Source organism: Gossypium raimondii, chromosome 13 (assembly GCF_025698545.1).
Source record: "Gossypium raimondii isolate GPD5lz chromosome 13, ASM2569854v1, whole genome shotgun sequence".
NCBI lineage: Eukaryota > Viridiplantae > Streptophyta > Magnoliopsida > Malvales > Malvaceae > Gossypium > Gossypium raimondii.
Window position 1 is genome coordinate 23,575,624 of NC_068577.1, and position 72,089 is coordinate 23,647,712.

Here is a 72,089-nt window from a genome sequence, read left to right on the forward strand (position 1 = left end):
CATGCAATTCATTTCCTCCCACAAGTAAAAGTAACATATAGTGACATTGAAAGCACAATCCAAGCTTCATGATGCAATGTTATAAAAATACTAATATAATTTCCCAACATGCAACTAAACTTACTCATCTACGAATAATTAACCAAGTATAGAGGCCTAAAATATAACTCTCTTCAAGAGTAATCACACCCCCAAACCTGAGTTATTGCTTATCCTCAAGCAAAATATGCATGAATGCATGAATGAATGAATTAATTACCACAACAATATAATTACCTTTATATTGTTAGACCATTAGGAGAACTTTTTGTACTTTAGTTCTCATCAATCTTCTATGTCTAAAAATTTGATCAAGTTTCATAAGCTTATTTAGCAAAGGCAGTGCAGAAAATATTGCCCTAAAAGAAAGAAAAATCCTAAGTACTCATGCACTTTCACTATAGCAAGTATCTCCGAATTTACTTAGTTCATCTTTTAACTAAGTTAGTTTTCCCTTGTTTTTTTTTTCATCTGGCTTTATACATACTCAATTACATACATATTTATTTATTATGCCCATTTTTACTAAGGGATTCAGCTCGTCATATGATTCTTTGACTCGACAATTATAATGGAGCATACACTAAATTGTCGAATACTCAATCATGTCATGATTTGAATACTTACTCATGAATCTAAGACTTTTGACTAAAAATATGGATGAAGCTATTCAACCTGTTATTCTAGTGGTATTTTTTTCTTTTTCTTGTTGAATTTTCTTAAACATTGTCACTTTATTCATTATTGAATATTGCCTTTGTACTAAATTTTGCTTCAAGAATCTCTAAGTTTATTAAAAGAAACTTACTATAGATCAATTGTAATTGGAATTATGACATCCTAAGTTTAAGGTTCAGTTTACAAGCAAACAATCCTAAGCTAAACTCACCTAATTCGCTATCACAATTTTCTAAGAATACCGAAGAATTAAATTCCTCATCGAACATTATAGGAAAAATATACTCATCATAGTCTAACAATTCTTTGGCATTTATGTGTCATGGCTAAATGAATGTCAAAAACAAAATGAACAACTATTCAATGCAACATATATGCACAACACAACCCCAAATCTAAAGGATGTATTGTCCTCAATGCATGGATAAACAAAAATTATGAATAAACAAACATATATATGGACAGAAAATTATAGGACAAAAATGATGAATGCATGCTAAAATGAAATGAAAAACAAATAACATAAGAAAATGAATGTAGAGGTAGAACTGGAAAGTGGATGTAGTGGCAATTCCTCCCCTAAAAACCTCATAACAATCGGCTTCGTAATGGCCCATTTGTTTGTAATCATATCTTCATTTGCTTGAACCGAGACATTCACACGTTGGCAAAGGGTAGTAGTAAAGGAAGGAAACTTAAGGCTACCAGCATTCTTCTGGACACTTTGAATTCTTTGAGGAAACACGAGTAAATATGGAAGAAAATGAAGGTTGAATGTAACTGTAAAGAAGGTGAAACTATTAGGTTAAAAGAAAAAGAAAATAAGGGTTGCAAATGTAAAAAGTTACTAAAGACATGACATGGTGATAAGAGTGTGGTAATTATGGGATGTCATGGTGAGATGAGATTTGGGGGAGAAAATAAAAATTTTATTGGAAGTAAACATTTTGGAAAAATTTCTAATGGCCTAACTACTAAAAGATGAAGCCCAACCCTTAGTATACCTGCAAAATAAAAAAATAAAATTTATTAAGCAAACCAGATCAAATAACCAATGAAAAAATTAACAAAGAAAAACAAATAAAGTAAAAAGGATAATAGAGACCTGGAAGTTATGTATTTCGGAGATCAACGGACTGTTTATCCCGAGTCACAGAAGCATCCCTGTAATGCTTCAAATGTTGTCCATTGACTTTGAATGTAAGCCAAGTCTTTATACGTTTGACCTCTACAGCTCTATGAGGATAAACATGAACTATTTCAAAAGGTCCTGACCAACGAGACTTTAATTTCCCTTAAAACAATTTAAGCCTAGAATTGAACAACAACACCTCTTGTCCAGGTTCTAATTGTTGTGGCATAATCCTCTTATCATACTATTACTCGATCTTCTTTTTCTACAGTTGAGCGTTATTGTATGCCTAAGCTCAGAATTCTTCCATTTCATTTAGCTCAAGTAATCGTTTATTACCAGCAGCGAACCAATCCATGATCAGCTTCATGATGGCCCAAAATGCTTTATGTTCTAGCTCCACAGGTAAATGGCAAGGCTTCCTATAGAAAATCATGAAACTTGATATCTCCAGTGCTGTTTTAAATGCAGTAGGATATGCCTATACAGCTTTAGAAAGTCTGGATGACCTATCTTTACGAGTTGGATTTACCACTTTCTCCAAAATCTGTTTAATTTCTCTATTATAAAATTCTGCTTGTCCATTTGTCTGGGGGTGATATGCCATGGCAATCTTATGCCACACCTCATAGCTATTCAATACGTTGGCGACTAAATTGCAGTCGAAATGGGAGCCTTCATCATTAATAAGTACATGAGGTGTACCAAATCTTGTAAAGATATTTTATGCAAGAACCACACCACCGACTTGGCATTATTAGTAAGGAGAGAAACAACTTCTACCCACTTAGAGACATAATCTATGGCCATAACTACATACATATTACCCTAACCACTTAAAGACATAATCTATAGCCATAACTACATACATATTACCCTAAAAAGGTGGAAATGGACCAATAAAGTCGACCCCCCACACATCAAACAACTCAACTTCTAAAATGTTTTGCAGTGGCATTTCATGCCTCCTCGATAGGTTTCCTATTCGTTGATAGCAATCACATATCTGATAGAATTTATGAGCATCTCTGAACAAACTTAGCCAATAGAAACCAGATTGGAGAACCTTTATAGCAGTTTTTATTCCACCGAAATACCCTCCGTAAGATGTTGAATGAAAATGTTGCAAAATGCTCTGAATTTTATCATCCAGAACACATCTCCTAATAATTTGATCTGCACAGTGTTTGTATAAGAAAGGCTCATCCCAATAATATTTCTGGGCATCATGAAGAAGTTTTCTTTTTCTTTGACTGGTAAGCTTAGGTGGTAGCAACCCACTCACTAAGAAATTTACTATATCGGCATACCAAGGTAATACCGTGACAACTAGTAGTTGCTCATCTAGGAATTCTTCCTTAATGAGTTGAATATTGCCATCTTCATTTCCTACTTCTAACCTTAATAAGTGATCAACCACTTGATTCTCGGTCCCTTTCCTATCTTGAATTTCAAGATCAAATTCTTGCAACAGTAATATCCACCTGATTAACCTAGGCTTGACATCTTTCTTGGTCACCAAATACTTAATCGCAAAATGGTCTGTATACACTGTGACCTTGGTACCAACTAGATAGGATCTGAATTTGTCAAATGCAAATATCATAACTAATACTTCATTTTCAGTAGTAGTGTACTTAAGATGTGCATCTATCACGGTCCTGCTCACATAATATATAGCATGGAATACATTGTAATTCTTTTGCCCCAATACTGCTCCTACAGCAAAATCGCTGTCGTCGCACATAAGTTTAAAAGCCAGTGTCCAGTTTGGTACTATGACAATTGTTACTGTCACCAATTTCTTTTTTAATTCTTCAAATGCTTTCGAACAGGGCTCATCAAAATTGAAGGCTCTATTGTGTTCTAACAAGGTACAAATGGGTTTGGATATCTTCTAAAAATCCTTAATAAATCTTCAATAAAATCCTGCATAACATAGGAAACTTTTAACACCATTGACAATAGTAAGTGGTGAAATCTTGTCGATCACCTCAATCTTTGCTTTTTCCATGGAAATCCCTTTCTGTGATATTTTGTCCCAAAACAATGCCTTCACAAACCATGAAGTGGAATTTTTTCCAGTTCAAGACAAGATTAGTTTCTTCATAGCGACAAAGAACAAACTCTAAATTCTTCAAACAGTTCTCAAAATTAATGCCAAAAATAGAGAAATCATCCATGAATACTTCAAGAAACTCTTACACCATGTTTGAGAATATCGCCATCATGCAACACTAAAATATTGTTGAGGCATTACACAACCCGAATAACATTCGTCTAAATGTGAAAGTTCCATATGGACACGTGAAAGTGGTCTTCTCTTGGTCATTGAGAGCTACGGCAATCTAATTATACCTCGAGTAACCATCCAAGAAAAAGTAAAAAGCTTTCCTAGCTAATCTATCCAACATTTGATCGATGAAAGGTAAGGGGAAATGGTTATTCTGAGTTGCTTTGTTAAGCTTGAGATAGTCCATGCATACCCTCCATCCAATGACAGTACGAGTTGGAATGAGTTCGTTGTTTTCATTACTAATCACGGTGACACCCTCTTTCTTGGGTACACATTGAATAGGGCTCACCCACGACCTATCAGAAATAAGGTATATTCTACTAGCTTTGAGCCATTTGATAATCTCCTTCTAGACAACTTTCTTCAAGATGGGGTTCAACCTTCTCTGCTGCTCAATAGAATTGCTATGATAATCCTCCAATAAAATCTTATGCATGCAGATAGCAGGGTTGATTCCCTTGATATCGGGGATTGTCCACCCCAGCGCCTTCTTAGATCTCCTTAGAGCATCTTCTAACTTAGTCTCCTGATCAGGTGTTAACTCTGTAGAGATAACTACTGGCAGAGTGTTGTTGTTTCCCTAGTAGGCGTACTTTAAATGTAACGGCAAAGGTTTTAACTCCAACATGGGAGGTTCCTCTATAGAAGTTCTCGGAGGCTTAAAAGAATGAGCTGATAAATCTAATGATTTGAAACTCTTCCTCGGTCTATCTTCAAGCCTCTTGGTCTCCATAAGTTCACCAAGTTCTTCAGTCGTTTCTACTTCACTCAACTCAAATGGATCTGCATCATCATCATCAGAATTACTGTGACAAAACTTTACAAACTTTACTTCTACTGCCATTTTGATAAAACCAATGGCATGACATTCTTAGTTTTCATCTACAAGTAATTTGCTTGTCATTAACCCTCATTGCTAACTCACCTTTTTTCACATTGATTAGTGTTCTACCTGTAGTTAGAAAAGGTCTTCGAAGAATAATCGGTACTTCTTTATCAGCTTTACATTCTAAAATAATAAAATTTGCTGGAAAAATAAATTTATCTACTCTTACTAGCACATCTTCAATTTTACCTTTCGAATGTGCATAAGAACGATTAGCTAATTACAATGTGACTGTGGTGGGTCTTGCCTTCCCAATTCCTAGCTTCCTGAAGACATACATAGGCATTAAATTTATACTTCCTGCTAAATCACATAATCCCATACCAATGTAATGATTTCCAATTGAACAAGGAATAGTAAGACTCCCTGGGTCCTTCAACTTTGGAGGCAATTTGTTCATCAGTATAGTTGTGCACCCTTCAGTGAGAGCAACAGTCTCAAATTCCTCCAATCTTCGCTTTTTTGAAAACATATCTTTCATGAATTTTACATAGTTGGGCATTTTCTCCAATGCTTCCACCAACAGTATGTTGATATAGAGTGTTGGCAATCTATCCAACCTTTTGTCATGAAAAAACTTCACTCCTTCACTTATTTTCCTCCTTTCTACACCTGCTATAAACAACATGCAATTCCTTTCCTCCCACAAGTAAAAGTAACATATAGTGACATTGAAAGCACAATCCAAGGTTCATGATGTAAAGTTATAAAAATACTAATATAATTTCCTAAAATGCAACTAAATTTACTCAAGTACAAACAATTAACCAAGTCTAGAGGCCTGAAATATACATCTTTTCAAGAGTTATCAATAGGAAGACATAGATCTAGCATATTAGAGTCAAATCTAATAGGGGAATTCATAACACAAGTTAATGTGATAATAGGGATTTTAATTAGAAAGAAATTTCAATTAATCAACATAGATTCAGTTGTTCCTACTCTCAAAAGAGATATTAGCATAATTTAAGGATTTCTACGGATCAAGTTACTAAGTAAAGAAATTGCGTAATTTAGATTGATAGTCACAGATGAAATCTAGGTGTATTATTTCCTCAGTATTGTTTTGCTTCTTGGTTGTTAATCGGTTATTTTCCTGTATTGTTCTTTGCCATGTTCATTAGTTAATTAATTTAGTTAATTTTAGTTTTTAATCAGTCACTCGAATTATTCGGTTAAAAATATAAAGATGATAATTACTAGTACTTTTAGCCTTCGTGGGAATGATCTCTTTGCTGCACTTGTCTTAGTCAAAATTGTAGTTAGTTTTGTGGACATCACGGTTGTTCCCATTCTTTTTGAGGGATAAGGTGAAACAGTGGTTAATTCACTCCCATGGGTTTCCATCTCGACTTGGGCTCAGATGACTGAAAATTTTTTGCTGAAGTATTTTCCACTAGCCAAAATAGCTAAGTTGAGGAATGACATCTCTTCCTTTACTCAATTTGGGCTTGAGATATAGTATGATGTATAGGAGAGATTTAAGGATCTTCTGAGAAGGTGTCCTAATCATGGGTTACCTTTGTTGTTACAAGTTCAAACCTTTTACAACGGTTTGAATCCCTCGACTAGACACATAATTGATGCAGCGACTGGTGGAACACTGAATAATAAGACACCTGAGGCAGCCTAAGAATTTATTAAAGAGATGGCACTAAATAACTATGTCACATCCCAAAATCAGGTTAGTAGAAATTGGGTTAATGAACCGAGAGTGGTCATGTTCAAATTTTTTTTAGATTATCTTTTACTCATTTGATAATAAATAAGTATCAAGTATAGTGGTTGAGTAGTGGTGGAGCTGTCATTGATGACCTGTGTTTGAATCTCTTCCCTCACATTATCTTCTATGTGGTGCAACTGTACCACAAACCTTAGTAAAGGTCACACCATGTTTTTAAAAAAAAATGTTGTAGGAATTATAACGAGCTAGTGAATAGTCAAGTAGTTAAGTGCTTAGTTAATTTCCTAAAGGTCTTATGCTTAATTCCCCATATTCTCATATTTTAATTTAATTTTTGGCTCATAAAACTATGGTCAAAGCTTCCATTACCGTCCACTCCTAATTACCATGCAAAAAAAAGATTCTTTCCTCCTTTAACTAGTCAACCTACCATCTTTTTCCCTATTTTTCACTCCATGTGTTCCCCTCTTTACTTTTCTTCTCCCTATTTTCCTCACTTCCTTTTGAACTAATGTATGCCACCCCTAGCACATGAAACCATCCATATCCATTTTTTTCTTTTCTTTTCTTTCAACTTTTTCATTCCCTTTTCTACTCTCTACTTCTTTCTCTTTCCAAAAAGTAGAGTGGTGACTAGGTAGTTGTCTAACCCTTGAAGGCTATGCACAAATTTTTGTTTTTCATTTTTGTAAAAATCCGCTCTTTCTCCTCCTTTGAATCACCTTGTGCCACCCCTTATTTGGTTTTTCACCTCCATCTTTTACTTCATTTTCATTCAATTTTTTAGACCGCCACCTTACACTATCATTAATTAAGTGCACCACCACCAGACCACCGTTACACCACCGTCAAACCACCACCGTGACCACCACTCTCCTTCTTTTTCCTTCTTCTTTATTTTTCTCTCCTCCCTTCCTCTTGTACCGAAATTATCCTTCTCTTTTCCTCCTCTTTCGTCGAGTTCTCGTTGGGCTACCGTTACCATCGCCGTGTCATCGTACCTCCACTAGTTTTGGTGATTTTTTCTCTTTTCTTCACCATTTTTTGATATCTATCATTCGTTTTAGTAACCAAAATTCCTATATCATCTATTTCAATTAGTTTTTACTTTATTTTCAAATGTTGTATTTAGTGACTCACTTTCCAAGTGATCCTTTTTCTAGTTTCACATCCCTTTCCGATACAAGATCACAGGGATCCTTCGACCTTCTCGTTTCAATCAATAAAAAGTAAATATAGTGGTCGAATGAAAAACCATTCTTTCCTCTATTATTTTCCTTTAGGCTGAACGAGTAATAATGTATTTTTTTCTTCAAATATTAACATATCGTATTCTACTTTATGTTAATGGGTTGATCGATACTAACTAGAAAAGTCACTAACGTTGGAAATGAGATCACATATCGATTGATTTTTATAAGGGTAAGTGTTGATGGGAGTTTTCTTACATTGAGTTATTTCATAAAGCGATAAAAACAACCTCCCTAATGAGAAATCATGTTTGTTGATAAGTAAGTGATCTATCGATTAAATCCAAGTGTAGGCATTCTTGAGAGGGGTGATTCGCTTTGGATCTACTATCAATTATGGGTCTAATCTAAAATGAAAATTGATATACGCTAATTCCAGTATTTAAATAAATATTATTATTTATATTTTTTATTAAAATACATAAAGTATTCCAAAAAGAGATTAACCAATAGATGTGTATTATACTAAGTAAGTAACCCAAATCAACTAGCTTATGAAAAGTTTGTTGTGTGGTTATGATTTTCATTGTTTAAAAAGTATGTTATTCTCATTCTCATGTTATGTGATATTATGACATAATCAATTTTACATAACAAATAAATTGTGATATTTCGACATCTTAAAAAAATAAGTGAAACGCATGTTAAACATGCCCTATATGATATTATATTGAGAAGTTTGATTTGCATGTTTCAACATGCCCACTGTAACAAGTGAGAATGAAAAATATGTATATATATGTTAATATGGCCATATCACTTGCATAGGGTGGGACACTATAAGGAGGAAGAATTGATGGCTTTGTCTACAACCTACATGGCACCTTGTTTGTAAATTTGGAGTGTTTGGATGAACAAGTTCTGGGGAACTCGATTTTGGATTGTAGCGGTGATGGGTACTATGTTTTAAAAAGATTTGCATAATTTTTTTACAAAAACTGCATTGTCATGATCATGTGCAAAAATATTGGATATTGTTATTTTGAATAATGAGTATATGCTTATTTTTATTGTTATTGTTATGTGTCTGAGGCCGTGTGGCCATTGGACTTAATTTTTCAATGACTCACGGGCTAAGGAAGCATCACATGGGCATGTGACACGACCTTTGTGGCCCAACACGGGCCTTAACACAATAATGTCCCTTTAAAACCCTAATCTCCCTTTTTGTTTTGTCTCATTCCTCCCTAATCCCCCACACAAACCCCAGCCATTGTTTTCCCCTTTCCTAACAAGTCCAACCACTGCACCTTTGCACTAGTCGAACATCACCGTTCCCATCTATCTCCTCCCCCTTCTCCCTCCCTTCATAGCCCCTAGCCCTTCACACTTCCCTTTTCCTTTTCCTTATTTTTCTTTCTCCAAATATCCCACCTCTATTCCATCCTCGTCCTCCACCGTCCTCATCGGCATCGACCCCCCAGTCATCCACCGTCCGTGCACCGCCACCATCCATCTTACGCATTGTTTGGCCCTTCCCTTTTCTTTTAAATTTTCTTTTAAATTTTATTTTATTATTTTTATTTATTTATTTTGATTTTCCTAGTTATTAATTTTTGTTTATTTTTCTTCTTTCTTATTATTATTTTTATCATTATTCTTATTTTTATTACTACCTTTTTTGTTCTTATTAGTATTACTATTAGGGATTTATTTTGATATTTTTGTTTTAATATTTTTATTACTATTTCTATCTATTTGAATTAGTTATTTTATTCTATTGTTTTTTGTTTATCCTTGTTTTTCATATGAGATATAAATTCTATTTTTCTTGTTATTTTCTTTATTTTTATTATTAGCATTTATTTTATTTTAGTTCTTCTATTACTTTCCTATACTGGTATTTCTTATTCTTTTCGTACTACATTTAGATCTTAGTTTAGGATTTGGTGATTAGTTGTGTTTTTTTATTAGACTACGTTATTGTGTTGCTTATGATTGTTGTGTTTTGTCAATCTCATTTCATGCTGACTTTGGCTGTTCTATTTTACTTCAGGTACATCATGACAAACACACGAGGCAAATCTAAGGTCGTCATATTTGGGCCCTATCTTCGACACATGCCATCCATTTCTACGATTTTCACATGGTCCTCAGACCTATATCAGCATCTCAGACAGTGGTCATTGGGATTGGGTCATTGTATTGATTGGGCGGCCCCAGAGCAGATTCATTTAGCTAATAGGGTGCGTGCACTAATTGCCACAAATCCATAGGACCATTTCTTCTCTATCATCGAGCCACCTACTTAGAGCTTACCCTCGATTTCTTTTCAACCTTTATCTTACAACACATGATGTCGAGCCACGATGAGCTATGCACCATTTCTTTCAGACTCAGTGGTACGACACATCATCTAAGCTTCCCTGACTTTAGAGCTGCCCTTGGACTAGATTGAGGAGTCCATGAGAGCCGAGGGGTTCCTCACCTTATACCAACACATCCATTATTCACCGTCTCTATACTGGACAGAGCTTACTGCTAGTACGACACCTTATGACCTGAGTCAGTCGAAGGCAACTTCACTACCTCTAGCTTTGTGCTAAATCATGCCATCTTGGCCCACATGGTGACTGGTCAGAGGGAGAGCACTCTGGTCGTTAGTACATTTGACGCTTATTTTTCGTGGAGCATGGCGATGGGACTCATAATCGACGCTTATTTTTTGTGGAGTATGGTGACGGGTCGTATCCTTCACATTGGTTGGACAGATGGCCCCACAAGGACTATCAATTATGAGTCATATGAGGATGATCGAGCGACAGCATGGAGTGCGTCCTCCTCGATACTAACTCTCTCATTTTGACCCCCACGACGAGCATGAGGACTTCCTTGATGATATCTCTTTTCACCACGATGATCCACCTCGTTCTACACCTTCAAGTCACCCTACCACTGCTACTACCCTTGCGGACCTCTCCGAGCAGTTCACCCATTTTGAGCAGCACTGTTATGAGTGATTCGACAGTATTGATGTTACTTTCAGTAGATATGTCAGCATCTCCACATTTCTTCTACTGAGCTTGCGCCTCACAATCCCAATGCCTCTCACGATGAAGGTCACTAATCTGATTTTTTTTGGTTGTTTTATTTTTTATTTCTATGACTTCTTTTGTTTATTTTCTTTTGAACTATGTTTTTATTTTTATTTTAATAGTTGTTTTAAGTTGAGTTTGTAACCCCTTAATCTTCTTCTGTATTTGTGTTTATTTTCTTATTAGTTTGCTCAACACCTTGCACTGTATTTAGATTTACTCAAATGGTTTAAAAAGTATGTTTGAAAACCAAGAAAGTTTTTCTGGGCCATTCTGGTGGCCGATATAGCTTTCCAAGTTCGGTCATGACGATTGCGTCGAGTTTGGGGTGTTACAAAATATCAGTGGCAAGTTATAAGAACGAAGTCTACTAAGGCAACTTGTGTTTCTAATATAGAAGTGGTTGCTTTGTTATTGAGTCAGGTAGAAGTGTTGAGTAAAAAGATTAATGGTTTGAGTTGTAGTAAGCAAGTGATAATGCAATGCGATGCGATTAGGGTAGGGATGATCAATTCGGAATCCTAACCTTTCAAGTCTAACAGAGAGCATGAGCAAGTTTATTTTATGGGTAATAATTCTAGACCTCAAAATAACCCCTATAGAAACAACTATAATCTAGGATGGAGGAATCATCCAAATTTTTCTTAGGGTGGTCAAGGAAATAAAATGTCACAACCCCCTTTGGGTTTTCAACAACCTTATCAGTAAGGAAAGAAGTCAAATCTACAAGAGATGTTGACTAAATTTATTTCAGTGTCAGAAACTAAATTCCAAAACGCTAAAACGACTTTGAGGAATCAGCAAGCTTCAATTCAGGGCCCTAAAAATTAGAGTAGCCAGCTTGCTAAATTGGTTTCGAAGAGGCAAAAAGCAGTTTACCTAATAACATTGAAACCAACCCAAAATAGTAAGTCCACGCAATTAATGTATGAATTTGAAAGGTGTTAATCAAGCCTGAAAAGAAGCTGAATCTTTATGCAGTTGAGAAAAATAATGGGGTTGAGAAATGCACAAAATAGCATAAGCCAGTGGTCAGAGAATGCAAGCCACCAATTCCATATCCAGCAAAGTTGAAGAAAGACCGCATAAATGAACAATATGGTAAATTTCTTGAACTTTTAAAAAAAATTGCATATTAACTTACCTTTTGTTCAAGCCGTTTTGCAGATGTCCAAATATACAAAATTTTTAAAGGATTTATTATCAAATAAAAAGAAATTAGACATACTGTCCATTGTGGAACTGAATGAGGAGTGGTCAACCATTCTCTAGAACAAACTACCCACCAAGCTTAAAGATCCAGAGAGTTTTACTATCCCTTATTTTATTGGTAGCTTATATGTTGAAAAATCTTTGGCTATTCTGGGTGTTAGTATAAATCTATTGCCTTATAAAATGTCCAAAAAACTTTTTCTCGAATAACCAAAATCCACTAGGATGAGTGTTCAATTAGCTGACAGACCAATTTAATATCATAGGGGTATTATTGAAGATGTACTTGTTAAAGTAGATAAATTCATATTCTCTATTGAGGTACCCATGATCTTAGGTCAACTAGTTTTAGCCACTGCTAGAACTATTATTTATGTGGGTAATGGTGAACTTGTGTTGAGGGTAGATGATGAAGAGGTTACTCTTCAAGCTTGTGATGCTGTCAGAGTTTCTAGTGAGCGAGATGTATTTTTCATTCTGTTGATGTTAGTAATCATACGGCTCAACATTCTTTGCAGGAAATCAATCATGAAGATGTGTTAGAACTATATCCTTTTCAAGGTGATGGAAATCAAGGGACAAATGAAAAGAGAATGGTGCAACTCGATGAATTAGATGAATGGCAAACAAAGGTTGATGAGTGATAACTCTTGAAAAGAGTTATATTTTATGCCTTTGGACCTAATTGTCTGTACTTAAGTACATCTAGTTGCATTTTAGGACATTTCATTAGTATTTTTAGCATTGCATTAGAACTTGGGATGCGTTTAAATATCAGCTGCTTTTAATTGCTCGTGTAAAGGTTGTGTTTTGATATTGGCAGGTGCAGGATGAGGAACAAGAAATAAAGGAGAGAAGTTTTGCCAGGGCAAAAGGGTGGTCAGATTGCCAGCCAATATGTCATGGCAATGCCAGAAAGGTGTCCAGTCAGCATTCAACACATATCAATTTCAGCCCAACTTTACTTGTACCAGATAGATTTACCTAGAAAATAGGAGAAGATAAATCTTGGGGCTATTGGAATTATCCTGAGAAAAAGAAAAATAGAGCAATTTAAAAAGAGGTAAAGGAGGAAACCCTAGGGCACGGAACTTTGGGTAGAGATCCTTAGGCAAATTAGAAGGTAGCGATTGAATAGAGATAGGGAGAAGAAAGGCACATACAACCCCTCTCAACCACCTCCGGACACTATGCAGCTAGAGTGTGGATTGGAGAAGCGAACGCTGTCTTCCAGACGTTCTTCCATTATTTCTAATATGTTCCTTCATGAATTACAATGATGAAAATGATGTTTGAGTTGAAATTTATTTGCCAAACTATGAGTTAAATCTCATAGGGTCGGGGCTACTTTGATGAAACTTTAACTGTCTTTAATGGTTGTAGTATAAATCTGAGTTATTTTCCTGTTTCATTCAATTATTTTATTCTTTATAATGTCTGTGAGCAATCCCTAGACATAGTCGACTGTACAACATACCCTTAAATTAATCTAAATTTTGAAAAGGTTGGATTAGTTTGACCGTGGTTGAATAATATGAGCAAGTACTCAATAGATACTTGTAGTATACTCTAGACATAGAGCAGCGATCATACAGAAGGTACAGTGCAGGGTGCCATATTAAATGACTATAGACACAGGCAAGGTAACTTGAGGATTTTGCTCTTGAAAGAGGCAGGCCACTTAAGAACTCTTTTGAGTAGTAGGTTAAATATGATTTTGCTAAGGCATTGCTGACAGGAAAAGTAGATTCTTAGTAATCCTAACCTTCCCACTCAACATCGGATAATCCATTATCTTTCTCGTAGTAGTTTTTCCATAGCATTCTTAGTCGTTTATTTATTCTTTGCATATTATTCACATAATTATTATCATAATTACCATTGCATTTCCAAGTATTCATTAATTCCACATATTGCATACATCATTATTCCTTTAAATTGTCACTGCATATTTACCATAGCTTTAGCATAGCATTAATCGCATTTTATTATAACAACTTGGCCACTTAGTGCCTCAATCTGATCCTCGTGGGAATGATATTCACTCATCACTTTATTACTTGATCCGACGTGTACACTTGCACAATTTGCATATCATATTCACACACGATAATAAGAACCCGACAACGTCTAAAGAAGTAACAAAACAATGTCATGGTGTGCATGTAAAGAGGACGAACCAATTCAAAGTTAAAGACAAAAATGTTCCCTGAAGAGCTGAAATCGAGATGGTCAAGTCCGTTTGTGGTATGAAATATATTCCCATACGGAACCAATAAGGTAACTCATCCTGATTACTACAAATTCAAGGTAAAATGTCATCATCTCAAGCTTTATTTTGGTAGTGATATTGATAACGAGAAAGAGGAGCTCCGGCTCCAAAATCTGACTTAATCGTAAGTTTGAAAAGAAAAGTCAAGCTTAGCCTATAAATAAGTGCTTCTCGGGAGGCAACCCGAGTGTTTTTATTATTATTTTATTTTTATTTAATTTTGTTGCATGCTTAGCTTCTTATTTACCTAAATTTTATTTTTATTAATTCAAAAAAACAATAAAAAAAGTGTCACACGGTTTGGGGTAAACCACAAGGCCTAGTGACAAGGATGTGTAGCCTACATAGTATGGGCACATAGGGGATAAAAAAATTAAGAGCTACACGGTCATAGAAAGGTACACGGCCTAGAAGCACGGCTGTGTGACCCACACACCCCTTGACATGACTGTGGGCAAAGTGAATAATAAACTCACATGGCCTGAATGAATCACCACGGCCTGGCCCAAACACACGGGCGTGTCATGGGCCGTGTGACTACTAGAGCTAATTTTTTTATTTTTTATGGCACACACAGTCTATGTGAAGACATACAGCCTAATGACATGTTCGTGTGTCCCACACGCCCCTGTACACAGTCGTAGGAGAAACGAACGAAAATATCACACGATTTGGATATATCACACGACCTGGTGACATAGCCGTGTGTACCACATGGCCTAAACACACGAGCGTGTCACAGTCCAAGTGAATATAGGGCGTGTCACACGACCTTAAAGCACTTACATGGTTGCAGACACGGCTGTGTGGTGGATGATTATGAGGGTATTATATTTATAATATATATATGATAATTATAATATGTTAGTTAATGAATAAAATAAATGAAATAATAATATTAAATAGAAAATGTAGTAATAAAACATTAGAAACAAATAAATTAGTGGAGGGAGAACCAAAAGAAAAGAAAGAAAAAGAAAATTGAAGAACCCATCTTTTACATGCCAAAATTGGTTGGTATTATTTGATCCTCTTTTGCATAAATTTCTTGGTTTTAGAACCTTTAAATCATAAGCTAAATTGCCTATGTTGAAATTTTTAAAGTAGTTAATGTTGTGGAAAATGTCATCTTTGTGAAAGCTAAGTTTTTGAAGTTGTTTTGATAGATGTTGGGGTTAAATTGTTTAATCATGTGAAGTTTAGGGATTGTTTTGGAGGTTGTTCTTTGTGCTAGAAGTTTAGGTTGAATTACTAAGTTTTAGTGAGTAATTAAAATATTTTATACTATGGCTTTTGTTAGTATTAACTTTTAAGGAGTTAAATGCTATAAATTAAACAAGCATGGTGTTAATTTATAAATTTCAAGAATTTAGGTATTGGTAATAAACCATATGTATATTTGTTAGCTATGGAAATTAAATGAAGATGTGATTTAAATATTGATGTTAATGATTTAATTGTGTAATTGCCAATTGTTGAGGGCTAAATGTATAAATATGATTTTATGGTAGAATGTTAAATTGAATTATTGTGATTTTGAGTAAGTAATTGAATTAGACTTAGTATTTAAATCAAGAAATGAGTAAAACAATCATTAACCGAGGGAAAGAGAAAGTTATCGATTAATCAATCTCAATCATCGGAAACTATTTCATAGTCTCGAACTTAAATTTTCTATTAAATATTATTTATATACTTGATATACAATCTTATGAATATATATTTGAATGATGTTGTTAATTGATGAATGAGGAAATTATGGAAATAAATAATTGCAAATATCATTGATTTATCCAACTTGAGCTAGGCTCACTATTTATTTCGTTGGTTTATCCGACTAGCGTTGGGCACAACTTCTGTCAGTTTATCTGACTACTGCTGGGCATACATTTGTCGGTTTATCCGACTAGCATTAGGCACAAATATCGTTGATTTATCAAACTTGGGCTAGGCTCACTATTTTTTTATTCGGTTTAAACGACTAACGTTAGGCGCAACTTCCGCCAGTTTATCTAACTAGTATTGGGTACACATTCGTCGATTTATCTGACTAGCGCTAGGCGCAAACTCTTTCGTGGTTTATCCACTAGGCACCGTGTAACACCCTTAACCCATATCTGTTGCTGGAATAAGGCTACGGAGCATTACCGAAAACTTTTAACTTAAAACATTCGATTACAATCATTTATAAAACACATCATATTCCATTCAAATACATGCATAACATCCCTTTTTCGAGCCCTTGAGGCCTTAGAAACACATTAGAAACGATTCAGGACTAAATTAAAAAAATTTAGAACTTTATGGAAAAAAGATAGAAAAATTCATAATACAAGAGTAACACGACCGTGTGGCCATTCGAAGTAGGGACACACAGCCGTGTTCCAGCCTGTGTCCGTGCCCGTGCAATTCTTTAACTTGGTACACACGGCCAAGCCACACGCCTATGTGCCAGGCCATGTAACTCTCGAAATGCGACCTTTAAAAACCTACAGGGGACACACGGTCGTATCGCATTTCATGTCATTCCTTTCACCCAAAACATGATCACATATACAAGTCATTTGCACTTACATTCAAGCATTTAAAATGTACCTAAAACATGCATAATGATGCTAGATCATTATGGTATTTGTTCATACAACCAATATGCCAAAAAGGCACCTCAATCGCAACAACCAAACATGTTTAATCTTTTGCATAGTTTAGCCATTAACCATCCATATTCTTTTAATATTTCCTTATCAAACTTACCATAATGATTACATACCAAAATTCACACACAATATACCAATTTGGCCATTCAAAACATATATCAACACTAAATCATTTCACCATTAGCCAACAAGCACCAAAATGCCAAAATATCATCAATCATAAAAACACATATATACATGCCAACATGACAATTAGTTCATCAATCAAAATACCATATTTACGGGCCAAACATAATGGCTATTTCATCACGTACCAAAACACCTATACATCTGCATATTTAACCATTTTCAATTAACTAGTTTCCATATCAAAAACATATCAAAATGACCTTACCATTTGGACCACTTCTCACATGCATCAAAACCATTTAAAGGTTACCAATCTAGCCGCTTCCAAATGTTTCCAACAACCAACATATATACATACCAAATTAATGTCCAAATGTTCATTATTCAACCAAACATATTTGAGTAAATTCTATATCAAAACATGTCATAAATGATCATTTTTCAACCATGCCAACTCTTACCACTTTGGTCACAAACCATACATCAATTTAATCTTATAAACACTAACCATTATGCATCAAAGTGCCAAAAGCACACCAACCATCAAGGCATCAAAATAACATAACTTTCACAAATTCAAAATAACATTTCATGCCAATATCATTAACTAAACCCAAGCATCAAAATCTACCGATAAAATCGATGGATAGTGTGATGGATCTCTGACTAGCTTCCAACCTGATCGAGCTTCCGATAATCTATAAAGTAAGAGAAATATAATCACATAAGCAATGAATGCTTAGTAACACTACACCAAAACAGGCTTTTAGCGGCGCTTTTTTAGGCCTTTAGCAGCGCCAAAAAGCGCCGCTAAAATTAGTTGCGGCGCTTTTAGAAGCGCAGCAAAAAACGCCGCTAATGAAAGCGTCGCTAACTTTAACGGCGTTTTCAGAAATAAATGCCTCTAAAGATCATGACCTTTAGCGGCGTTTGTGGGAAAAGCGCCGCTAAAGACCATGACCTTTAGCGGCACATTCCTACAAACGCCGCTAAAGACCATGACCTTTAGCGGCGTTTTTCCCACAAACGCCGCTAACTATAGGTCATAACTTTTAGTGGCGCTTATATTATAAACGCCGCTATAAAAATGACATTTAGCGACGCTTTTTCACAAACGCCACTAAAAACATAACTTTTTAAAAAATTTTATTTAAAAAAAAATTATTTCTATGATAAATATTATATAATGTTTTATTTTTGATATTTAAAATTTAAACTACATACTTTTAAGGATAAAAAAATTTAATTAAATTAAATTTTCTATTAAAATTTTAACTTTAAAGGTTAATATAAAATTAATGAATTTAAATTTAGAATTAAAATATTATGTTCAAACTCATGATCTATATTAACTCGGCCAAATATAAAAGAAGCTACAAAACACGTAATAATTAACAATCATGGTTAAAGAAGCTAGTATACAAGGTAGCTACAAAACCCTGTTTCAATAACACCTAATTCAAGTTCCGACTAAGATAAACGACCATGGAATGCAACATTAAATAACACTCTACTTGAAGAAATGCTAAGCCTTGGCTTTTCCAGCTTGAAGAGATTGAATCCTCCACTACACCTTCAATATCTAAATGATGCAAAACGAAATGATCAGATAAACCAACAAACTTGGCAAACAACAGAGATGTTAAAAATAAAACATATATATAGCCATTAAGGCTCAAAAAATAAATATAACAAAAAATTATGTGTAGCTTTAGTAGCAGGTTGAACCATACTAACAAACAATCTCAATCATAGCTCTTCCATGTGTCAGAAATAGGCATTCTTTCTAATGATTGTCTAAACTATTCAATTTTTTAACAAGGAACAATAGTATTAATTTGCAAAAGCGAGCGAAACATCTTGCACTCATGCATTTAACGTTATATAGAAATGTCTTATATAGCATAAAAGAGAACTAAGGCACAGAAAAAAGAAGAACACCATAATAATTAAATTGATCATTGATATATTCAATTTTTCCAAGCTTTTCCATGAATCTGAAGGTTCATAACTCTATACGCATCATGTCTAAACATGATTCCAACATTGGTGCCAGACTCAAGTATTTCAAGAAAAATAAAAAATCGTAGCAACATTTTCCAACAGAAGGGATAATTATACCTTGGTCAAGCAGTATATCGTCGCTCGTCTTGTCGACCAACATAGCAAGTGGAGCACGTGTGTTGCCTTCCTCATCAAAGACAACCTTTGTCCCCACAGTCCTATGAACATTGATCTTGACTTTTTTCTTCAAGATCCGTGTTCTTGACACGAAAATAAGAAAACCACTCAAAAGCGATTTCAAGTAATGGACTACAAATAAAACAAATCATTAAGGTAAAACTACCCGAGGCATACATAATTGACTAATGTAAAACGATCTACCTATTCCCGGAAAAAGAAAAACTAGAATCATGCAAGTTACCACATAACCGTAAGCTTATTAGCCAAAGCAACTATATAAAAGAATTTACCATTTAACCTACTAGTACATAAATGAAATTATTTTTCATTATTGCAACTAATATAATCATAAATAATTTAAGAAAACAACTAAAAAACAACTCTTATCTACCTAAAGCATAAGAATTCAAAATCTTTTAGATTATTTGATAAATAAAATATTTTATCTTTCTTGCCAATAAAATAAAATAAAAAATAAGAATCAAATTAGTTCAACCCCAAGTCTTTAGTCAAATTTAATTAAACCTCAAGTTCTTTGTCAAAAGAAAAGAATACATATAAAAAACCAAGAAAACACATACCTAGTTTGATTGGCAAAACTTCGTTTTCTTTGGTAGGCGGCCATTGGGAAGATTAACAATTAATTAAGAAGATGAAAAGAGATAGACCTTGAAGAGTTTTTGCAAGCAAATTGATTAAACTTCTTCTATGTTCGAATTTTTTGATATTCGATTCTTGTTTTTATTTTATTTTATTTTATTTTCATATGAAATATTATTATTTGAAGTACAAAATGTTTTCAGCAGCGATGAGAGAAACCCTTATCTACCTAAAGCATAAGAATTCAAACAAAGGAACTGAGCTTCACTGATTATGTATAATTAACATATAAAATAGTACAAATTAAAACTAAAAAAATATTAACATATAAAATAAAAAAAATTTTAAATAAAAAAGTTTTTCTTTAATCATGTGAGCCAGTCGCCCAATAAAACACAATTTACTTTTTCATACCTACTTACTGCTTACAGCTACTACTTTCTTTCTTTTTTTCCTTTCAAATCTTACAGACAGCTACTAATTGAAGGTTGAATAATGCAACTAACAAACATAAATAATAATTCAATCGATTAACCAAATCCATGCTGTGGTGCAAGTCCAGTGGCCACATACTTGCATGAATTGTTTACATTTTTCATTAAGTACTTAATTTCTAGATATTTTTCACTTGGATGAAAATTTCACTTCAATTTTTGTAAGAATCATTTACCAAGTTCACACATATATTGCTTGAATGAACCAATAATGAAAGACACACAGTTAACAAAGTTCACGATTACCATTAAGCATTAAATTACATGTAATTTATAATAAAATGTTTGAATTTGAGAGTATATCATGTTGGTTTTCTCTATTTTTGCTTCTCCCAAAGAGCAGAGATCAAATATTACCTTATTTCATTATGATGGTTCTGCTTCATACTTACCTTTTCGAAAGGAGCTGATGCATTTATGGAAGGACTTGGAAGTCTTTGTGTCTTGTTGTATAATTCGACCATGTGAAATTTCACCTGAGTAAGATAAAATAAAGGAATTGTCTCATCTATAAATCAAACTTGAAATGATATTCACATTTGTCAGTAGATAACATAATTTCTTTCCCCTTCTTCAGACCACATGCCATAAGTCAGAAACATAACCATCGTAGTTACCTTTGGTAACAGGTTCCTTTGTCAATCCAGTAGACTGCATTTCTAATATACAGACTTCAGGCTCCGTTTATCAATAAGTCGGAAGGATTATCAAAGAAAGGCTAAAAGACAAATAAGGCATGCAAAGATTTAATCACTTATAGCAAACTGGTTAGTTAAATCCTGATGCTGAAGAAGCTCCCACTAAACTCCGATACTGCAAAAGGATAAACACTCATCATTTTAGAAGATGAGTAGTGAACAAAATGTTTGAGACTATTTTGCATAAAGCGCTCCATTTCCATGAAATAAAATAAGGAACTAGAATACAACACTAACCATGGTAAAAAATCAGAACAAGGCAGGCATATAGCTACAGAGTAGCCATCACACATGGCAGATATGCTTCAAGGAGCAAGCTTTAAATCAAACATATTAATTATAAACACTAAAAGATGTAATTTTTTTCTTTTCCTTGGAACCAAAAACAAAAATTAAACATCATTTTTACTTACAAGAAGCAAACTGTAAAAATCCAAAATTCAAATTTATGAACTGCAAAGTAGCCCTAGAGAGTAACAACATACATAGAGGAACTTCTTAAGATCTCTTCCTGAAGCAATATCCCGCAAGACGGTAAAAGCCAGGTTAGTATCAAACCTAAGTGCTTCGGCAAACTCTATAACTGGATCCTTAGGTATATGAAACTTTTAATAAATTGACAATCCCAAAATTTATTCGCTTCAATAAAGAAAAAAAGAAAGTAATCTTTATTAGAGATAATCGCATCCATTTAGTCAAAGATTCAGAGATTCAGAGCTAAAAGTGTCAAAAAAAAAACAGATTATGCACAAAACAAGGAATATTTCAGAGTTGAATAAGAGTGGGAAAAATAATGCAAGTTTCATGCCCTCCTATTGACAACCGTTCCACTCAGTACCCTTGCTTCGGTTGGGAAGAAACAGAGAGTTGAATAAGCTTTTGGGTTTTTTTCTTGGATGTGGGAAATTAGGGATTTTGAGCGGGGGGAGTTGGGGATTTCGGGGGCAGGGGATTTTATAAAATGGCTCTAAATTAAAGAAAAATAATTTTTTATGGCGTTTTTTATAAAAACGCCGCTATTGCATATCTTTTGCGGCGTTTTTCATAAAAACGCCATAAACAACTATTTTATTTGGAATAAAATGACACTGTTTGGCTATATAATTTTTTGTGGCATTTTTTATAAAAATGCAGCTATTACTTACCTATTACGGCGTTTTTCATAAAAACGCTGCAAAAAATTTTTCATTTTGAACAAAATGACGCCGTTTTGCTATTCATAAAATTTTTTATTTTGTTTTTTATAAATTGATTTATTTTTTGCGGCGTTTTTATAAAAACGCCGCTATTTCATTTTTAACAAAATGACGCCGTTTTTCTATTCATAAAATTTTTTATTTTGTTTTTTATAAATTGATTTATTTTTTGCGGCGTTTTTATAAAACGCCGCTATTTCATTTTAACAAAATGACGTCGTTTTGCTATTCATAAAATTTTTATTTTGTTTTTATAAATTGATTTATTTTTTATGCGTTTTATAAAACGCCGCTATTTCATTTTGAACAAAATGACGCCGTTTTGCTATGCTAAAAATTTTTTATTTTATTTTTTTATATATTGATTTATTTTTTGCGGCGTTTGTCATAAAAACGCTGCAAAAAAAATTCATTTTTAACAAAATGGCGCCATTTTGCTATTCATAATTTTTTTTATTTTGTTTTTTATAAATTGATTTATTTTTTGCGGCGTTTTTTATAAAACGCCGCTATTTCATTTTGAACAAAATGACGCCGTTTTGCTCTGCTAAAAATTTTTTATTTTATTTTTTATATATATATTGATTTATTTTTTGCGGCGTTTTTATATTGCTTACCTTTAGCGGCGTTTATCTTAAAAACGCCGCAAAAAATTATTTCATTTTGAACAAAATGACGCCGTTTTGCTATGCTAAAAATTTTTTATTTTATTTTTTATAAATTTATTTTTATAAAATAGAAAAAAACAAGTACTCTCAAAATAAATATTGTATATTTTAATAAGAAAACAAATGATAAAATGGTTGTAATTAATTATTAAGTTAGAATTATCTAAATTAAATAATTACCTATATATCCATATCATTTTATTTCATTTTATTTTTGTATTTTTTCTTATAATTTGGTCCTCTCCAAAATAAATAATTATACATAAATATCCAAATCAATCTATTACTTTTTTAACTTATTTATTAATTCTATTTAAACTAATATTTAAATATATCAAATGGTTTAGATTATTTTTTTAAATACAAAAGCATTAATTAATTGTATAAAATTTTATCATTTAACAAATCTCAAGTAAACCTTAACCTTAAACCCTCTAAATTAACCATTCAATACATATAAAGTCTATCTATTATATATCTCTTAAATAATTTAAACTATACTCATAATTTCAATATATTTGATTTATTATTATCTATTTTACAATTATATAAGAACATATTTACAATATAAATTAAAAAAATAATTAATCTAAACTCAAAACCTTAACTCGATCCCTGAATCTCTAAACCTTAAATCCCTAACTCTTAACCCCTAACATCTAACCCCTAAACCTTAAATCTCAACCCTTAAACCATAATCCCCAATTCATAATCCCTAAATCCATACTCCCTAAACCTTAAAATATGAACTCCTAAACCGGCCTTAAATCTTAAATTAATCATATACCCTAAACTAAAAACCCTAAACAAATTTATTATTATCTCTTTTATAATTATCTAAGAACATATTTAAAATAAAAATTAAAAAATAATTAATCTAAACCCAAAACCCTAACTCGACCCCTGAATCCCTAGCACGTCTAACCCCTAAACCTTAAATCTCAACCCTTAAACCATAATCCCCAATTCATAATCCCTAAATCCATACTCCTTAAACCTTAAAATATGAACTCCTAAACCGGCCTTAAATCTTAAATTAATCATATACCCTAAACTCAAAACCCTAAACAAATTTATTATTATCTCTTTTACAATTATCTAAGAACATATTTAAAATAAAAATTAAAAAATAATTAATCTAAACCCAAAACCCTAACTCGACCCCTGAATCCCTAGCACATCTAACCCCTAAACCCCTAATCCTTTAACCCTTAAACCTTAAATCCCAACCCCTAATCCATAATCCCTAAACCCTTACTTCCCTAAACCTTAAAATATGAACTCCTAAACCGGTCTTAAATCTTAAATAAATCATATACCCTAAACCAAAAACCCTAAACAAATTTATTTTATCTCTTTTACAATTATTTTAAATAATAGTATTTTAATTTTTCCTTGTGTTTTATTTCAAATTATTTCTACGTGTCATTATTTTTTTCTGAAGATTTTAAATATTCAATTAGAAATAAATTGAATTTTATTTAATATGAATAAACCAATTAAGATAAAATATTTTTAGCTGTGCTTTTCCAAAAACGCCGCCAAAGCCCCCAGCATTTTTTGCCGCTAAATCCCCGAAAGCTCAGAAAACGGCGTCGTTGGGCTTAGAATTTTTTGCGGCGTTTTCTTAAAAACGCCGCTAAATCCCCAAAAGCTCACAAAACGGTGTCGTTGGGCTTAGGTTTTCTTGCGGCGTTTTTGAGAAACCGTCGCTAAAGCCCTGAGCATTAGCGGCGCTTTCTTAAAAACGCCGCTAAAGCCCCGAAAGCTCACAAAACGGCGTCGTTGGGCTTAGGTTTTTTTGCGGCGCTTTCTCAAAAACGCCGCTAAGGCCCTGAGCATTAGCGGCGCTTTCTTAAAAACGCCGCTAAACCCTCGAAAGCTCACAAAACGTCGTCGTTGGGCTTATGTTTTTTTGCGGCGCTTTATCAAAAACGCCGCTAAAGCCCTGAGCGTTAGCGGCGCTTTCTTAAAAACGCCGCTAAATCCCCGAAAGCTTACAAAACGGTGTCGTTGGGCTTATGTTTTTTTGCAGCGCTTTCTCAGAAACGCCGCTAAATCCCCGAAAGCTCGAAAAACGGCGTCGTTGGGCTTAGGTTTTTTTGCGGCGCTTTCTCAAAAACGCCGCTAATGCTTATTTTCAGTGGCTTTTTCCGTAAAGCGCCGCTAATGATCGATCTTTAGCGGCGTTTTTTATCCAAGCGCCGCTAAAAACGCCACTAAAAGCCTGTTTTGGTGTAGTGTAAGCTCGTATAAACCATAAGCATAATATTACATTTTAATAATGAAATTTATAGGTTAAATATAAACCTATACCAATGTCTCAAGATTTACCAAACCATAATCATCAACTCAGAAATGATTAATTTCATTAATGTCGCATATATATATTGACCATTCATAACATGATAAGATTTCATGAGATATAATATATAATCATTAATATTTTTATAAGATTATATGTTTTTATATTTATTTACTTTCCATTCCATCCCCAACGCTCATTATAAGCCTAAACAACATTATTAATTCTCAATTCAGTGTATTCATCCATTACACAGATAGATTCATTTTAGCATAAATAATTTGCTCACATATAAATACATCATTTATCACATTAAACCTTTTATAACTTCATAATACATCCCAATTATGTACTTACCGTTTCATTCCCTTTTCTTACCTATTTCATATGCACAGTACAAGCATAATCATAAACATCAATCATATCCACAAGCTTGGCATAAGCCTAAGCACATCAACAACACATGTTAGTTCATTTAAACATGATTCATATGAATTTAACATGGATAACCATTATGCTTGAGCATAATTCAATTGGATTTATCATCCATCTCAGCATAACATATTTTCCACGTAGCTCACCATTTCAAAGCTTTTCATACATACATGTCTTGGTTCATATAGAACACTTACCATATCCTTGTAAATTTCATGCCCGTTGAACCAAATAGAATATCGTTGGATACGAGGGATAGCTCACACAAAGTGTGCTAAACATATAACCATAGTTCGTCAATTTTTTTACATATATGCTCACACGAGCTGTGAAAATGGGCCTGCTCACACAAGCCGTGGATCGAAACGTAGCTACATGATGCTGCTCACACGAGCTGTGGAGTATTTGCAACACATGTAGGAACTCAGCCACCAGTAGGACATTAAAGACTAGCGCCCGAAACATGTAAACCCTAATGACATGTCATTTGTATCCTATGAATTCCTGAGGTTCAAACGGGGCTTGATAATGGTCGTTCGTCGTTGGATTTACGTCGTTTCATAACATGATAAATTGTATAATAACATATACATATTGATTCATTTTCAATAAAATCATATAATAACATTCAATTTAATCAACAATATACATAATATAGTTCATACGAACTTACCTAGCAAAATTTTAAAAATGTCAAAGTATAGGGTCATTTTGGTAATTTACTATTCTCCCCGATTTTCCACCTGATCTTGATTTAAATTAATAATTTCATTCAATCTATTAATTTAGACAGTAAAAATGTATTTTATACAATTTAGTCATTTTGACATTTTACAAAATTACCCTAAAATTTTACTTTTATTCAATTTAGTCCTTGAGCCTAAAACATGCAAATTAACCATTTTTATTGAAATTTTAAACTATCCAAATATTCATATCCTCCATTTCAACCCATTTTTGCAACAATTTCATATCAAAACCTTGTACTTTTACTATTCAACAATTTAGTCCCTATTCGAAAAATTCATCAAAATCACTTAACAAAATACTTTAAATATCAAAAACCTTTTCAAAGTCACATTTGACTTGTAAATATTAAATAATAATATTTATGAACTTACTCATTGGATTTGGTGGCCCCGAAACCACTATTTTTGACACCACTGAAAAACGGGATGTTACACACCAGGTGTGATACGAGTCTCAAAGGCCTTAGATGCGTACATGAAAGAAAGAGAAAATCAAGATTCACTTTCTTGTTTTCAAGAAAATCAAGAAACCGAATCTTGGCCCAATTTTGCTATTTGGAGTGATTTCAAGAATCAAGAAAATCAAGATTTCAAATCGTGGAAATCTTGGTCCAAGAAACCGAATCTTGCAGCCAAAGCGCATTGGATCTCTGTTACGAGCATCAACGAGCCAATTTTGGTAGGAGATGGACTACAAGCCCAAGTTCTTGAAGGCAAGGCCCAATAAGAGGATTCCAAGCCCAACCAAGAAATCAAACCATACTTAGTTGAAAATCAGGCCAAATTGTTAAAGTGGCCCAATTTGTAAAAATTTTAATTGTTTAATTTAATTTTTAGACTTTAGGAGTATTATATGTAAAAATTCAGCTTAAGCAGCCCATTAAAATGACTTGTTCGAATTTCCCTCTTAAATTTGTTAATTAGGTTTTTTTTAAGTTTTCCTAATGAGATGAGGAAATAGTTATAGGGCCTATTTATAGGCATGGCTGGCCACCCTTGTTACACACATTACAAATACACCCTTGTTACCGCAAAAAAGTCAGTCGAAAAAGTTAAAAAATTGAAAAAGACGAAATCCAATAAAATTTTAAAAAAAAGATTCAACGGGTTAAGTTTGGCGCCCAAAATTTCCAGATAAAAAATTAAATATTTAAGGACATTCCAAAATTAATTTCGTGATTTTTGGAGATCGGGAACACCTCGAACGAAGTTGTCAAGTTACTCTACAGTTTTTCAAGTTTTTCGATTTTAGCAATTTTTATTGATTCTTAACTGTAGGTTTTCATTTGTTTGCCTTTATTCTTCCTTTACACTATCTAACACCTTATTGTTTCTTATGTTAGTAGGATTTTAAGGTGTGCACAATTCTTCCTCGGTGCAACATCAATTTAATTGGTGTCTCGTCAGTTTTTGGCATCTTAGTGCAAATTAGGACTCTTTGGTAGTTTCGGTTCATACACTTTCTAATTGGTTGATATAGACTCTACTAAAGAACTCACAAGACTGAATTCTATCTCATTGAGAATTTGATTTTTCTTTTTGAGTGACTAATGGTGAGGTTTGCTAATTTTTCTTTTGAGTGTTGAGTATTTGTTTTACAGGTATTTCAAAAAAAAAGAGAAAAAAAAATAAGATGGTAGTCTGCCGCACCCTTAACATCCAAATGGGAGACGATTGTGATAACCAAAGGACCAATATTTTCCATTCTAGGTGTTTTATAAAAGGTAACTTATGTTCACTTATTATTGATAGTGGGAGTTGTTCGAATGTAGTTAGCATCTATTTGGTGGATTCCTTAAAGTTACCTTGTATCGAGCACCCTAAGCCGTATCTCCTTCAGTGGCTTAATGAATGCTCAGAAGTTAAAGTTATAAAATAGTCCTTGATCACTTTTAAGCTTGGGAATTACGAGGATGAGGTATGGTGTGATGTGGTCCCAATGCATGCGGCACACTTACTCCTTGGACGGCCTTAGCAATTTGATCGTGATGTTACACACCAAGGCAAGCTTAATAGATACTCTATTGTGTTTAAAGGCCGAAAATTCACTCTTGCTCCTTTAAATCCCAGTGATGTATATAAAGATCAATTAAAAATGATGAAATTTTGTGAGGGGTGAGGGAGAAAGGACAAATAAAAAAGATAGAGAGAAAAGAGGCTAGTAGTGAAAAAAGTCAAAATTTAAATGTCCCAAAGGTGAGTGAATCCGCAAGTGGTAAAAATAGAGTGAAAATTTTAATTGCAACAAAAAAAGATGTGCGGAGAGACCTATTCAATGAACAACCTTGTATCCTTGTGAGGTTTAGGAAAAATTATTTATCTCTATCTAACATTAATGAAAATTTGCCTAGTGTGTTTCAATGATTTTCGTAGGATTATGAGGATGTTTTTAGTGAGGCCCCTAAAGGTTTACCACATTTGCGTGGGATAGAATACTTCCATTGGCCACATATGAAAGATAACTTCCAACTTCAATACCTTTCCGATGAAAGACGCTTTCATACGATCAACATAGGCAAAGATGAAATCACACTACATGAGCCCGAAGGCAAGCGAGGTAAGGAAATTTTATCAACCGAGTCCCGTGCAGATTTGAAAATTATTGATAAAACTTTTGGTGACTTAATTCTTAAAAGATCCTCTCATTTTGATCCCATTAATTGTTATTCTTCGATTGTGGTTGATAAAGTCATTACGAAAGGAAGCATGAGTTGTTATTTTTTTTATTTGCCTTGTGTAAAATCCGTGAATTTGTGCAAATCTGTTTTGGTGAATAAGGTAACAAAATTTGCCAAAATTTTTTTCAATTTATATTCGTGCCTTAAATAGTTTAGGTGGTTGTACATGAAGTTTGAGCTCCATTTGACAAAGGTTAACTCAACAACAGAGCTTCGACTACACTATGCCCTCGATGAGCGAAGGTTTGTATTAAATGGAAAAGGTAAAATCGACCCTTCTTCTTCTGCTTATAAAGGTAAGATACTTGAAACTTTTGAAACAGTTTTGTACTCCTCAGATAGTGAAAAAGATCGTGTTGATGATTTAATTTTTGTAAAACACTTAGATCGAAACGTGCTTGACTGTCCTATTTTATTTAGTGATGATCTATCTGTTTTGATGGTTGATAAAAAGATTCTTGTTTTTGATAATGCATGTGTGAGTGAATCTATAGACCGTCAATTACTACATGGTATGATTGTGCAACTCTATGATCCGTGTGAACCTTTTCAAATACCTACTTGTGATGATTACGTTTACCATTTCATTTATTACTCGCGATTTATTCATGGTTTGTGGAAACAATTTGAGATGATTAAATGCCTTATAACATGTCCATCTTTGTTTCAAATATTTGACGAGGCATTGGCGAGTAAATTACCTTGTTTGTATGGTAATCTGAATCTGTCCATTCGCATCCGTTATACTTGTTTTGTTATGATTATGTTTGGACTACAAGTTCTACTTTCAATGTGGTTGACTTATCTCCATTTGATTTTTCAAATTCGAGGACGAATCTTTTTGAGGAAGGGGGGAATGATACGAGTCACAAAGGCCTTAGATGCGTACACGAAAGAAAGAGAAAATCAAGATTCACTTTCTTGTTTTCAAGAAAATCAAGAAACCAAATCTTGGCTCAATTTTACTGTTTGGAGTGATTTCAAGAATCAAGAAAATCAAGATTTCAAATCTTGGAAATCTTGGTCCAAGAAACCGAATATTGAAGCCAAAGCGCATTGGATCTCCGTTATGAGCATCAACGAGCCAATTTCGGTAGAAGATGGACTACAAGCCCAAGTTCTTGAAGGCAAGGCCCAATAAGAGGATTCCAAGCCCAACCAAGAAGTCAAACCATACTTAGTTGAAAATCAAGTCAAATTGTTAAAGTGGCCCAATTTGTAAAAATTTTAATTGTTTAATTTAATTTTTAGACTTTAGGAGTATTATATGTAAAAATTCGGCCCAAGCAGCCCATTAAAATGACTTGGCCAAATTTCCCTCTTAAATTTGTTAATTAGGTTTTTTTTTAAGTTTTCCTAATGATATTAGGAAATAGTTCTAAGGCCTATTTATAGGCATGGCCGGCCACCCTTGTTACACACATTACAAATATATTAAATTTTCAGATTTTTCTGTTCGCAAATTCTCTTGAGTTTTTCTCCAAGAATTTTCTCTTGAGTTTTCTTTAGAAGTAGTTTTAACAATCTCTTTGATTGTGGGAGCCATCTTCAGCCTTCTTCTTGCCATTGATCTTCATTGGAGGGGAGATTAGAGCCGTTGGAAGGGAGTTGTGAAATCTTTCGGGATTTCAAGGCTTCTTAGGACTTTATCTTTATCTTCTTGCTGTTCAATTTCTTTTAAATTTCTGCTTGTGTTGATTTTTATTAGCTAATTTGTTTTTTGTTCTTGTTGCGTTTCAACCTTTCCAAAACTCCAAGATCTGATTCGGCCCTTCCTTGGACATAAAGAAACGTTTTTGATTTCACAAAACCCCCTCTTTTCTTGCCGTCCAATCCCTAGAATTAGTTTCAATTGATTTCGTAATCTATTTTAATTTATTTGCTGTTTTGTGTTCTTTGATAGATTCGTCTGATTGGAAGTTAATCTTGGGGCTTAATTTCGTGTTCTTGGCTTCCAAGAACATCTATTGATAAGTGTTTTGATTCTTGACTGTTCTTTATTGATTTGGGGATTTTTAGTTTCCAGATCTTATTGATTCTAATTAAGTTTTGCTGTTTCATTTCAGATCCAAACGTTAGAGTTTTTGTAGGAGTTTCCCGTGACTTGACAACTCGATCTTGGTCCACGCGCAACCCCCTTTCAAGGTGCCATGTATCGATTGGACTATACGACAACTTTAAATGAACCATTAGAGAAGGTTTGTTATAGATATTACTAAGGAATAATTATATTTACTTATGTATATATTTATTCATTGAATGATATAATATTTTTCTTGAATTATACTATTAAAGTTGAGGAATAAATTCAAATGCTTTGGATATACTTGTGGTTATTTAAATTAAGTGAAATCCACTTAATGTGGATTGGTTCCCATTTTTGTAGGTTAGGTATATAGTAGACTCGGATTCAGCATCCTACAAGAATCCCGTACTCAACATTAATGATGTTTTCTTTTGTGTTTTTGGCATGTACCTAGGGTGTAATTATGTCCTAGAAGTTGAATCTTTTGAATATGTGATTATAAGTTTGTATATATATAGATATGTGTTTATGGAACATGTTTTGTGATGGTTGAATTTGCTTGTATGTATGTTTCATGCTATAAATTCAATGAGATTGGTTATTTTGGGAAATGTATGCCATGATTTATTGAGTTAGTATATGTTCGTAAAAGGTATGGATTAGATGTATAGAATAGAAAGATTTGAAATAATTGAATGAATATTGAATTGTGGTGTTAATGAGGGTACATTGGTTAGGCACTTGAATTATAGGTAATTGGTATTTTTGGACTTGTATGAGAATTTTTTTATCATGATTTTAGTATGGTTTTAAGCATGGTTTGGTAGCCAAGTTAAGTATAAGATTTCCTTGTTTTGGAAGCAATTTGGGGTACACACAGCTTGGGACACGGGCTGCCACACGACAGTGTGACTGACACGGTCTATCCTTACGGTCGTGTGTCTTATTAACTTAAGGAGTAGGTTTCACACAGCCTGCGACATAGCCGTGTGTCTTAAAATAGTTAGTTACATAGTCTGAAACACGACCAGTGACACAGTCGTGTAACCCAACATCGATTCTCACACGGGCGGACGCATGAGCTGGGACACAGCCGTGTGTCTGAACTTTAAATATCCACACAGTTTGGGTTGTGACACGTGGCCTTGTGTCCCCTGATTCAAAAATTTTAAAAAATTTCCCAACATTTTGCATTTTGTTTCGAGTTTATCCCAGAGTGTTTCCAATTTAATTTTAGGGCTTTATAAACTCGCTTTAAGATCTGTTTCGCTACATATAGTTATGATTGGTATGTGATTTGAATTATTATCATTATGTTCTAATATTTTTGTTAAAAATTAAATGTTAAATGTTTGACATGTTATCGTAATACTCCATGATCCTAATTCGACGATAGAGATATGTTAGGGGTGTTACAACTTCCCCTTTTCAAATCACTCCACCACGTCACCGTTTACCCCCTCATCGTTTCTTGCCAAACACCTTAACCTCGCCTTTGTTCACCCTTTTCCCTTATTCCCACTATTCACCACTAGTGGCATCTCTGCCAACTTTTCACACCGTCGTTCGCCCCTTCCCTTCCATTTTCAATCTACTCCACCCTTACCCTTCCTCCTTTGACCTCATCATTCCCATCTCTCCCCCTCTTCATCCATTATTCACATCGTTGTTGGCCTCTTCGCTATCTTCTTTGTCACTGACCTCCCTTATCTCATCCTCCCACCACCATCACATGAGCTACCGCCGCCATCCATCCCCCACTACCTTTTTTGTTTATTTCATTTATTATTTTTATATTTTTTATAATTAGTCGTAGTATTTTTCCTATTATTATACTTTAGTTAAGTTGTTTTTCTCTCATTAGTTTTAGTTTTACTCTTAGTATTAGGATTAGATTTTAATTCTACTACTTTTAGCTTATTTAGTAAGTCAATTTTCGTTAGGAGGTGAACTGAACTTGGGTCATTGTGTTTCATATTTCAAATTGTTCATCTACTATATTAATTAGTATTGATGCTGATATATCTAGTTGTCATCTTTTTGTTGCAAGTACATTATGACAAATACGAGAGGAAAAACCAAGATCGTTGTCCCTGCCTCTAAAAAGTAGAAGGCACTAGGTGCATCTTCGTCCTTATCCCTAACCATAGTCCCGAGACATGTGTATCTCCAATTTAGTCTGAGTCAACATGAAGACCAGTTTCAACATCTTAAGGAGCGACTCTTGGGGTTGGGTCCTTGCATTGATTGGGAGGCTCTACAGGCGGTTCATTCTGCTACCAAGGTTCGAGTATTGATCGACACGGTGCCATGGGATCGGTTTTTTACCATTGTGGAGCCCACATATGTCAAACTCACATTAGATTTTTGCTCGACTTTCTTCCTACAACTGACTATTTCATAGTCGGATCAGCCTCGCACTATCTCTTTCAAACTTGGGTGTACGATACATTACTTAAGCATCTCGGGCTTCGGAGTTGCCCTTGGACTATATTCCAAGGAGTTTATAAGTAACCTTGAGTTTCTGTCACTTTTCAGGTAGATTCATCGACCAACCCCACTTTGGTGTTTCGATATTACCGAGACTAAGTCACAGTATAACCCGAGTCAATCGAAGGTGACATGTTCACCTTCAGATTTGCACTATATTCATGCCATTTTGGCTCATACATTAACTGGTCGGAAGGACTGGTTCTCTACATACAGTCCAGTTAAAGGTGGAGTTGTGCTTATTGAGAACAATTCACCTTGTAAGATAATTGGTATTGGTACAGTTCAGATCAGGGTACATGAAAAAATTATGAGGACATTGTCAAATGTCAGACATGTGTCTGATTTGAAGAAAAATCTCATCTCCTTAAGTATCTTAGACTCAAATGGTTGTAGGATCTTCATCGAGTCAAACGACATTAAGGATCTTGTGGAGCTCTTGTTCTGATGAGAGGATAGAAAATTGACAACCTATACATTTTGCAAGGTCTAACGGTGATTGGTGTGAAAGAAATTAAAGAAGCAAAGTCGAAACAGTCGCCACGTCGTGATGAGGACTCACGAGATGTTGCGACAAAGCGATGAAATCCATTCTTTATAAATTCTAAATCAACTTGGTTGTGGCACATGCGACTCGGTCATATGAGTGAGAAAGGTATGACTATTTTGAGTAAAATAAGTCTTCTTATAGGCACCAGAGTTGGAAACTTAGATTTCTACTAGTACTGCATTTATAAGAAGCAGACGCAAGTAAAATTTCATTTGACAGTGCACAGGACTAAAAGGACCCTTGAATACATTCATTCTACTTTATGGGCACTGACTCAAGTCACCTCCAAAGGAGGTAGCAGATATCTCTTAACTTTTATTGATGACCACTCCAAGAGAGTTTGTATTTATTTCCTGAAGCACAAAAATGAAGTCTTTGGGATCTTTAAGCAATGGAAGACCTTCTAAAAAAGTAGACTGGAAAGCCCGTAAAGCGTTTAAGCATGGATAATAGTCTCGAGTTCTGTTCAGCTAAATTTAATGATTACTGCAAAAAATAAGGAATTGAAAGACATCGCACAGTTGTTGGCACCCCGCAACAAAATAGTGTTACTGAAAGGATGAACAAAACTTTACATGAAAGAGCTCAGTGTATGCCTTCCAACGCAGACTTAGAAAAGCACTTTTGGGCAGAAGCTGTGAACCTAGCAAGCTATTTGGTGAACCAATCCCCACATCGAGCATTGGATGGAAAGGTTCCTAAAGAGATATGGTCGAGTAATCTTTCAGATTACTCTAACCTTAGAGTATTCGATTGTCCTACTTATACATGAGCTAGTCAGGAAAAGCTCGAACCAAGGGTCGTGAGATGTATCTTTTTGAGTTTCACTATCGGGGTAAAATATTTTAAGCTATGGTGCTCGAAAACTAAAAACAAACTATGGTGAGTAGAGATGTTATCTTTGATGAAAGTAAGATGTTTCACTTGAAAGAGGATTCGTCTACTCCTGCTGACACAATAAAATAGATAAATTTGAGCAAGGTGGAGCCAAAACAGTCGCCACATTGTGACAAGGACACCTAGGACATCACAATGACGTGAAAACTTCACAAGGTAGAAGCAAAACAGAGGCAACATTACGACGAAGAGAACTGGGATGTCGTGATGAAATTCTCACGAACTCAAGGCTGAAGTTTTTTCGGTACAAAAGGAGGTTAATAAAGAAACTTCAGTTCAATTAAAGATCCCACAATAATTATGAAATTATCTCACGACAAGGTAAGACATGAGGTCAAACCACCTTAGAAGTTCTGTCGTGGAAACCTATTAGCATATGCTCTAAATGTTGCCGAGAGTATTGAGTTAGTCGATCCTTCTAATTACTTTGAGGCGGTTTAGGCTCCTAATTCCAACAAGTGACTTGCGGCTATGGAAGAGGAGAAGGAATCCCTTCAAAAGAACGAGACTTGGAAACTCGTAAAACCACCCACCAGAAAGAAGATAGTTGGTTGCAAATGGGTGTTCGAAAAGAAGGAAGGATCAAGTTTGGATGACACAAGATACAATGCAAGGTTGGTCGCAAAGGGCTACAGTTAAGTGGAGAGATTTTATTTTCCCAATTTTTTCTCTCTTTTTGTAAAGTATACATCCATTCAGGCGTTATTAGCCCTTCTTTCAGTATACAACCTTGAATTAGAACAGTTAGAGGTGAAGACTGCATTCCTTCATGGCGACCTAAAAGAGGATATTGATATGCATCAACCTGAAGACTTTAGGATTGAAGGAAAGGAAGACCATGTTTGCCTTCTACAAAAATAATTGTACAGTCTGAAGTAGTCTCCTCAGTAGTGGTATAAGAAGTTTGATTCTTTCATGTTAAGCATTAGTTTTGTTCGAAGTAAGTATGACAACTATGTGTATTTGCATCATCTTGATGATGGATCATTTATATATTTGATGCTTTATGTTTTATGATATGCTAATTGCGACTAAGGATCCATCTAAAATTGATCGGTTAAAAACCATTACTAACTCTAGGTTCAAGATGAAAGACCTTGGTGTGGTTAAGAATATTTTAGGGATGGAAATTTTCAGAAATAGAAACTTCAGAAAGATATTTTTTTCTCAGAAAAGGTACATCGAAAGAATTCTTGAGCAATTTGGAATGCAAAATTCAAAATCAGTTAGTACTCCCTTAGCTGCACGCTTCAGAATTTTAACTTCAAAGATACCATAAACCAAATATAAAGAAAAGTACATGTCCTCGATTCCCTACTCCAGTGCAGTTAAAAGTTTATGTATGCAATGGTTTGCACTCACCTCGATATTTCATATGTTGTTAGTGTTGTAAGTAGATACATGGCTAAACTCGAAAAATTACACTGGCAAGCAGCTAAATGGATTCCCAAGTATTTTAGGGGCATATCCATTGTTTGTTTGGAATTCAGAAGAAGTTCAGAGGGTTTAGTTGGCTATGTGGACTTAGATTATGCAAAAGATTTAGACCAAAGAAGATCTCTCACAGGTTATCTATTCGCTTTTGGCAATTGTGCTATTAGCTGGAAAGCCACGCTTCAAGCCACCATGGCTTTGTCGACTACTAAAGAAGAATATATGGCAATCATAGAAATTGTGAAAGAAGTCATTTGGTTGAGAGGCCTATTCGGGGAGCTGGTTAATAAACACGACGCGGTTGTTGTATATTGCGATAGCCAAAGTACCATATATCTCACTAAAGATTAGATGCATCATGAAAGAATAGAGCACATAGATATTCGATCACTTTGTTTGGTAGGTGGTTACTCAATGAGATGTTCAGATTCATAAGATTGACACAAAAAGTAATCCAGCCGATATGATGACCAAAAGTCTTCCAATTTTCAAGTTCAAACATTGTTTGGACTTGGTTAGTATCTTGCAAAGATCAAGTTAAGCCCGTAACGAGGAACAACAAATGAAGACATGTGAAAATACAAGTCAATGTGGAGATTTGTGGATTGTGCCTCATATTTTCGAACGAAACAGAGTCGACATTGCTACGAGGAAGAGTCGACGTCCAGACAACGTGACACTCGATGTCCCAGTGAGAAGGAACTAACATCCCGACAAGGCGACATACGACGTGACGACATGTTCCCATATAAACCGAGTTTCTTCTCTTAATTAAACTCTTATTTTTTTCCTAGTCGAACTCTGATTAATTTAGGATATTTTAGTCATATTTGACCTCCGAATTTGGCCAATTATAAGGCCTTAGTAACCCTAGAATAAAGAATACAACATATTACAACATAACACAATTAAGAAAAGGCTTTAACAGATCTTTAAGAAAATTTTGTGTTTTAGTCGAAGGGTTTTGTATTCAGGATTCAGGATTAGTTTTTTATCATCTCGATCTTGTACTCTTCGATTATTTGCTCATTAGTGGTCTTTTTTTTTACCCATGGTTTTTTATCCTCTTTTCTAGAGATGAGTTTTTCCACGTAAAATTGTGTGTTTAAATTTCTCTATTTTTCGCTTTCATTGTTTATACGGGTCGATCACCTACAAAAAGTAAGTTTTTTAATCGAAAACAATAAACCAGTTTTTACTGAGTTAGGTGCTCCTGGAAGCTCCTTTATATGCTGACTCTTGGGATTTATGTTTCATTAGGACTAGGTGCATGTAGCAACGACCGTTGAGTCTTCATGGTTCTGCTTCCTACACATCATAGATGAAATATTTTGATGAATGTAATTTTATGTTCAAAAGCACCTAATATCATGTATTGATTGATTGTAATTTCATCTGAACATGGTTATGTTGGACATGGTATGAAGGCAAACTTATACCATTTGTTTTCCAGAATGCATAAAGCTCTTGAAATGAAGTCTCCCTCAATGAAATATGCAGTAGCTTTTGGATTTTCACTAAAGTCCACCATCCTTCCCAAGTAATTAAATTAGTCTTTATGATATTGTGGAAGTCTAGGGTGGAAATGGAAATAGGTCATCTTGTCTGTGCTGTCATTTCAATATAATTCCAGATTGTTATTATCTTGGTTTTGTAAAATACTAGGTAAATCCCTATATATCCTTAGAGAATAGAGAGAATTCTCAGTTAATTTTATTACAGTAGGTCCAAACCATGCTATTTGCTCACAGACCTTCTTTATTTAGGTTTCTCATACTCAAAAGTGCTAATCTATTTAGAGGTGAGCATTCGATCAAATCGAATCGAATCGAATCGAAAATTTTCGAGTTAATTGAGTTTTCGAATCTCATTTTATCATCCTAACTTTATTTGAAATTTTCTCGAATCGAGTCGAATGAGATGGAATTCAAATCGAATCGAATCGAACATATTTGTTCAAGTTAAATTTTAAAAAATAATTTTGGGTCCTTGTAACCACTGTCACCCATCGTAATAAAATTTGTCCACCTTAATCAATTTTTTTATTAACTTTCATCACCTCATAATTTATTTATTAAATTTTTATATACTGGTTAGCTTCTTTGCTTGCTTAGTTGTTTCAATTATCTTCAGATTCTTGTCACTATGTATTTTGGAATTAAAAATATATTAAATGTAAAAATATGATTTTTAATAAAAGTTATTTTAAAAATAAAATGTGAAATTGATACCAATATAAAATTTTAACACGAATATTTTATGGCATAATTAATAATTCAATTTTAATATAAATATTCAATATGACTAAACAATTCAATAATATAAATAATATAAAATGTGAAATTTAATTTAATAATATAAATAGTAGATATAAATAAAATTATTACTATTTATGTTTAGTGCTTTTTTGGATAATTTTGATTTTTTATTTGTGAGTAAAGGGTGAGAAGTAAAAGTTTAGGGGGAAAATAAAAAGTTTTGGGGAATAAAAGTTTGAGGGAAAGTAAATAAGGGGGAGTAAAATTTTGGAGGAAAAATATTTAAAAAAAATGGAGGAGGGAGGGTTTGGGGTAGATGAGAGGTGGGATGGGAAGGGAATAAAAGTTTTAGGGGAAAAGTGGGAGGGAGAAAAAATTTTGGGGTAAAATAAAAGGTTTTTAGGGTTTTTAGGAGTAAAATTTTGAGAAAAAGTAAATGGAAGAGTAAAATTTTGGTGGGAAATGGATTTTGAGTAGATTGGGGGGTTGGGAGGGGAGGGGAGTAAAAGTATTGGGGGAAAGTGGGAAGAAGTAAAAGTTTTGAGGGAAAAGTAAAAAAATTTGGGAGTTTGGGGTAAAAATGTAAAATATTATAGTTTGATATTCTAATTATTCGAGTTATTCGAATTCGAAAACTTAACTCGATTCGAACTCGAAATTTGAAAATAAAATTCGAGTTGATTCGAATAACTCGATTCGTTTAACTCGAAATTCGAATTTTTTTTTATTTTTTCAAGTTGAATCGAGTTTTGCTCACACCTAAATCTATTAGATTAGTATTCATTTTCTAATTTCTATTCCCCTATACTTTAAGCTGTTAATGGAGTTAACTACCTCGCCTGGCCGGAGTTTGCTATTACAATCTGGCCATGCGACTACCTCGACCTCCACTTCGTCAAAATTAGGAATTCATGAATACATATGTAGGATACTTGTAACTCCTTTGTTCCTTGTTTGCATGATTCACATGTGCTTTCAAAGTAACCGATCATGATGGGATTTACACCGTACATATGTTAAGACCTTAATAGAAGGAAACCATCCCTATAAACACCTTGCTCAGTTTGGAGAAGGAATCCTCTTCCTCTCGATCAGCTCCTTCTACCTCTCAACCAAACCAAAATCAATTAAATCTCTTTTACGGAGAGCACTACCGTGTGAACCGTTACGTAAACCTCCTACCTCAATTCTCCCTCAACAGTTAACACCTTTCTGATTGATTATCTCAACTTTAAAGCCTTAGCTTATGTCATCTTACCAAAGACTACGTAGAGATGACAAGAAAATGTAACATAAGCACGAACCAATATACAATCTTATTAAAATCTATATTATATTAAGTATGATATAAAAATATATAATACCTTAAACATAATTATAACACAAAAAAATAACAGGATTGCCAGATCTAGTCTATATATATATATATATATATCAGAATATAGGTGTAATGGTATAGAAAATATTGGCATACAATGAAGTTATCTTTTAAGTACTGGACTACGACAATATCTATCAGTTTTGAGGGGACTCTGATAAAAGATTCCAAAGAGAGCAGTTTACAGTTTTGAGTGATGGTAGGGTAAAAGTATGTGTTGTACAGTTTGAAGTAGTTGGGGAATTATATCACAGGACCTTACCATGTTGTCTTTTACAAGAGAGCTTCGAAGGAGGCAAGAGTAACATGGCCTTCATGTGCTAAACAAAAGCCAAAGTCCTTTTCAACCATAAAAGTGAAAATAATTTGCCTCTTAGACTTTTCTTGGCTCAACAAACCACACCGTATTTCGGTGATCATCAGTGGGCCTTTCTCGTCTCCTGTTTATTCTCAAACCATTTCTCTCCGAACCAATCTCATTCACAGAACATGCAAGTGTCTTTCATGGACTGTGACTCATGGGGTAATCATTTTGCTGTTTTTTTTTTTTTTTTTGCAGTAAATCTTGCATTGATCCCTCAACCTGTCAACATAAAAACAACTTGATTTTGCCTTTCTTTTCAGTTGGTCAACATTTTAGGATTATAAGGAAGATTTGGGTTAAGTTGAAAAATGCAACTATATGTTGCATATTAGTATCCATTAAGACCTTCAAACCAATGTACTTACGTTTGTTCTAGTGCCTTGTTGGGGATTTAAGGATCTGATTTGTCATGAAAACGTTTAGGGGGTCTTAGCCTGAGGAAAACAAAAAGAAAAAACCAAATCAGACACCACATCTATTGCCATTTTGGAACACTTTGTGAGCCTAGAACATGGAGGCATTTGAAGAATAGCAATTATTGTCTCTAAAACTATATAAAAAAAATATTTCCTTATTTTAAGTGGTGGAGATTTCAGAGAGGACCACATTCAAAAGAAAACCCATCGGCCCTTTGGGACATTCTTTTCCAAACTGCACCCAACACTCAAGGGGCTTTTATGCCCTGGCATGTTTGGCTTAATTTCCATTTTTCTGATTAAAAATGGCTAACTGAATTGAAATGCTGACCATGTAAGGAGAAAAAAAAAGCAATTCTATGATCAAAACCTGCAAATGTAACAGTAAAAAACCACATGGGTTTCTGCAAAAAGCCTTTGGATACTGCATGCAGTGAAAAATTGTTGTGTTTCTTGTGCCTTTCAGACTCAGACCACAGAATCACAAGCCAAAACAATCACAAATATCCAAAACCAACAAAACTGTTGTACAGTTCCCTCCAGTACACTTACTATCGGTCCCTGATTTCAGGTAGAGACACACACAGAGATGAACCAAGGCAAACTCCTTGTAAATTATAAAGAACTATAGTAAAAGGACTAAATGCATTAAAAATGCATTCTACATTGTGTTAGGAAATATATTAGAAAACAAATAGTTAGTATTGAAAGGATAAATAAATTGAGTGTAAATAAATAAAATAATTAATATGCCGTGGAATCTTGATCGATGTTCTTATATAGTAAACATCACCCTCCAAAAAATAAAAAGTAATAGAGGATTTTTCTCAACCAGAAAAAAAATTATTTCTAAAAAACAGAACAGAAATTTTATTAAAAATAAAGCAACACAAGCAAAGCAGCAATAGCACATGTATTGGGCTTTTACTCTTAATTTTTTCTCAAACTAATATGGAATTACCCGCATTGTACTACCAACACCTTGTACAAAATTTAACAAAAAAGAAAAACAAAAACATCAAGTTGCAGTGGCTATTTAATTCTACGATATCAACATTAGAAGTAGCTAAATCAGAAGATAGGGAAAGAGGGACCATGTTGTCATTAGGAGGACCAACAAAGAATAAAAATTCAAATGGGGTGGTTTGGCTCCCACCATGTCGTTTACACATATAACACATACATGCATACATACATACATACATACATACCCTAATAACACCCGTGGCTTGTCCCTTTAGGGTTTGCCCCAACAGTCCCACATGACCCTTGAGGCTCAGCCTCAACTATCCATAAATAATTAACCCTCCATCTCCCCCTCCCAATCCTCCCATCCCACTATACACCTTCTATTCTACAACCACTTCCACACAACAACAGCAATGGCAATTAGAAAACCATCCAAACTGCCTCAAACCGCAGTTCTGAAGCAAATCCTGAAGAGATGTTCAAGCTTAGGCAGGAAACATGGATATGACGAAGATGGGCTCCCACTTGACGTACCAAAAGGTCACTTTGCCGTTTACGTTGGTGAAAACAGAAGCAGATACATCGTCCCTATCTCATTCTTGACCCACCCTGAGTTCCAATGTTTGCTTCGACGAGCGGAGGAAGAGTTTGGGTTTAACCATGATATGGGCCTTACCATCCCTTGTGAAGAAGTTGTTTTTCGCTCTCTTGCATCTATGCTTAGATGAAAATGGGGAAAAAGAATATATTGAGTTGCGAAATGAAGGGGTTCTGCCTTTGCATTTTTGGAGAAAGATGACCAAGAGAAGCATAGCAACCATATATATTGCAGAGCTAATTTCTCGGTTTTCTAACATCATTTCTTCATTGTGATTCTTGATCCCTTTTGGGGTTTTTTCTTTTCTTTTTACTATTTCGGACCCATGTTTTATTAATTAGTTATTAGTGACTCTAACTAGAGCTAAGAATTATAACATTTTCTGGGTCCAATCATTTGTATAAACTTGTGTTTCCTCACAGATTTTGTGAGAGAAGTTGAAAGTTAAGGAAACAACCTTATTTTATCTTCCAATGCAAATCAAGTAAATCTTTTCTTTTATTATTATTATTATTATTATAGCTTAGCTCTAGGTAGGGAAAAACATAATCCTGAGTCAAACTCAAAACCAAAGCGGAGGGCATGTAATGTAAGGAAAAAGAAAAACATTAGAATCAGCAACCTGTCTGAGAATGTGGAATCACAGGTTTCAACTGTTGTTTATAAGATATTTATAACTGGGTCATTATGTTTTTTTCTTTCTTTCTTTTCATGCCTAATTAGTGAAGGAAGAATATGGGTTTAAAATCAAATTTGCTAAATTTGACTTGCTATCTTAAATGAAAAAACTAGAAGCAACTATTCTCATTCAAATAATGATACAAAATCAATTTTTTTAAATATTTGTTTATTTCAACTACTGATTAAAATTATCTTTATTATCATATAATATAATTTGAAATAAATGTTTCATGCAAAAAATTTCCTCGAAAAAGCAAAGGCATCATGATTGCATCCATATTTCATGCTCACGTATTAGTTGACTATTGGGGTATGCTCTTTACTCCATTAATGATTTGATCTGATCTAATCCTCAGCAAACATTAATTATTGCATTTGATACATCGCTCTCGTTCTAAATACTAACCTCTTCAATCTTTTAAATCCAAGACTTTTCACTCTCTTCTCAAAAATCATATATGAGAAGGTGTATAAAATTACTCTATAAGATTAATGCATCATACTTGCTTCAGAGTATTTGGCGTAACACACACAATAGCTTTCAAAATAATTAATTTTAATTCACTTCAATCTCCTCAAAAGTTATAAAATAGTAAAATTTCATATTCACCTTTAAAATTTATAATTCAGTTATGACATTTATAAAGTTACATGTGTGTCATTATTTTATTTTAAATACTTTCATTTTTTAACCTTAGTTTAATTATAATATTTCACTATTTTAAAAATGAATCAATTTATTCATAGATTATAAATTGAGATACTCATTTAAAAAATAGTATAATTAAGGTATGGTTATGTTCGTTTCACAATCCATGAAAATTAACCCTTTTAGGGTTTATGACTACCCCTCCCAATATAGTTATCTCTAAGGTTTGAACCTGAGTTCTCTTCATGGAAATGCAACATGCTTTACCACTATCTTATCTTCACAATTTTCCCAAACTTCGTCCCTTAAAGTATTTGGACTCCCTCAAGTTTGGTCATTATTTTTTGTTTTAATCATCATTTACCTTTTTCTCTTAGCCACAAAATTTATCCAACTTGACATCCACACCTATTCAATATAACTACCTTAAGGTCGACTACTTTACCAACTTGTTTGAAACCTATAATACTGATACTTCAGATCTTATTACTCAAGCTATCAATACATGCAATATTTAGCAGATGAAAGACACATTGTGCTCGGAGTTGACGATAGAGGAGGTGTTTGAAGTCTTTTTTTTCATATTAATCCTATAATGCCTTAAACATTGATGGTATGCCCAATTTATTTTGTCTTATTTTTGGGATATTTTGGTGTTGAGGTTTTGAGTTCTATCTAGAGTTACTTAAGGGTAACCTCCTTATGCACAATGTCAATAAAATTGTTATCATTCTTATCCTTAGGATTGATAACCCAAAAAACTATGATGAGTTTTAGGCCTATTAGGTTGTATACAATTTTTTTTACAAATTTGTGTCAATGGTCCTTGTTGATTATTTGAAACATGTTCTTGCACATTGTATCAGCCACAATAAGAGTTGTGGTTGCTCATGAACTATGCATTGTCTTTGTAGTTCTAAAAGTGATTCTAATAAGGGTTTTACACTAAATCTTGATATGTCTAAGGCATATAATCATGCAGAATGAGAATTATTGCATTATATTATAGTTTGCAAGGCTTTTGACAGTCACTTGATTGCTATCATTATGAACTGCATTTCTATTTTCTCATATTTAGCATGGATTAATGAAAAGTTGATTGATGTGTTTTGCCAAAGAAGGGATTACATCGAGGTGATCCCTTATCTCCTTATATGTTTCTAATTTGTATAGAGGGCCTCTCAGCTTTGTTGACTCATGCACAATTGGATGGCTCTATTCTGTATGTTAGGGTAAGTCAAAACATTCTCATGGTTAAGTCACTTTTTTTTTTGTAAATGATATCCTTATTTTCTGAGGACTATTAGTGCTAAAGTTGAAAAATTGAAGGACATTTTAGAGGTAATGAACAAATTTCTAGGGAGAAGGTGAATAATTCGCTTATCTATTTTAGTCCTAGTACACCTTCTAAATCGTGGCAGATAGTGGCTACACCCCAACGTGCGTGCCTTGAGGCTATGAATGTAGCAACCCGATTTTTAATAGTGTCAGAAGCATCAGCTTTGAAACCCTATTTCCATAGTTGAGTATGTAAATATTAAATATTAATATTTGCAAGGTTAATATAGAAACATATTAAATTTTGGTCAATTTTTCGAATTGATAGTTAATTAAGGTAAGTGACTAAATTGTAAAAGTTTATTGTTATATATTTTTTAAATGACCAGTTGAGCGATTAGACCACTTTTAAATGGTCAAATAGTGGTGGTGGACAACAATATCCACTAACTTAGAGTAATCATGCTTATGGTTAATTAATTAAAGTTTATTAAGATTAATTAAAAATTAAACTAAATATAAAAGACAAAATTACAAGAAAAAGAAAGCCATTTCCTCATCTTCTTCTTCTCCACCGAATGCAAAAATAAAGAATATGATTTGAGCTTTCAAAACTTTTAGCTTTGATTTTAGTCATGTTCTTATAATTTTTATGTTTTTGAGGTTGTAGGAGCTTGATTTAGTAGCCCATGTACCAATTTGCAAAATGGTTAAAGTATTTGAAAGTTTCCATTATTGATTTCTTGAACAAATTTGTGTTAAACTGTTAGATTTTAAGCTTAGATGTGAAAAAGGACTAGATTGTAATGTTTAATTGTTAGTTTTTGAACATAAGGACTAAAGTGTAAAAATTGTGAAATTGATGTGAAATTTTGGTAATAATAGATAATAGAGAGTCATAGAATGATGTGATTAAGGTCAGTTTCAAAGTCGAAGTTCAAAATTGAAAGATACTATTATTTTTGTAAAACTTCAAAGGTATTCAAAAATGAAATTCAACTGGTTCATGCATAATACGGGACGATTAAAATGTTTTTTATTGATAAATTTAATTGAATAATTGTATAAATTGGGAATTGAACCAAATTGAAGATAATTGGGGAAAAGTAAAAATTTTCGATTAGTTCTTAAAGACTCATTGTTGTTGTTTTACAAGGTAAGTTCATATGGAACTTACTAAATTAATTTTTGAATTTTATTTATTTCAATTGTATGTTTATATTTGAGTGAATTTGTAGAAATTGGCACATTTGGCTATTTATGGACTAAATTGTTAAACGTGAAACTGTTAACTATACAAGAAAGTACTGTAACACCCTAAACTTGGCCTAGACGTTACGATCGGGTTTAGGGTGTTACATTTAGCGGTATTAGAGCAGGGTTGCAAAACTTGGGCTGTGAACATTGGGTTCCAAAATTGGTCTCCAAAAGAACTGGTTTTCAAATAACTTGGATCATTTTTAAGTATGTATGTAGTACACCGAGTCTCCGGCACCGATCTTGTAAGTATTTCTGAACTTAGAAAGAACTTTCTAAAAATACTGTAGTTAGTACTTTTTGAAACTGTGCTGAGTTAGTTAGAAACTGAAACCTCTGGAATACTTCTGAATTCCTGATAATTTACGCATAAAATATCTACTAATAAATACTAGAACTGATGCATAAAATTTTATAATGTAGATTAATTTAAAATATACGATGAGCACTCGTACAACTCGCGATCATGGTATTCGTGGGCGCGGTAGAGGCTGTAGGGGGCTGAGCTGAGTCTTCCTCTTTGGACAACATGCCAAATTTAGACACGAGTGAGACACCGGTTTCGCCTGATACTGAGACTAGGTCTCAAAGTCACTCGGTTGGGGACGATACACTGCCCCAAGCCATGTTGATGGTGTTGGAGAGGGTCGTTAGACCCCATTCTGGATCTGGAGGCTGTGGGTCAATAACTGAACGACTCCGGTCCAATGGAGCTGAGCTGTTTAGGGATGTCACTAAAGTCGCCCCTACTGTGGCTGAGTATTAGTTGGAGGCCACCGGAAGGATTATGAACGACATCGATTGCACTCTTGAGCAAAAACTAAAGGGTGTAGTCTCTTTGCTTCACGACAAGGCATATCAGTGGTGGTTGTCAGTTGAGGAGGGTACTCAGCCGAATCGTCTGAACTAAGACTATTTTTAAGACTGCTTTCCAGGGAAAATATGTGGGTGCGAGCTATGTTGATGCTCGTAGGGGTGAGTTCATGAATTTCAAGCAAGATGATAGATTTGTGGCCGAATATTAGGCCGAGTTTCTGAGGTTGAGCCGTTACGCTCAAGGCATGGTGGCATCTGAGTATGAGAAATACGTCTATTTTGAGGACGGCTTGAGTAATAATCCGAGGGTACTAATTGCTCCGTAAAGAGAGCGTGAGTTTGTTGTTCTGGTGGATAAGGGGAAGATCACCGAGGAGGTTAAGCGCGTGGAGCGCCAGAATAGGGATCGTAAGAGAGGCAAGAAGCCCTCTAGTTCTGTTCAGAGGCCTAAGAAACGAGTCGAACCTGATGAGCCTTTTAGAATGGGGGTTCCTATTGCTCCTACTGGGATTCACCCATGTGGTGATTGTGGTAGGCGCCATCCGGGCAAGTGTTGGAGGAGGATAGGGGCTTGTTTGTGGTGTGGGTCTTTGGAGCATCGTATTAGAGAGTGTCCACAGCGTGTTGATCAGATGTAAACTTTAGGATCGAGTTTTATACAGCCTCAAAAGGCAGTTCAGCAGCCACCTAGGGGTCATGGACCGGCTACGGGTGGTAATGGTATGAGTCGAGAGTAAAGAGCACAGGACAGAGATGCTAGTCAGACAGAGGCGAGACAGCCTGTACTGGTTTATATGATCACAGAGACATCTCTATGGAGTGTACTTCTAGTGAGATTATTGTACCAAGTCCGTTAGGGTTGTTTGTTCGGGTTAATAAACTTTATAGGAATGTACCGTTGGAAGTACAAGGGACTATGTTTCTGGCTAATTTGATGGAGCTGTTGTTTGGGAAGTTTGACTTAATTCTGGGTATGGATTAGTTGGTTGAGCACCGAGTTAGTCTAGAATATGCGACTAAGATGGTTGTTCTAAGGACAGTGTATGATAAGGAAGTGGTTGTGATCGGTAAGCGTCGAGATTAGTTGTCTAATGTGATCTCCGCTCTAGTGGTAAAAAAATTGGTTCGGAAAGGGTGTGATGCGTACTTGGCCTACATTAGTGTTTCAGTTACTGAGGACTCTTCTGTCAGGGATATTAAAACAGTGAGTGAATTTCTAAATGTCTTTCCTAAGGAGTTACCTAGTTTACCTCTGAATCGGGAAGTTGAGTTCGGTATTGAGCTTCTATCGAGTACAGCTCCAGTGTCCATCGCTCCATACCGTATGGCACCGAAGGAGCTTACAGAGCTTAAGGCTCAACTTCAGAAGCTTCTGGATCGTGGTTTCATCTGCCCTAATGTGTCTCCGTGGGGAGCACCGTTCTGTTTGTAATGAAGAATGATGGTACCATAAGGATGTTTATTTACTACCGGCACTTGAATAAACTAAATGTGGAGAACAAGTATTCACTTTCGAGGATCGATGATTTGTTTGATCAGTTCCAAAAGGCTTCAGTGTTCTTGAAAATAGATCACCGATGTAGGTATCATCAACTTAGAGTTAAGGAAGTTGATGTTTATAAGACTGCATTTAGGACTCGTTATGGGCACTACGAGTTTCTAGTTACACCCTTTGGTCTAATGAATGCTCTGACTGCATTCATGGATCTGATGAGCTGAGTTTTTTAGTTGTATCTGATCAGTTCATCGTAGTCTTCATCGACGATATTTTGGTTTACTCTAACACTAAGGATGAGCATGATGAGCATTTTAGAGTAGTGCTTCAGATACTTCGAGAGAAATAACTCTACACTAAGTTGAGCAAGTGTGAGTTCTGGTTGCGAGAGGTAACTTTTCAAGGGCACGTGGTTTCTACTGAGGGAATCTGAGTTGATCCTAGAAAGATTGAGATGGTGCTTGATTGGAAACAACCTAAGAATGTATCTGAGATCCACAGTTTTCTAGGTATTGCGGGTTATTATCGATGGTTTGTCAAGGGATTCTCTCTGATTGCAGCTCCTTTGACTAAGCTTCTGCCCAAGGGAGTTCCTTTTGTCTAGACTGATGGGCAACAATCGAGCTTCGAGAAGCTCAAGTCTGTTCTGACTTAGGCTCCTATTTTTTTATAGCCTAAATTTGGTAAGGAGTTTGTAGTGTATAGTGATGCATTGCACGTCAATTTGGGATGTGTACTGATGCAAGATTGTAAGGTTGTGGCTTATTCGTCCCTTCAGCTTAAGTCACATGAGGGGAATTATCCGATACATGATCTCAAGTTAGCTGTTGTGGTTTTTGCGTTAAAGATCTGGAGGTATTATCTTTATGGTGAGAGGTGTATCATCTACACTGATCACAAGAGCCTCAAGCACCTCCTTACTTAGAAGGATTTGAATCTTAGACAACGTCGATGGATTGAGCTGCTTAAAGATTATGACTGTAAGATAGAGTATCATCCTGGTAAGGCTAATGTGGTGGCCGATGCTCTCAGTTGTGGAGCGATAACTGATTTGAGAGCGATGTTCGCTCGTCTTAGTCTGTTCATTGATGGAAGTTTGTTGGCTGAGTTGCAAGTTAAGCCGACTTGGATAGGGCAGATTTGAGAAAAGCAGTTAGGGGATGAGTCTTTGGTTCTGCGATTTCGTCAAGTTTAGAGTGGCAGTACATCTGATTTTGGGCTGAATAAAGATGGGGTTCTGTGTTTTCGAGGTCGAATTTGTGTGCTGAATAAGTTTGATCTGAGACAGTCGATTTTAAGGGAGGCGCATAATAGCCCTTATGCTATGCATCCCAGTGGTAATAAAATGCATCGCGATCTTGGTGAGTTGTACTGGTGGCCGAGTTTGAAGCGTGAGGTGACGGATTTTGTTGTTTATTGTCTAATGTGCCAGCAGATTAAGGCTGAGCACCAGTTGCCTTCAGGTTTGCTCCAACCTTATAAGATTTCCTTATGGAAATGGGAACGAGTAATGATGGACTTCGTTAGTGGGTTTCCCTTGACACCCACTAAGAAGGATTCTATTTGGGTCATCATGGATTGATTGACCAAGTCCACTCATTTTATTCCAGTTCGAACGGACTACTGTAACACCCCTAGCCCGTATCCGTCATCGGATTAGGGTCAAGAGGCATTACCGACCAAAACACACTTATAACAGTTTTTCATTTTAAATCATGTACAAAGTTATAATAACTCATTTACAACAAAATTTCAAATTCAAATAGTAACCAACAAATTAATCATATAAATCACATTCAGTCATATTAAACATATAACTAACAAAATCAAAACATAATTATTTAACTCTTTCACATACACAAATTATGCTCCAGAAATTTCAATCACTTGTTCGAATCAACTAGCCTGCCACAAATCTTGTTACACATGCTTATTAATTCCACTATTTGAATTATACATACTTCTCACTCATGGCATTCGACTTATCAAATTATATGACAGCTTATTACACTACAATTCCATGCGCATAGTAATATTATAGCATAACCGAATATACTTTTGATGCTATTCTATTATGCACACTTCACCTTAAAACAAAAGCCATTCAATATAAGCCTTATAAATATATAACATGAATCATATGCTCAACTCTCTAATAGAATTCAAATACCTAATAAAATTAAACATTTTATTCATAATTTTATACACACATATTAAACCAAATAAATTATTAACTTACCACATGGTAAATTATGCTTTTAATACCATCTATATATATATATACATGCATAGTCACCATATCAATATGAACCATTAAGAAACCGAACCTAAACAACTAACCATTCAAGCATAAACATGTGCACACTTTACCATTCATTTTATCATCAATTCGACTAGTAAGATAATTTTTAAATTTATAAACTCGTCTCATTACAGTAATATTTATCGATTAAACACCATTGACAATCCAAGCATACTTATCTCGCATATAAATTATCAAGTTTAAACCTCAAATGCCAACCATTCAAACATCACCTATTCGGTCATTGGCACAACATCTCAATAATTCATACCATTTCCATCTCTCAAACTTAAGCTTAACACACTATCTCATAATCTTATATCAAAACAATATATCACTTATAAATAATCAAATGACCATTATAATTCCTACCTAAAAATCAAATTTACAAGTAATCATATATATAACTTAGTTCATATAAACTTATAATGATCAAAATCACAACCATCACCACATTAACATCACATAACCGAATCATAAACAAATACATCACTTACATATATATGAAGCATACTTTCAAAAAGGAGCTTATACCATGACTAAATATTCACAACTATTAGCAACATAATCAAGCCATTTTCGCATGGTTGTATAAACACACTTCAAAACCAAGCATATCAAGCTAGACTATACATCCATATGACATAAATATAAGTTTTCTTTCAAGGTACCAAAATAGATATTGATAGTGTGATGATGTTCCTCAACGATCCTGAGCTCAAGTTAGCTTTCAAAATCTATAAAACAACGAATAAACATACAAAGTAAGCTTGGAAAGCTTAGTAAGCCATAAGCAAATAAATTAATGCAAGAACATTTATAAATCATTTCGAAACAACCAAACCTAACAAACTCCGTACATATATATAATCCCATTTCTCATAAAGCTCACATAATCACCTTAATCATCAACACTTACCTTTTCTTTCAAAGTTCGTATAAACTTAACACTTACCTTAATCATTTAAAATGAACTCACATTCAGTCTTGCCATGTCTTTGCCCGTAGAACCATTCGGAATCAAAAGGATACGCGGATAGCTCAAAAAGCTCGTACAATGCCAACATCCCATACGTGGTCTTACATGTAATCAAATAACAATGCCACTGTCCCAGACAGGGTCTTACACGTAATCATATACGATGCCAATGTCCCAGACACGGTCTTACACGTAAATCTCAAATCGATGCTAACGTCCCAGACGTGGTCTTACACAAAATCACATATCAGAATCCTATGGTTTGTACGGGGCTTTCGGATGTCATAATTCAATCGTATCAACTCGTAAAGAATTTTCCCATGCATAAAATAATTTGGCATTCACACATATATTCATTAAAATTCAATTCAGCATTTATAATACATATACATTCAATTTAACGACATTTATTTACTTATTAACTTACCTCGGACGAAGACAAACCGACTAGAACGGCTATTCGACAACTTTCGACTTCCCCCGATCCAAATCCAATTTCTTTCTCTCTTGATCTAAATTAATTCAAATTCATTCAAAAATGCAAAATTTGGGCATTTTTCACTTTAGCCCCTAACATTTCATATTTTCTCAATTTAGTCTCTATTTCAAAAATAACACAAAATACACCAAATTTCACTAAACCCAACTATAGCCAAATTTTGCTAAGGTTCATAGCAACCCATTTATTTCATTTATTTCACATTTCAACCCCTAAATTTACAAATTTCACAAATAAATCCCTAATTTAGATTTTTATAAAAAATTACTTAACAAAATTTAATAATCTATCAACACATATTTATTTTTCATCATCAAACAACAAAAATATCAAGCTATCATCAATGGCAACTCACAAATTCGTCAACCAATTCAAAAATTAGGACACGGGCTAGCTAGAATACGAAGCAACGATATCAAAAACGTAAAAATTATCAAAAATCGAAATAAAAACATACCTCAATCAACACCTTCAATTGTCGAATGTACAAAAGCTTTAAAGCCTTCTTTTTCTTTTCTTAATTCGGTGAAAGAAAGATGAACTAATGCATGGCTTTATTTTATGTGTTATTATATTAACATATTTAACTAAATTACAAAATTAACATTTATGAATTAATTAGAAAACCATATAACAAAAGCCCATAACCGTCCACTACATTGTTCCATGGTCAAATATCCACTTAAGGACTTCACCTTTAATTAATTAAAGAAATTTAACACTTTAACAAATAGCATGATACTTTTTCATTTTACGCGATTAAGTCCTTTTTTTTTAAATTGAGCACACAAACGGTAAAATTTTCACACACATAAATTAACATGCTCTAGGCACCAAAAATAATATTAAAATATTTTCTGACTCAAATTTGTGGTCCCGAAACCACTGTCCAACTAAGGTCTAAACTGGGCTGTTACAACTACTCTCTGCAAAAGTTAAAAAAGCTCTAAATCTCTGAGATTATAAGACTGCATGGGATTTCTATTTCAAAAATTTCTTATAGAGATCCTCGCTTTACTTCTTGGTTCTGAAAAAAACTGCATGAGGCTCTAGGTTCAAGATTAGACTTTAGTACTGCGTTCCACCCTCAGACCGATGGTCAATCTGAGAGGGTAATTCAGATGCTGGAGGATATGCTTCGAAGCTGTGCGATTGATTTTCGAGGTAGTTGGGAGGATTTTCTGCCATTAGCTAGGTTCACCTATAATAACAGTTTCCAGTCTAGCATCTAGATGACACCTTACGAGGCTTTATATGGTTGTAAGTTCGTACTCCGCTATGTTGGGCTGAGTTGGGTGAGCATCAGATTTTGGTTCCTGAGTTGGTTTCCGAGGCTGAGATTAAGGTTAGACTGATTCAAGATCGTTTGAAGGCAACTTCTGATAGACAACAGTCCTATGTGGATCTGAAAAGGGGAGATATCGAGTACTTTGTGGGTGACTTCGTATTTCTTAAGGTTTCTCTGTGGAAGAAAGTTTTGAGATGCGGTCGTTAGGGCAAGTTGAGTTCTAGGTTCATTGAGCCGTATCGAAATTTGAAACATGTCAGACCGATCACTTATCAGTCAAAGCTACCTCCAGAGTTAGACCGTATCCATGATATGTTTCACGTCTCGATATTAAGATGGTACCGATCTAATCCATCTCATATCGTCTCTATTGAAGAGATCGAGGTTAGACCAAATTTGACTTTTGAGGAGGAGCCGATTTAGATTTTCGATCATGATATTAAGGTTCTAAAGAGCAAGCCTATCCTGTTGGTTAAGGTTCTATGGCGGAATCATGGTATTGAGGAAGCCATGTGGGAACCTGAGGACTCGATGCGTCAGCAGTATCCTCATCTGTTCGGATTAGGTAAATTTTGAGGTCAAAATTTCTTTTAAGGGTAAAGTTGTAACGCCCCACTTAATTTATTTCTGTTTCTATAAATACTTGACACAAATATCTGTCTGCTTCAGTGGTTAAATGATATGGGTGTGTGTATAAGGTCTTGGGTTCAACTCCCACTTTTGGCAAATTTTGGTTATTTTTCTAATCCAATCTTTACCTTTGTTAAGTGGACTTATATAAAATTGTTTGTTAATCCATATCAGAATAAGCCTGTTAGTTCGAGTGGTAAGATGTTAGTGTGTTGGAAGTCTCGTGCTTGAGTCCTTATGTGAGCGTAGTTGATATTTTTGCTTCGGTGGTGGTTAGTGGTTAATGGTTCAGTGGTAGTGGGATTCTGAGTTAGTGGGTGGTTATGGATGTGGATGTAGTGGAATTTGGGTCAAATTGGTTTTCCTTAAAAATCTCTCCCTTTTTGGAAATCTGATGTCCTTTTTTTCTTTTTCTCTGTATTTTTTTCTGTTCAACAGAATTTTCTTATCGTTTTCCCCCTTTTAGAAAAATTGTTTTGCCAAATTGGGGTGTTTCGATTCATTGTGTTCATACGTTTGGTAACTAAGGGTAGTATGTTTTGCTCGAGTAAGGAGCTTTTCCTTTAAAGCCATTTAGAACATGGTTGTTTTTTCCACTGGTTTTGAATTGGTGTTTTTGACAGTAGAGAATCGAAAGATGCTGAGTTCTTCTCTTGCGAAATCGTAGGCGGAGTCGTTCGGGAATCAGGTAAGCGTTGAACACTTGAATTTCTTCGTAGTTAATTTTCGTTGGTTCGATTTATTTGAGGATTAATATTGGTTTTGGGAAGGTTTATGTCGATTGTAGGTTCTGGTGGTCTCGGGAGTGTTTTCGCATCAAAATCGAACCAGGTGTGTTCTCAAAACGTAAAAATTGGGTTTTGACGTAAGTTGAAAAAGCATTTTGTTGACGCCACATGGGTCTATACCTAGCCATGTGGTTGGTCGTGTGTGAGACACAGCCATGTGTTCGACGAAGGCATGGCCATGCGCAAGACACGACCGTGTGGTGGTGTGGGTGTTGCCATGTGGGCAATACGGGTTAGCCCAAGAAGCGCAGGTGGGCCCACACAAGCATGCCACACGGGCATACGGGTTAAGGTCAGGCCGTGTGGGCCACACAAGCAAAGCCAATCTGGACATGTGGGCCCAAACGGGCATGTGGGCCCAAAATTCTAAATTTTTTCTAGGGTCGCACGGTTCGTTCTGATCAACTGTGGGCCTACCGTAAGGTCGGTAAGGGCTAACCAAACTCTAAATTATGTTATCTAATTTTTTGATAGTTTGCTTGTGTAGGATGCCGATAAGTACATATGTTCTATTAAGTATATATCTGTGATCTGTATATGAGTGTGTTATGCATGATTTTACTGTATCTGTTATTCTACACCTGTGACTGGGTGGGTTTTGTATATGTGGAGGAAGTGATATGTACGATGACCTTTCACCGATATTCTGGCAGCTTAACTGCATATTATCTATTGTGTGTCGTATCGGCACTATATGGTGTGTACGGATGGGTGGGTGTTTTTAACCCCACATGGTGTGATGGGATGGTCGGAGTTGGTGTGTAGAGGATGGGGGTAGGATTATGCACATCTGTTCTATATATCTCACTCTACTATCTGTATCTATAAAGGACTTAAGTCTGAATCTGAATTTGATTGTATATGTGATTTTTGTATGTTTGGCATGTCTATTTATGTTGGGTTACACACTAAGTTTACGAAAACTCACTTCTGTTTTTCTGTTTTGTACAGGTAATCGACAGACTTAGGCAGATCAATATAGCGGAGTCTCACGGTGACCATATGTTTTTAAACTATTTTTAATTAATAATTTTGATTTAATTAAGGCTTATTTCTGGGAGTTTTGTAATTAAGGGACTCTCCGGACTGTTTGGATTTATTTTGGATTTAGATTTTTATTTAAATTTTTAATTGCGATGATTGGCTAAAAATATGGTTTTACTAAAAATAAAGGTTTTTTAAAAATACGAACGAGATTTTCAAATGTAACGATTTCTAAGACTTCCGCTATAAAATATTCTTTGGCAACTGAACGAATTAAGTAACGTTTTCAGTAGTAGTTATAAACAAATATGGGCGATGAAACTAGGATGATTTATTCAAACGACCCTATTTTCAAAACCCTTCTTTGTAATATCTCTGGATTCAACTGTAACGTCTAGGCCGGGTTTGGGGTCTTACAAGTACAAGGTACTGATATGAATGCTACATGTTTAAAGGATTTTTCTGACATATGTATTCTGATAAAAGGCTTGAAATGATATGATTACGATAATGGTGCCTGTGTGTATTGGGAAATGTGTTCATATTGTAGTAAACATGTAATTATTTTCTATGTATTTGAATGATGAATAAATAAATTTCACATTTCACTGTTATGTCTTTTGCATTTTTGTCTTTCATATTTTGCATGCATAGAGAAATTGTGACAAGAAAATATTAGCTCATTGATAATCAAAGTTCAAAATGATGATAAATGGCATTGTAAAAACGTTTACATTGCGAAAAAGAAAACTTACTTCAGTAGATAATCTAAACAAGTCCGTAATCTCGTAAAAGAATAAAACTGAGCATTCGCTTCAAATATTGAGAAGGATTATTATGTCATCAACAATTCTAATTGAGGAGATGACTAGTCTTTACTATAGGAGCAGTTGACTCCACGGGTAGAGGCATAGATGTATCATTGGCAGAATGATACATTGGACTGGACCCAAGATGAATTAATTTTGAATTCATTTGTGAATTAATTCACTTGTGACATTCATGGTGTAATTTACCTAAATCCTGAGTTAGTCACTGACCATGCGTATGTAACTCATGTGCTTTGATATGAGTGAAGGTTTATGCTTTAAAGATGATCGAGCCGACAATCAGTATGTTGGGTACATGACTTAAGTATAGCATGTCTTTACTTGCAACAATGGAATTCATAACGATATCCTCTCATTGGCATTGTGTGGATTGATTAATATAGAACGTGGCAAAGGGTTGATTGTTCTCGAACGAGCATTTTAATCATAGTCAGTTGTTGACAATGATCATATTAATCATTAAGAAGACATAATAGTGACAATGAGATAAAATAGGATTGTATTGAGTGAATGGATTTAACTCAAAGGAATCAATGATACCATGAGGGTAACACACACGTGATGTGGTCATTGGACAAAGCAGTTGGATGATTGCTTGCGTAAAGAGTATACAATAAGGAGTTTTCAATCATGGTACTTCTTGTGGTCTGACTCCATGATTAAGTAATTGTGAATTATCCGAATGATGCTTCTGGACATAATTGCAATTACTAGAGCTTAATTGTATATATTCGATTGGTCCCTCCGCTAGCTCAACAAAACCTCGATCGGACTACTTTTGAATTAGAAGAAAATTCTATGACTTTAAAAATAATTTAATTGAGTCGATTTATTCGATGTAGAATTAAATTGGGTGGTCGTAAGAAGTGTTCAACTAGAGAATTTAATTAAAGAATCTTCTTGAAAAATTAATTTGGAAAATCTAAGGGATTTTTGGAAAAAAATAATTTTGATTAAGTAAAATTAAATTAATCTAATTAATTAAAATTAATATTATATTTTTGGAAATTAATTTTTAAGTCGGACATTTGCCCAAATGGATAATTGAACTTAAAAATTGGACTTGAGATTGTAAATTGGGCCTGGGAGCCCAAAATCGAGACCAAGACCCAAAAACTAGTCGAATCAGGTTTGTTACGTGAAACTGGACCGATGTTCCAACTGGTGGCTGGACCAAATCGGTCGGGCCGTCATTGGCCCGAATCAAACCGATAGAAATCAAACCAGTACAGGGTGTCTGCAACTGTGACGAAAACATTCTGGTGGCCAGAAAATGGTCGACGACGGTGGGTCTTCGATGGTTGAGCAATGGAAGAATTACACTCCTACTGAGACTATACTAGAAAATTTGATTTCAAATTTACTATTTCAAAAATAAATTTAATTTAATACTTATCTTAATATTATTTTATTAACGTAATATTAAAGTGATTATCTTAATATTAAATTTAATTTAATGTTTATCTTGTAGATAAATATTCTATTAATTTAATATAATTTAATATTAATTTAATCTAATATTTATCTTAATAAATATTAGATTAAATTAATATTAAAGTGATTAAGTTTAATCATAATTTAACTCTCTAAACTCTCCCTATAAAAAGAGAGCATTGGGTCATTATTTTTAACTCACTTGAATTCAAGAGAAAGTTGTAAAGAGAAAATTCTCTGAATAAATTATTTCAGAAAATATCTAAATATATTTTTCTTAATTATAGCTTGACCCAAAATTTTAGAGAAATTGGTAAATTACCCTACTGATAATTTGTGTGAAATTTTCTGATTCAAAGCGAACCCACACTCGGTAGACATGAGCTTGAGGATGGCGGAGAAGACTACTTAGTCAATGCATTCATCCTAGATGAATCGAACATGTAGAATTTTGATTAAGTGTTTATTACTTTAGATATCACAACCAAATTCTTGTTTTGGAGTTTTTTTAAAACTTAGGTGTTTCCCTAAATTTATTTTCTGCTACATTTTCCAAACCCGATTTTCCAACAGTGTGAAGTTAGTAAAAGATTAGGATACGTATAGTATGTCATTAGGGTCAAATATGGAATCGATTAGGGATTTACATGGTTATATGAGATCCGACATTTGTTTCGGATTCTCGATTTATATGTATTTTTGGTTTAGCTTGGACTAGTAACATTGATACGATGTCAACTTGTGTGAGCAAATTCATAAATGTCAGCTTGTGTGAGCAGTATAGTTCCGTGTATTCGGATTCAATTCACTATAGTCCTCTTAGATGAAACAGTAATCTAATGAAATGGAAATATTGAAATGGGTTGGATGTGAATTGAATTGTATATGCTTATAATGTGAATTATTGTATATGATCATTGTTACAAGTTTATTGTATGAAAGTTTTACTAACCTATTGGTTGTAAATGGTTTTGTGCATTAGTTATCTCAAAATGTGCCAAGGAATGTTAAATTGCCTTATTAACGTGTTAAATGTTTAGTTTATTAAATTTTCGAGGTAAGTTAAGTAAATTTCATATGGACTTACTAAACATTTAACATGCTTATCTCGTTGTTTCCCTGTTCTTGTAGATTGTCAACTTGTGAAACGTGTCAAACGGATCATCCAGAAGCTCACAATATCTCGTTTTCAAATCGGTAGCTTTTTTATCATTTTAAGTTCGATTGTGACATGTATAGAGGTGTTCTGTATTTTTTAAACTTGGATATTGGTATAGCTTAAAATCTATCTTATGCATGATTTTGGCAAATGATAATGCCTAGTTGAAATGGTTTGTTTTGGTGAATATGTTTGAATTATACATGATACTTAAACTAGCATGATTGAACATATATTATTATAGATGTGAAGTTAATCATGGAATGGCTAGTTGGTTAAATGAAGGTGTAACACCCCAAACCCGTATCTGTCGTCGGAATAGGGCTACAGAGCATTACCAAAGTTTACAATACAAATGGAAAAAAATTCAAACATTTCATAACATATCAATAAGCATGTTAAAACCAAGTCAAATCATACATATTGTCCCTTATACGAGCCTTCGAGGCCCTAAATATGTGCTAGAAACAAGTCAAGACTAAATCAAAAACTCAGAGAAATTCTTAGAAAATAACAAAAATTTTCAACACTGTAGGGGTCACACGGCCATGTCTCAGCCCGTGTAACTCACTGGCTGGGGCCACATGGCCAAACCACAGCCCGTGTGTCAGGCCGTGTACCCTTCAAAATAACCTCACACGCCCATGTGCCAAGCCATGTGTTAGGCTGTGTAGCAGCCTGACCTGCAATCGTTTGAAAACTATAGGGGAGACACGGCCGTGTCACTTGGCTATGTGTCATGCACGCCCGTGTCTCTGCCCATGTGGATGAAAATAGGTTATTTTTCAAGCCATTTTTCTCACCCAAATTGGCATATTCCTACAATCACAAATGCACTTATATACAAGCTATAATAAGGCACCAAAACCTTGCATATTCTAGCCTTGTGCAAATGGTATGATCACATACAACCAATATACCCTTAGGCACCTCCAATGACAATATATAAACATGTATAACTATGAACACAATTTGATCATTTGATCCACAAAGGCTTGACCAAAACCATACCATGATATGCCACTTGATTTATCCTTTAAAAATATACCAAAATGCACCATATATGACATACAAAAATTAGCTCCAAATAGTCATATAATTCACATATAACTTGTATACTAAAACACCATATCCACCTACACCATAATGACATTTAACATTTATATATTTGAACTATCATACCATCATCCAACATTCAAACAAACCAACCAAGTAACAACCACAAAATAGGCTCTTAACATACATACCAAACTATGACATTATATCATCAAAGTATCAAAATTCAACCAAGTCAATTGGCCATTTCAACATTCAAGCTCATAGGCTATTATTAACCAAAAGACCTATACATGCCATTATAACCAAAATTAAATAATGAATGTACCAAAAGAACCGATGGATAGTGTGATATAGCTCCGACAAGCTTTCAACTCGAACGAGCTTCTGGTTCACTGTAAAACATGGAAAATAACACAGAGTAAGCATTTAAGCTTAGTAAGTTCGTATAAATTAGAATTTAACTTACCATTTGATCAAGTAATAGGTAAGTAACAAAGCATATCCCAACACATTTTGGCCAAATGCCTAAGCACATATACACCAACCATATTAGCCATGTAAATACATATATGAACCAATAATCAGGGATGAGCTCAACAATTAATCAAGTTTCATTCACATGTATCATCCATTTCATATATATATATCATGTAACATCATTTCCATGTATTTCATGTGTATACCTGTAATATTTCGTATCGAACTCATTTTATTTTGTGTTAGAACATTGCCCGTTGAACCGTTTAGAAGACCGTTGGATACTCGAGATAACTCATACATAGTGTTCTAGCTCATATAATTGTAATCTATCAATTCATGTACATGTATGCTCATACGAGCTATGAAACGGTATGCTCACTTGAGCTGTAGATCAATATGCTCTCACGAGCTATGGAGTATCCGCAACACATGCAGGACCTCAGCCAAATCGGTAACCCTAATGACATGTCATTTGTATCCTACGGATTCATATGGTTCAAACGGGGCTCGGTAATCATCATTGGATATGCACTCGGTAATTATATATGACAAATCAAAACATTTATATATTTCAATTAAAAACATATAAACACAATTTAATTACACGAACTTACCCTGATGAGTATACGTAGATATAGAAGCGATTAATCCGAGACTTTCACTTTGCCCTGATCTAACTCCGTAGTAGGTCTAACTGGATCTATACGGATAAATTTAACTCAATTTAACATATAATTCATTCAATTTAATCCAAAACATTTTTGCAAAATTACCATTTTACCCCTATACTTTTAAATTCTTCACATTTTAGTCCCTAGCTCATAAAATGGAAATTTACACAATTTCACCACAACCCACTATGGCTGAATATAAATTAGGTCCCTAGCATGCCCTATATTTCATTTATTTCACAATTTTACTGTGTAATATTTTCTATTTTTCAATATAGTCCCTAATTGAAAACTTCATCAAAAATCTCTGTACAAAAGTTGTTTATCTAACAATAACCATTCATTTTCTATCATAAAACTTCAAAACTCATGTATATTCAACAATGGTAAAACCCTAATATTTTAACAGTTTCACAAATTAGTCCTTGGGCTAGCTAGATTAAGCTACAACGATCCCGAAAACATAGAAATCATTAAAAACGGATTAAAAATGCATACCTAATCAAAGAAATAAAGATGGTCGAATGAAGCTTCAACAATGGCTTCTATTCTCTCTAACTTTTGGTTGAAAAATGATAATGGAAGATGATGATTAATTTGGTTTTATTTTAATTTATCATTTATTACTTATTTACTTAATTAACCTTTAAAATTAATCAAAATTTCAAAATTGCCAAGCCATCATATTCCACTATCTCATTTATGGTCTAATTACCATATAAGGACTTCCACTTTAAATTTCTATAGCTATTTAATACCTTTAGCTATTAGAACTCAACTTTTACACTTTACGCGATTTAGTCTTTTTATCAAATTAAGCATGTAACGGTAAAAATTTCTTAACAAAATTTTTATATGGTAATACTATCATGTTTTAGGAACTAAAATAATAATAAAATAAATTTTTTTACTTGATTTGTGGTTCCAAAATCATTGTTCTGATTTCACCGAAAATGGGATATTACGAAGGGATTATAAATGACTAGGTCGAAATGGTATTTTTTGAGTTATATGCTTAAGGTACATATATGGTATACAAATTGGTATACTTAAAGAAGTTTTGAGATAGGTAAATGTTTGACATTTGACAAATGGTTTGATTTGTATATCATGATATTGGAATGATATGTTTAATGGTTAAAATAGGTGGTATAAGTTTATGTGAGGATGATTTTGGTTATTTGCACATGTTTTGGCATGTATTGGAAGTGTTTTGGTACATGTGAGATTAGCCAATTATGTGTAAATTGTTGAATGGTGTGGAAGTTTTGGAATTGGTACCAAGTGGCTCAAATTTTACCAAAACAGTATGTCACGTTGTGATATCAAGTGATGGTCATCGTGACAAGGAATCCCCTCATGCCACGACGTCAACTTGAAATTTTGTAACTTTTACAAATTGTTTCTCGTTTGATCTCAGGTTAATTTTAGAGCATTTGTAGGCTCGTATAAGACCCGAGAAAGATTGTATACCATATCTACTAATGGTATTGCTAATGTTTGCATGTATAATGTTTCAAATTCAATGCTAAATGATTGTATTTGCTCTGGTATTGACTGTAACATTCGATAGCTTGGACTCGATGATCAGGTCGGGCAAGGGGTGTTAGAGTATGCCCAAAGACCAATCATAAGATGATTGTAATCACATACTCGTTTTACCTTGTTTGTTAATATAAGACATTGCCATTGTTATTTAATAATAAAGTCCTAAGAGCAATATGATTATTCTTAAAAAAAGTCCTTAGTCGAGTATTAATGTGGGCTTAGACAATGATAATGCATTGAGACTAATGTGTAGTTGTAATACCCCGAAAATTACTACAGTAAGAAAGTAAGATAATATTCCTGATATAGTAAAATAAGGAAATAAAGTGATAAAAAGGGTAATTTTGAGTTATGTCAGCATTAAGAAGTAAATTATCACATATTAATTCAAGAAAGGATTAAATCGTAAAAGTGAGAAAAGTTTTGTTGCCCAAGGGTAAATACTCAAAATTTGAGGGGTTAAAGTACAAATAAGAAAAAGTTGAAGGACCAATAGTGCAAATATTTTAAGGTTGGAACAATCTAGAAACTAAGAAAAATGGATGAATTAGGACCAAATTGAATAGGTGAAGAATTATGAGGGACTAAATCGTAATTTTACCAAATTAAGTAATGACTCAAAGATGAAAATTTAAAAGATCATAAAGGGCAAAATGGTCATTTAAAAGAGAGGGAAATCTAGAAGATAATGATGATGTTGGAGATATTTTAGATTAATTAAATAAATATTAGTTTATTAATATTTTAATTTGATTTTTAAATGATATTTTACTATTTTATTATTTAGTATATATAAGTGGAAAGAAAGATGAAAAGGAACCAACCTACCATCTTTTCCATGCAATTCACGTTAGAAGAGAATAGAAGAAAGAAAGTTTTGCTTTCTTTACAATTTGGTCCTTCCACCAAAAAAATTTTCCATTTTCACTTAGAAATCAAAAGAATTTCCATAGCAATCAAGAGAGAAAGATAACAAGGAGACTATGGGGAGCTAGAATATCAAGTTGGATCCAAGAAATTGAAGCTGGAGGAGAGAGAAAATCAAGTTAAAGGTTAAAATCAATAGGACAAGGTAAGAACATTGAGATTTCAATATATTTTTAAGTTTGATATTATTGAAATAGCATGGAAAAGATGTTATAGTAGAGTTTTCTTATATAAATTCTTATGTTCTTGATATATTAGTGAAGAGAAATAAGTGAAAGTGATGGGAAATATTATAGAGAAAGGGAATAAGAAAGTTATAAACTTAGTAATTAACATTTTGTACTAAAATAGTTTTGGTGTAACTTTGAAAATCACCATAAATTGTGGAAATGAAATTAGAGGATGAAAAAAATATGAAATTAAATCTTACTGAGTCTAGTTTCTCATAGAAGTAACGGTGTAAGGAATGGAATTGTAAATCATGAGATATAATAGATTTTGTGAGACAATGTCAGAATGATTTCAGGTTCCCCTGTTCTGACTTTGGAAAATCATCAAAAATTGTAAAAAAATAATTATAGGTTATAATTTATATGTCTAAAATTATTAAAGAGTATATTTTCAATAGAAACAAACGAGGATATCATTCACATTCTGTACAAGCAGATAATTAAGTTTTAGTGAAGAAGGGTCGGAACTGTCAGACAGCAGAACAGAGGTGACTTTAAAGAATAAACTGTACTTATTGGCTAAGCCAAAAATTCTGAAAATTTTATGGTAGAAGATATGTGAGTCTAGTTTCAGGGAAAATTATCATATCCTAATTTTGAGTTTTGTACCTCAAGATAAACATAATTTAGTGGCTATAACTCAAATGGGCAGTTTTGATTAAATTTACAAGTAAATAGTAAAATCATAGATAATGTTACTTATAAGCATATTATATAAATTAAGGGTGTGGACTGGAGAGGAGGAGGAGGAAAATATATATTTGAATTTTCAGCTAGCATGGATAATTTGCACGTTTTAGGCTTAGGGAATAAAAGTAAAACTTTAAGGGTAAATTTGTAAAAATGTCAAAAAGTGACCAAATTGCATGAAATGAATTGTTTTATTATTTAAATTAGTAAATTGAATGAAATATTAATTTAGATCAAGATTGGTTGGAAATTTGAGAAAAATATAAATTTTCCAAAATGTCCCTGAATTTTGGTATTTCTGCAATTTAGCGTGGTAAGTTCGTATGAACTATATTCTGTATAATTTTAATTGAAGTGAATGCTATTTGGTAATGAATATTATATATATGTGTGTGTGTTTTATTATTGGAATTGAATTATTATTGGTAATATGTATAATTATTTGATGCATTGAAATGATTATCGGAAGCTCGATTGAGTTGGAAGCTTGTTGGAGATATATCACATTATCCATTGGTTCTATCGATAATTTTGGATGATTTGATTCTGGTTATAATGGCAAGTACAAGTGAAATTGGTTAACGTTAGCTCATTAATGTTTTGATTTTGATTGGTTATAAATTTGAATGCTTGATGAAAAGAAAAGTCTGAAAATTAATTAGTAAACCCTGGTAATGCTCTATAACCCTATTCTAGCAATAGATACAGGTTAAGGGTGTTACAATTATTGGTATCAGAGCTACGGTTTAGTCGATTCTCGGACCAAACGTAGCATATGTAAAGTTTGGAATATACATGTCATTATATAACCTATGATAGTGTGATATCTCCCGACCTTGATGAGATTTGTTTTACTTATAAATAGAGATACCTTTCAACTTAGCTATTGAAACCATTATTCGAAAAGTATAAAAGTGATATGCATGTATTTTGATGTTTTATGGAAGAATATGAATGTTTGGAGTGTGATAAACGACTTGAACTAAGTGATTTTCGATAAAAACATCTAAAAGGACTAATTTGGAAAAGTTATAAAATATGTCATAAGTGTGTGAATAAGTTTGTGGATTGAAGTTGTCATAAAATGGTTCGGCTAGTCCTAAAATGCATGGAAATTGAATAAAAATTATTTTACGAGCCTAGGGGCAAAATTGTAATTTTGTGAAACTTTAGGGTCAAAAAAGTCATTTTTCCAAAGTATGATTTTTAGACTGGAATGAATAGTGTGAAAGTTATATATGTTAAATTTATTGTTATAAAATAAGAAAGACGAGAAATTGAAATTGATCGATAAAAACAGAACTGAGAAAAAGAGGAAAATTCCCGAATGAACCTTCGGAATAAAAAGGGATACGAATGAAGTGACAGAAATGATCACATGTGTGGCACGGACTGTGTGTAGGCCACTATGTAAAAGTGAAAGTGATGGTCACATGTGTGGTACTATGTGCAGGCTACTACGTGTACCAGAATGATGGGTCGCATGTGTAGTACTGTGTGTAGGCTACTATGCGTACCGGATAGCTTCGATCACGTGTGTAGTACTATGTGCAAGCTACTATGTGTATTGGATGGAAATGGTCACATGTGTAGTACTATGTGTAGGCTACTTTGTGAATCGGGTACCATTGACTATAAAGGTGGTTGCTATGTGTTGATTCCACCGAGTATCATTGATTATAAGGTGGTTGCTATGTGCTGATTCCACCGTGTATCTGTTATTATTCCAAGTGTTCATCGGGAAATTGACTAAGTAAAAATACATGAGATCATGTAATGACTAAGTGGAATGTAATTTGAAAATGTGAATTGAATATGAAAATGTGAATAGAAAGCATAAACTAAATGTTTATGAGACAAATAATGGCTTAATGTGATAGTATATGATATTAACTAATTAAAGAATTATTATTAGAAATATATTATTGAATTTAATACTCAGTTTGGATTGAACGCGGGATTGAGTAGAACCGTTCAGTGGCAAAGGATGAATTTACGGATAAGACCATAACTAGGTTATGGCACCTTGAACGTAAGACCATGGTTGGACCATGGTAGTATAGATACATGTGTAAGACCATAGTTGGACTCCGGCACAAAAAGAACAATGTACTCATATCCGTAAGCCGTTCTTCGATTCAGTAAGAAATGGTAAGAGACTTATGTGATTGAAATGAAAGATTTCTAAATTAATATTGATATGGTATTTGACAAGGAAATTATGTATGTTGAGACAAGTAATAAACTCAAGTGTGACATATTGAGAATAAGTTTATCAAAGTTGAATTTATATGTAATATGTGCAAGTACGCTAACCAGTGGTGCTGTTTGATGCTTAGGCAAGTGCCAAGCTATTGGTTGAATGGTAATATGATTATTTATATAATGCATTGAATTGGTAAGTATTTAAGTGAAAATATGCCAGCGCTCACTAAAAAGTGGTAAGGTATAAATTATGCAATTTCTTATGAAATGATTTATCATGTGATCAATTCAAAAAAAAAAAAACTTTGGTTAAATGCATTAACTTGTGACCATGGTTTAATGATATGTTTATGACTTGTGTGTCATGTATAAGGAATAAGTGTGGAAAGTAAAGAAATGCAAATGAAAATAAAGAAATTTGGAAGAGTATAAAGTTGTTTAAAATCCTATATTGCTAGGGATAAAACGAACAAGTAATGATGTGGATTTATTTACCTTGTGAGTTGATGAATATAGCCACATAAGCATTGTGGTATCAATATTAAATTATTCTTGATATTTATAAATTTCATATTTGAAATGAATGGACATGATTAAAGTTTATACTAGCTTACTAAGCATTTATTGCTTACATACTTGTTAATAGGGGTAAACAAGTGAAATTACAAAACGAATGAAATTGATATATTGATTTATTTAAGAAATGAGAAAGTTGAAATTGTGAATTAAATGGAGACTGAAAATAAAGGACATGAACCAAAGGTTCACAAGATGATTAAATTCAGTTTGAGGATATACGATATCAATTTGATTAATTGTTATTGTTGAAAATTTGAAGATGAAGTATGAATTAATATATATACCAATAAATCATTATATGTTTGATATTTAAAGAAAATTGAGAATGTATATTAATTATGAATTTCCTTGTAAATTGAGCAAAAGGAAACATAGGATTATATGAATAACTCCAAAATAATCTACTAAAGGTCTTCTATTCTTATGGAAAGGAAAATGAAGTTCATGATCAAAAGAAAACAAGGAAATTTCGAGGTTGAAATTTATTTTAAGGGGAGAAATGTAATATCCGAAATTTACTATAGTAAGAAAGTAAGATAATATTCGATATAGTAAAATAAGGAAATAAAGTGATAAAAGGGTAATTTTGAGTTATGTCAGCATTAAAAAGTAAATTTTGACATATTAATTCAAGAAAGGATTAAATCGCAAAAGTGAGAAAAGTTTTGTTGCCCAAGGGTAAATACTCAAAATTTGAAGGGTTAAAGTGAAAATAAGAAAAATTTGAAGGACCAATAGTGAAAATATTTTAAGGTTGGAATAATCTAGAAAGTAAGGAAAATGGATGAATTAGGACCAAATTGAATAGATGAAGAATTATAAGGGACTAAATCGTAATTTTACCAAATTAAGTAATGACTCAAAGATGAAAATTTAAAAGATCATAAAGGGCAAAATGGTCATTTAAAAGAGAGGAAATCTAGAAGATAATGATGATGTTGGAGATATTTTAGATTAATTAAATAAATAAATATTAGTTTATTAATATTTTAATTTGATTTTAAATGATATTTTACTATTTTATTATTTAGTATATATAAGTGGAAAGAAAGATGAAAAGGAACCAACCTACCATCTTTTCCATGCAATTCACGTTAGAAGAGAATAGAAGAAAGAAAGTTTTGCTTTCTTTACAATTTGGTCATTCCACCAAAAAAATTCACCATTTTCACTTAGAAATCAAAAGAATTTTCATAGCCATCAAGAGAGAAAGATAACAAGGAGACAATGGGGAGCTAGAATATCAAGTTGGATTCAAGAAATTGAAGCTGGAGGAGAGAGAAAATCAAGTTAAAGGTTGAAATCAATAGGACAAGGTAAGAACATTGAGATTTCAATATATTTTTAAGTTTGATATTATTGAAATAGCATGGAAAAGATGTTATAGTAGAGTTTTATTATATAAATTCTTATGTTCTTGATATATTAGTGAAGAGAAGTAAGTGAAAGTGATGGGAAATATTATAGAGAAAGGGAATAAGGAAGTTATAAACTTAGTAATTAACATTTTGCATTAAAACAGTTTTGGATAGCAGCAGTAGGTTAACTTTGAAAAATCACCATAAATTATGGAAATGAAATTAGAGGATGAAAAAAATATGGAATTAAAGCTTACTGAGTCTAATTTCTCATAGAAGAAATGGTGTAAGTAATGAAATTGTAAATCATGAGATATAATAGATTTTGTGAGACAAGGTCAGAATGATTTCGGGTTCCCCTGTTCTGACTTTGGAAAATCATCAAAACTTGTAAAAAAATAATTAAAATCCCTAAAGAGTCTATTTTCAATAGAAACAAATGGAAATATCGTCCAAATTCTGTACAAGGAGATAATTAAGTTTTACTAAAGAATGGTCGGAACTGTCAGATAGCAGAGTAGAGGTGATTTTAAAGAATAAACTGTACTTATTGGCTAAAGAAAAAATTCTGAAAATTTTATGGTAAGAAGATATGTGAGTTTAATTTTAGTGAAAATTATCAGATCCTAATTTGAAGTTCTGTATCTCAAGATAAAAATAATTTAGTGGTTATGATACAAATGGACAGTTTTGAATAAATTTACAAGTAAATAGTAAAATCACAGATAATGTTACTTATAAGCATATTATATAAATTAAGGATGTGGAATGGAGAGGAGGAGGAGGAAAATATATATATGAATATTCAGCTAGCATGGATAATTTGCACGTTTTAGGCTCAGGGAATAAAAGTACAACTTTAAGGGTAAATTTGTAAAAATGTCAAAAAGTGACCAAATTGCATGAAATGAATTGTTTTATTATTTAAATTAGTAAATTTAAGGAAATATTAATTTAGATCAAGATTGGGTGGAAATTTGAGAAAAATAGAAAATTTCCAAAATGTCCCTAAATTTTGGTATTTCTGCAATTTAACCTGGTAAGTTCGTATGAACTATATTCTGTATAATTTTAATTGAAGTGAATGCTATTTGGTAATGAATATTATATATGTGTGTGTGTGTGTTTTATTATTGGAATTGAATTATTATTGGTAATATGTATAATTATTTGATGCATTGAAATGATTATCGGAAGCTCATTTGAGTTGGAAGCTTGTTGGAGATATATCACATTATCCATTGGTTCTATCGATAATTTTGGATGATTTGATTTTGGTTATAATGGCAAGTACAAGTGAAATTGGTTAACGTTAGCTCATTAATGTTTTGATTTTGATTGGTTATAAATATGAATGCTTGATGAAAAGAAAAGTCTGAAAATTAATTAGTAAACTCTGGTATTGCTCTATAGCCCTATTCTGGCGATAGATACGAGTTAGGGGTGTTACAGTAGTTGATTGATGACAAAGTGTTGTCATTGACATAGGGATGACAAAATCAATACGTGAGTATGTGTTAGAGAATAACATACTAGACTGACCTGCCATGAGTATGTTTCTTGGATTATTATGTAATAGTCACAAATATTACTCATAGTGGTAACTATGTATATAATCCTCAAACTTAAGATCATCATTGTCCCAACATCGTGAGTCGTATATTTTGAAATAGTCAAACGTATACCGTAATAGGTTGTGCTATAAAGACTGATGTTGGATATACCATTATCCATGTAGTGGGATATGATTGATCAAGATAGGATCTATCTCTCCTACATAATAGGAGCAATATCTTAGGCCTCTTGATGGAGTGAGACTAGAAATCCATGTCCATGCTGAAATAAGTTAATATGATATATCACACTTATTTGTTTATTATGGTCTACTCAGAAAATCAAGAAATATGATACTAGACTATACAAGTCTAACTATTCCATGACTTGTTTCCAATCTAGATTAAGGATAAAAGGATATAATACACGAAAAGATTATCACGGAAAGGTTATGTCGAATTACGACTTCCAGTAACTTGGGTGGCAATGATGCATTGCTAGATGCATTGCTAGATGCCACTCATTGCTTGTAATGTTAGAAACATTCTAGTATTATTACCAACATTACAAGAGCCTACAGAGTCACACCCTATAGTTGTAGTAAATAGAATCCAAATACATTTGGTATTGTATTTACCTATCACATGAATTAAATTAATTGTTGAATTAATTTAATTTGATAGTTAAATATTAAACACATTATATGTACAAACTTGTAGTACATAAATAGAGAACATATATAAAATTAATATATGAATTTGATTCATACAAAATATTAATTATATATATTTTACCGAAATTATTAATATAAATAGTTATAATAATTTGGTCAAAATATACAAGGATATGGAAAGTGATATTCTTTTGGAAAGAATATAATTTTTTCTAACTTTCCATTTGTTTATCTAATAATAAGGAATAATCCCATTTTTATTTTCTGATATATGATATCAAATTCAATAAAAGGAAATGAATCAGTTAGTGTGTTAGGGTTACCAAGAAAACAAAAATAAAAAAAGGTCTTGCAGCTGTTCTTGAAAATTCTCTCTGAAAAGTTTAAAA

At 33.7% G+C, this 72,089-nt stretch overlaps 2 protein-coding genes, 2 long non-coding RNA genes and 1 other non-coding gene across 5 annotated transcripts; 2 read left to right on the forward strand and 3 right to left on the reverse strand.

The window, feature by feature from the left end:
* Positions 1-6,442: 6,442 nt before the first annotated feature.
* On the reverse strand, positions 6,443-6,549 carry LOC128036378 (small nucleolar RNA R71). The gene has a single exon (XR_008193175.1). It is a non-coding gene; the product is annotated as a small nucleolar RNA R71 (small nucleolar RNA).
* Positions 6,550-16,628: 10,079 nt separating this feature from the next.
* LOC105766907 (uncharacterized) lies at positions 16,629-19,518 on the reverse strand. Its single transcript, XR_008192673.1, has 3 exons — positions 19,392-19,518; positions 17,902-18,852; positions 16,629-16,973 (listed from the first exon to the last, which is right to left on the reverse strand). It is a non-coding gene; the product is annotated as an uncharacterized LOC105766907 (long non-coding RNA).
* A 627-nt stretch (positions 19,519-20,145) lies between these two features.
* Positions 20,146-22,195, reverse strand: LOC128036213 (uncharacterized). The gene is made up of 2 exons (XR_008193016.1): positions 21,166-22,195; positions 20,146-21,024 (listed from the first exon to the last, which is right to left on the reverse strand). It is a non-coding gene; the product is annotated as an uncharacterized LOC128036213 (long non-coding RNA).
* A 20,148-nt stretch (positions 22,196-42,343) lies between these two features.
* Positions 42,344-43,131, forward strand: LOC105766900 (protein SMALL AUXIN UP-REGULATED RNA 12). Its single transcript, XM_012586447.2, has one exon. The coding sequence runs from the start codon at positions 42,473-42,475 to the stop codon at positions 42,785-42,787; it is 315 nt and encodes a 104-aa protein (XP_012441901.1). The 5' UTR covers positions 42,344-42,472; the 3' UTR covers positions 42,788-43,131.
* A 6,156-nt stretch (positions 43,132-49,287) lies between these two features.
* On the forward strand, positions 49,288-54,108 carry LOC105765098 (uncharacterized). The gene is made up of 6 exons (XM_012584034.1): positions 49,288-49,422; positions 49,507-49,688; positions 49,776-49,947; positions 50,029-50,296; positions 53,667-53,777; positions 53,879-54,108. Exons 1-6 carry the CDS (start codon positions 49,288-49,290, stop codon positions 54,106-54,108), a joined length of 1,098 nt encoding a protein of 365 aa, XP_012439488.1.
* Positions 54,109-72,089: the final 17,981 nt, after the last annotated feature.

Coding starts and splice junctions, on each gene's coding strand:
- LOC105766900 (XM_012586447.2), top strand. CDS start 42,473: ATGGCAATTAGAAAACCATCCAAACTGCCTCAAACCGCAGTTCTGAAG.
- LOC105765098 (XM_012584034.1), top strand. CDS start 49,288: ATGGTGCTTGATTGGAAACAACCTAAGAATGTATCTGAGATCCACAGT. Junction 49,423..49,506: donor CTAAGCTTCTGCCCAAGGGA/GTTCCTTTTGTC, acceptor ATTTTTTTATAG/CCTAAATTTGGTAAGGAGTT. Junction 49,689..49,775: donor TTTGCGTTAAAGATCTGGAG/GTATTATCTTTA, acceptor TTTGAATCTTAG/ACAACGTCGATGGATTGAGC.